Source organism: Mercenaria mercenaria, chromosome 14 (genome assembly GCF_021730395.1).
Source record: "Mercenaria mercenaria strain notata chromosome 14, MADL_Memer_1, whole genome shotgun sequence".
NCBI lineage: Eukaryota > Metazoa > Mollusca > Bivalvia > Venerida > Veneridae > Mercenaria > Mercenaria mercenaria.
The window spans coordinates 30,477,261-30,544,701 of NC_069374.1; the positions used below are offsets into that span (position 1 = coordinate 30,477,261).

The 67,441-nt window shown below is 35.8% G+C and overlaps 1 protein-coding gene and 2 long non-coding RNA genes across 4 annotated transcripts; all 3 read right to left on the reverse strand.

Annotated features, from left to right (window-relative positions):
* Positions 1-1,915: 1,915 nt before the first annotated feature.
* Positions 1,916-6,199, reverse strand: LOC123527153 (uncharacterized). The gene is made up of 3 exons (XR_006681645.2): positions 6,043-6,199; positions 4,641-4,817; positions 1,916-2,119 (listed from the first exon to the last, which is right to left on the reverse strand). It is a non-coding gene; the product is annotated as an uncharacterized LOC123527153 (long non-coding RNA).
* A 4,405-nt stretch (positions 6,200-10,604) lies between these two features.
* LOC123527155 (uncharacterized) lies at positions 10,605-22,565 on the reverse strand. The gene is made up of 3 exons (XR_006681647.2): positions 22,388-22,565; positions 15,615-15,815; positions 10,605-10,821 (listed from the first exon to the last, which is right to left on the reverse strand). It is a non-coding gene; the product is annotated as an uncharacterized LOC123527155 (long non-coding RNA).
* An 8,673-nt stretch (positions 22,566-31,238) lies between these two features.
* Positions 31,239-58,472, reverse strand: LOC123527156 (short-chain dehydrogenase/reductase 3-like). Of its 2 annotated transcripts, none has more exons than XM_045306450.2 (7): positions 58,230-58,472; positions 53,410-53,532; positions 51,270-51,410; positions 49,797-49,926; positions 47,891-47,999; positions 46,560-46,685; positions 31,239-31,310 (listed from the first exon to the last, which is right to left on the reverse strand). In XM_045306450.2, exons 1-7 carry the CDS (start codon positions 58,425-58,427, stop codon positions 31,253-31,255), a joined length of 885 nt encoding a protein of 294 aa, XP_045162385.2. In that variant the 5' UTR covers positions 58,428-58,472; the 3' UTR covers positions 31,239-31,252. The 2 variants fall into 2 exon arrangements, with proteins under 2 accessions (XP_045162385.2, XP_045162384.2); XM_045306449.2 differs by having other exon boundaries at positions 31,239-44,655.
* Positions 58,473-67,441: the final 8,969 nt, after the last annotated feature.

A 67,441-nucleotide genomic window follows, 5' to 3' on the forward strand; every position in this document is an offset into this window, starting at 1 on the left:
GGGCATGCAAGTTTGTGTCTTATGTATCTGAAAATATTTGACTTAGAGTCATGAAACATTAGGGGGTTGTTATATATCATGTGAAGTTGAGCATCTAGTGTTCTGTTTGGGATTTCATTCAGTCAGACTAGAATTATGGTCCTTGACTTAGTGAAAAATACAGATAAAGTGCTTAAAAGTTTGTGTTGCATATACCTTGAAAATAATTCACCTAGATTCATGAAACCATGTAGGAATGTTATCAAGCATGTGAATTCATGCATCTGATTTCATTTTTATTTCCCTATGAAAGACCACAATATGGCCCTTGACTTCGTCAAAAATATGCAAGAAGGGCATGAAAGTTTATGTCCCATGTATTTCCAAATGTACTTGACCTAGAGTCATAACAAATTAAGGGTTGTTATAAAGTAGGTGAAGTTGTGCACCAGGTTTCTCTTTGTGATTCATTTAGGTTTTTGACTTATTGAAATATACAAATAAATTGCTTAAAAGTTTTTTTTTTAAATATTTCACGTAGAGTTGTCATTGAAATTAATGCTTATAAGTTTGTGTTGCATAGAGTCATGACACCATGCACTGTGGTGGAAAGTGGGGTCACGCGTTTAGTTTCTAATGGAGCTATATTATAACTGAAAGTCTGTCTTTATAAAATCTACATCGAGTTTTTGAAACTAGATTATGTTTGGTAAAAAATTAGTGTCAGTAGGTAGAGTTTTAGAAAAGCATTGTTAACACACTAGAGGCTATGAATTATATTAGATCTTAATAGAACCTAGTTAGAATGTTTGACTTGATTAAATTATGATATCATTTGAAACTGAATTATACGGGATTGAAACTGGATCGCAATGTCTTATCATAGGTAAGTGATTGCCATTTTTATATAATTGAAATACTATTGTTCGCCGTGTCAATATTAGCATCGAGGACTTTGTAGATGTGGGTGGAGGGGGTTGTCGATAGCTCCGTAGAAAATCTTAAGTTTTTAATTTCTTTGAATCCATGAAAATGAAATTAAATGTCTACTTCAAAGTATTACATGTATTTTTCTTTGTCCTCCACAAGTAATTTATTATAAGACAGACTCCTAATGACCAAGTTGATTGAAATGTGATACAACATAAACGTTTTTGACAGTCTGCGACCATGTTTTTTTTTGTCCTACGTAGAGTGCGCATGCGCGAAATTTTACTTCCGTTACTTAGGAACGGGGCAAGTGTAAATTCATCTTATAGTATTAATAAATACACTTTCTTCGATCAGCCTAAGTGCAGCCGTCTATTTCAACTACCAATTTGAACGTTAGTGTTTCTATTTTAACATTATATTATGTTGGGTCATTCAAATCACTTTAAAGTATATAATACATGGCTTAGACTTTGATAAAACCTAGGTTTTCAAAATTTCAATATATTCTTTGAACGTTCAGGCAACAAAGAGCTAGGACAGTGTACTCTATTTTGTTTGCTGCACACTTTTAAAAGCAAATGAACTCACTGAAGCAAGTTTTCAAAACGGGAGTTTAGGGAAAATGAAAATTTTAGTGACATCCTCGCATACAGAAAGAAACAATCCTTTGACTGTCGTTACTTTACTTGTTCTTTCATGTAATTGAAAGAGATGCTTACGTGCTAGTTCTTAAGCTTAGAATATGTGAGAGGACCCAAAAGCAGATTTTATGACATCGCTATGTTATTGCTATTGTAAAAATAGAAACTTTGTCAGAGTAAGTAATTAAATCAATGGTTTTCATCTATTAAAGCCTCATACAATGAGATTCATTTTTTCATCTAAGTGTTAAATTTTAGAAAATTAAAACTCCAATAAAATCTGTTAAACCGCTTTTCATTTTTTTTTTCTTTTTCTTAACCATTTGTCACACAAAATCATAAAATAAACAAATTACTCGACGTTTCCCAACGAAAAATAAGGATTTATTTTGACAGATGTCTTATACATACATTACATATAACAAATAGATGTAAAGTAAAAAGCAATTGCAATTAACAGCTGTGAACCGGTCGCAGTTGTTATTTTTGTCCCCGAAGATGTATAAATTAAGTGCGATGGCCAAAATATAATCACGTGATCGCCTTCCACCTCGCTTTGAAATACTCTGAAAAACAAGAAAGAAAAATGACTATCATTGGAATTATAAGATGTGTTATATGAGATAAAAATAATAAACGAGCCTGAGGGAATTGCAAAAATTGTAATTATTATACATGTAAACTATAGGTAAATAAATGAAATATGTGCAGTTTCTAACTCCAAATGCACTGCCATCTCCCCCTACTCCGCAACACACCCACCTAACCCCGTGTCGCCAATGCGCTTACTCGCGTACGCCTCTTGTTTACTGTCTTTCAAATTCAGCGTCGGTTCAATTTTTGTCGATTACTGTAAATGTATTGAATCGCGTATAACTTGTGCGATCGTTTGTTTGTAGGAATCATGTCAACGATTTTGGGATGTATCAGTCGGTATGTCTTTGAATAATTTCTCACAGAATTCATACAAATCTTGAAAGCATCAAGAAAAATAATTGTTTATGCTCAAAATAACTCACAAGTAAAATTATTATTGTCGACAGTGTGTTCCTGTTTATCGCATTTTATGTGATTTTTAAAAATATTGGAAATGTCGTGTTTGTAATAACGAGAAATGACCTTTTAAAACCATTGGATTCATGATTTTTATAATGTTATTGATTTGTGCGCACCGATATGGGTTTTTAAAACATATAGACAACAGAAACGCAATGGCAAATAAAAACTGTACTTAAAGTCATTACATATAAAATCAATACATTTAGTCTTCATGTTATGATTTTTATGCAAGAATAGCTTATTATTTTGTGAATTAACTTTTGCAGAAGTTTAAGGGATATGCTAGTGACCTCGGTCAACAGAAATACCACAGGTTTCTACTTCTTCAGACGTTTATACACAAAAGAAAATGTGCATTATCCCCATAGCAAAACAAATTTACTTCTTAGAGTCCCCAAAAGTCTTTCCTGCGTTGTAACGATATAATAAAGCTATTATTATAGTAGCTTGATATAGGATGCTGTATTTGGCTCGAGTGGATTTTGCTAGATCGGGTCTCACGAGGCGCGCAATCGCCGAGTGTGATCCGTCCTTGCAAAGTCCACAAGAGCCAAATACAAATCCCAGATCGAGCTACTGTTTTAATGACCCTTTTATTATTATACGTCCACTATTTCTTTGTGTTTGTCTAAAGTATGTTAAAACAGATATGAGTGAAGCTTTTTGTGTGCGCTATTTATAGACCTGTGTCAGGTCATGCATTAAAATGAAAGTAGTCCGACAACATACAATTCAAGAGATACAGTACTTGTAAAATACAAGCCGTATTTTTGACAGAGGTTTAAGTAATACTATATAATTAAAAAAGATAATGCAAAGAGAAGGAAAAATAACAGCACCCTTCATAACATACTCATAAATATTGAACAAAGATTAGACATTAGATCTATACGTAAAATTATAAATCATAAAGTTTGATTGGAAAACCTGATGCTGGGTGCTGCTATATATAATTAAGATCGAGACACTTAAATGCTAATTTGATCATTTTAAGCATAATGTTTAAGTTTTTCGGAGTTTGCTCTCGCAAACAGTCCTGACTAAGTAGATATAAAAAAAATATGAAATTCTCAGTTATAACTGGATTATTGCGGGCCTGTGAAGAATTTTTCAGATACATGCATACTGCATGACTTAAGTATGGTGGCTTTTCAAGACAATTCGTTTTCGTTGTGCCACGTTGGCGCTCCCGCGACTTATGTAGCAAATTTTGTTGTGCTGTTATGTAGCGCGCGCTAATCGAGACAACCAAACACTGCATATACTTAATTTTGGGCCTTGGTTTGCTATCAAGAAAGACACAATGAAATGCACTTCATAAACTGCGCGCGCGTCAACAACGTCAAATGAAATGTCCTTAACCAGCACCATACTTTGAAAACTATTTCAAGTCTTAAAGTTAAACTCAGATCCAAGCATGGAACATACCACACATTAGACATAAAAATGCAAAAAGCACTCCCTAATGTTTATAGAGAATTTTGACTTGTCAACACACAGCACACAACCATACAAGTAATTCTTGTCCCTTTCAACCGGTGTCGTTCTGTCGCGTAGGTAAAAACAGGTAGGAATATCATTTGTGTAATTCATTGATCTCTAGTATAATGCCAACTCTCATGATGCTGATACATGTTGTTTTATTTGCAATGAATGTAGAATTCTATTTCTGAAAAAATGGTATTGTGGCTACACTGAGCTTGAATCTGTGTAAAGATCCTTTGGAAACACAGAACGCTGCCAAGCAACATTAAAGCAGAGTCATGAGAAGTAATGAAAGGTGCAACACCTCTCACACCTCTCACGCCTCTCACACCTCCTAGCATCAGCTTACGTGGAACACTATCATAGTAAAACCGAATGTTCTCCATGATCATAAAGGACGAGAAAATATAACAACATTGAGTCCAGGTACTTCACTTTTTGCAGAAATAAATGAGCAAAACTGACACGACTTAGTGGTTAAAAATGACATTGCTGCAAAAAAATGAAATATTCCAAAAAGTAGAAAACCATGTGTTTCCTTACTGATTAAGTGGCATGGTCACTAATATCTTCCCCAAGTTCTACAGCAGGCTTTGATGCCCCAGCGGCGGACAGCGCGTATCCCACAAGCTCTCGGCCACAGGTATCTAAATGCATACTCTTCATACAGAGGTGCTGTATACACACACCTTCTTCTACAAACATAGCTGTAGCAAATACCTAAAAACATAGAAATGTTAGTATAAAATATATACCAAGATTTATTCAGATTTTCAACAACTTTTGACTAGTTTTGTTATAGACATGTCAGAAATAAAAACTGTTGCTTGATCTGTTATTTAACTTGTACCGAATTCGGCTTTTCAACGAATTTCATCTATGCACAAGGATATATTCTAAATTTTAAAAAATGGTCTCTAAAGACACATGCCTTTTTGCACAAATCTGGCAGTAATCAGTTAACATGATATGCTAATAGTTTCAAATATTTTCAGAACTAGAATGCGCTATCCGAATTCTCATTTGCTTTTCGCGTCAGTGAAAAATCGGTTGTGGTCACAATAGCCTAAATAGTTTTCCCTATATATTCTGTATAAAACTGACCTTTTTCAAAGAGCTACCAAACATAGCTAGACCCATTTCAGAGAACAAATCCTTACCTCATTTTAAAGAGTTATGATAAAACTGATATAAAATGAAGAGAAAAGTAGGGGTCATGTATCTTCTAAGAGAGATTTCTCTGGTCACATTTACTTACTATAAACTGACATCAAAATCACACTGCTGTGACCTGGAAGTACTACTCATACTAAAATTGAGCTTGACTTCACCAAATACAACCTGCTCTCCCATTTTTCCTACCAAAATGTCAACAATACATCCACAATGAAATTTAAACAAAAACTAGCCTCAATTTAGACCTCTGTTGCCATGCCAAGTGAAAAATTAGTGTTCAAATACCTGGCAGCCATTACGCGACTAGACCAGATGGCTCCCACACTGGTTCCTTTAGTTTAGTTAGGCCTTGTACATGTATAAACATAAAGTACAAAACATTTTTATCAGTTATTTATCGAATTAAATCTGTGACATAAACCTTGTAGCTATATGTTCAAAATTTCAAAATATATATAAGCCTGGAAAAGACATGAAATAAAAAAAGTTACTGTTTTACATGCAAGATCAAAATGTATTCCAATCGCGAACACCAGATCTGGCATTTTTGTCGTGGCTTCGTCACTCGTGAAAAAAAAATGCTTCTGATGACCACTCAGTGGAAGATTGATCCTCCATAGAAAATTCTGTTCTATTTTAACTTATGCAATTTACTACACGATTTTTTTCCCGCAAAAATGTTAATAGTAACGAAATAAATGCAAAAAAATAAAAATTCAATCCTTCAAAGGTAGCCTATATTCAAACAGTAAATCCTAGATATAATTACCTTCTACATAATACATTTGTAAAGCCATTAGACTGCACAGCATAAGAACGATCACAAGTTTTGAGTTCATCTTTAAAACAGTCTTCCTCCTTTCAGAAAGAACCGACCCGATGGTATAGCTGCCGGTAAAAAGACTGGTCTAATCTTTTAAATAGACTTCTTTTCTCCCATCCATTTTTTTGCTTCACTGCGTTGATTGATCGGCTGCCGCATACGTAAGCAAACTGCCTTTGTTTATACGTTGTTTGTATACAGCTCAGCGGAAATATACGTGCATTAGAAACCCTTAATTGTACTAAAGTGATAAAAACGTCAGTTATGAAACAGGTTATTTCTCTACTAATGTTATTTTTGAACTCAATAAAGGAAATAAAAATTATTAAACGCTTCATCATTTTTGCCGCAAAAAATATTACCTCACAATGATTTCGCGTGATAATTCTTCATTAATACATCATATTTTTATAAAATGACTTCTAAATGTGCTGTCGGGCTTCATCGATTTAAAGATGAAACTTAAACCAGGTTCTACGTCAGTCTGCAGCTAAACTAGGATTATTTGTACCAAGGCGTACACGTTTGAATATGGTACAAGTATTTGTCTCTGAGCAGAGACTAGGAGTATGTAATTTGTTGTATATCTTAACATGGAAACAGAAAATTTATAAAAATACCACACTGAGGCGTCAATTTTTAAAACAAAAAGACAACGGAAGTGGTGTTAGCAAAACAAACGTCAATATTTATCATCTTATATTTTATTGCGTTAGCCTGGCTCCTTTGTTGTATGATGGCTTTATTTGCATTAATTTTGTTATTTATAGTACAGTGTAGTGTTGTTGGCATTGCAGATTTATATCCCGTCAGAATTCTCACTGGCTCGGATGTTATAAATCAGAGCTTAGAGATCTGTTGCATCAAATGAATATAGCTTTGCTTACGGTCAGTCTGTTGGGGCTTTGAATCTGGTTTATAAAATCAAACTCAGTTTCAGAAACCGACTCATTAAACGATGGATGCATTTCATACCAATCCAGCAAGCGAAATTAGAAAAGAAAATAATGTTTCTGATATGAGAGCACTAATTTCACACACTCAGAAAAGAACAGCATTGCAGTACGTCCATTGTTACAGCAATCGATCATAGGTTATCATCGAACCGATCGACACATAACCTACATGTATCAAAAATATTTCGCATGTATTTTGGAATACATAAATTGTTATAATTAAAAGCTAAATCTTAATAATAAACAAAATCTTAGTTAAATATGCAAGCAATTAACAAGGCCTGTCTACATCATGCCTTTCTGTTGCTTTCCCATGCCATACTCTCATCACTGGATAGCATTTAAATGCGCGTTTTATTTCAGCTTGCAATTTCACGTGGCGTTGTTCCATAGGAAGAATAAATGCAAAGCACTCAATATATCTTATTTTACGTAAGTTAACACAGTTTAAATTTGCATATTTTAGACATACATATTTCGTGATCAATCTTTTATTACGTTTTTTTTTTCTTTTTTTTTTTTTTTGATAAACTATGTTGCATTATTTGAATTTTCTCATAATTAACACTCTCTAAATGTTACAAAACAATCATTAGATGAATCAATCATCTGTTATTACACAAGAAGCTTAGAAGTTTAGAATTTAGGGCAAATAAACAAATATGGTATAACGTAGCAAGAATAACAGGAAAATATTGACCAAAGTGTGACTTTGGCTAATTAACAGAAAAAGGCATATAAACAATAATTAAATGAACATAAATGAAATATGTATAGGTAATATGCCTACTATATTTGTGTAGCAATACATATTTGAGCCGCACAATGAGAAAACCAACATAGTGGCTTTGCGACCAGTATGGATCCAGACCAGTCTGTGCATCCGCGCAGTCTGTTCAGGATCCATGCTGTTCGCTAACGGTTTCCCTAATTACAATAGGCTTTGAAAGCGAACAGCATGGATCCTGACCAGACTGCGCGGATGCGCAGGCTGGTCTGGATCCATGCTGGTCGCAAAGCCACTATGTTGGTTTTCTCATGGCGCGGCTCATTTACGGAATGATTACAATACAAATGAAACAGACATTTACCGAAACAGTTTTCATAATTTGACAAAGAGACATTTAAATAAGTCAGTATTTCTCGCATTTTATAACTCTTTTAGGTGTGTGAAAATATTCAAAATACTTTTCTCGTGGGAAAGGTATAACAATATTTATTACATACTCGTTTCTATTCCCCGTTAGGTTATACTGGTACCGGAAACGTCAATATTTTTCCATACACTGACGCCTGAATTTCCTATCGGGTGCGTGACGTAATTCATTGTGTGTTGTTGCACTAATTTTTTTATTTAGTTCGGTATTGTCAATCGTATTCAGGCTTTTGAACATATTTATGATATTTACATAATATTTATACGTGTAGATGCGTATGTAATAAAAAGGTTATTATCTTTGCATCGGGAAATATGCACTCGTTCTTCGGCGCAATATTTCCGCTGAAGAACTCGTGCATATTTCCCGATGCAAAGCTAATAACCTATAAGTATATAACTTTACTTTTTTTATGTTTGTTAACACACCAAGGACTCCTGGCATACTCTAGGTGTTACATTGTTGGATAGAGATTGCAAGAGATCGGAGATGCACATTTTGTCTTCTCAACCGTTTAAATACTGGATGTTTTGGTAACTTTTCCCACGGTATTCATTAGACTCTCTCAGTTTTGGTTCGTCACGATCAAGGTCAGATGTATGATTGTAGTAGTGTTCATTTTTCTTCCATGATTCCTATTGCTGTAATATAGGCAAGTTATGTAAGATGTCTAAAGATTCATCTACTTATAATGTGACCTTGTGGGGCCTAGCTGTTGTATAACACGAATCTATATTTGGCCTGTTTGATTGATCTCCTGAATAAATGTCCTGTGGCTTGCGTAATTTCGAGAAATATGAGTATAAAGAATAAGACAAATTGAAACGAAATACCCTCTGTAAATATAAATATCGAGATTGTATAATAAATTATTCTTTAAGCTTATTACAAACTGTATATTATAAAATTTTAGGTTACTATAGTGTGAACTGCCAGTCCTTCGTTCAGAACTTAACGTGCAAGTTTCAAATGTCTGCTTATCCGTGAATTTGACTGTTTGTGCAGACCCATACGAGTTTAACCCTTTGCCCGCTAAATTTCTATAATGAACAGGTCCATCATTCAATTTGCGCAATACCATTTATTATTTGAAGGGGTGTTCACTGGAAATATACTGACTGCAGACCATGATCAGACCATGATGTGCAGGCACTCGTCGCAAAGGCAGAATAACTTGCGCCAGCGGGCTAAAGTTCATTGAAAGCTGTATAACGCTATCTGGAAGATCTTTTGCAGGCACAGAACGCAGGAAAGTTAGCTGCTAGTACAATCGGTTTACACTGTATATGCGATGTAAGGGAAAGTACAATACCCTTCGGAGTCCTAGCACCGGCTTAAGTGGAACTATTCTATAAAAGCTCCGTTACTACAAAGGACTATGTATAGTAGCACCACGGAGTCCAGCTTAAATCGCCAACAGCGGGAATAGTCGTCCCATTTTAATTCGTAACAGATGGAAGCTTTGTCTTCTGCTGACGAAAAGGGCATCGTAAATGTATTTTAGACCATTATTGTTTGAAAATTAGGCCAAGGTTTAAGTTGTCATTTACGTCCTTTGCTTTTCACATGCTTTGGACATTTAAAATGGTTACTAACTGTACATTGAACCATAGACGCATGTTTTGGAACGACGAAAAATGGGAACAGGAGAAGTGATTCTTAGATTGTAGCATAAATTATTAAATAAATTCACCGCGCCGATAGCTTATTGGTATAGCGTATGCTTGGTATGCTAGATATTGTGGGTTCGATTCCAGGTCATGTCATACCATAGACGTGAAAAATTGTATATGTAGCTCCCTTGCTTGGTATTCAGCATGAAAGGGAAACTGGTTTCTTTTCTCTCATTGGTTTCTTTTCTCTCATAGATTCCATCACGAATGAGGTGTCGAGAGTTATAAATGTAAGTTTACAACATGTTCCACAATGGACCAAAACTAAATTTGTATAATCTACAAAATTACAGCATCCGTCTTGAATTCGCATTGGCTTTTTTCTTTTTTCGCGTACAGTGTACACGTCCCGCACACTACTAGTAATGCACACTTTATACAATATACTATATCCTGATATTTCTAGGCTTTCCATGGAAAAAAGTGAAAACGTGTCGCTAACAGTTATTAACAGAACACGTCAACGTGTATTTGTTCGCGTACATGTGCGCGTATTATTATAAATTTAAATAAGCGTGCGTGTGTCTACAGTTCGGAGCACTTGCAGACGTGCACGTTCATAAAATGTATACGCTGCCGCTCAAAATTGTAGCGGGAAATTCTTTTACATCATTACAAGGGATTCAGTTCATGTAAGGATACACGCGTTGGAAACTAAACTTCTTTATTATGTAGATTTCCTTTTAAACATCAAATTATTAAACATCAATTTTAGCAACAGATCTGTTTTTCTTTAAAATCTTTATTAAGAGATTTTTACATTTTCAATAAATAATGAATGGACAATTTTGAACACAAAGCTAACAACAACAAATAGTGCACTCAAATGACAAATTACAGCATAAAAAGACAAACGTGTTACAACATAGCAAGTAGCATTACGCAGAGAAAATAGTTCTTGCGGAACAATTGACCAACCACCAGTTCTCGTCATGTGACCTGAAATAAAAAAAAATCTACATAAACGGATATGCCAAAAGTGTTAATTGGGATAAAAGTCCCGTTTATGAGTACTTCACATCTGGCACGCCAAAGAACGAATCGGAGCGTCTTCTGTACCTTTCACTAGCTTCAGACTAAAACTACTAACAAACTTCTGCAGATATCGCCCATATCGGTTGCCGGTGCACATCGGTACCCGCTATTAATAAGCTTACACATGCTTGCTTACCGCGTGATTTTTTAAACTGTTTCAGGTTTTGTTTATTAAATGACATAACTACCCATTCACGTGATCTTCTCATATTTTGTATCAAAATTTTGAGTTTTTAAAGTGCCGTTACGGTGATGACGTACGTTTATCATTACCACGTCAAAACCTGAATACCATGCTGAAGAACGACGGTTTAGGAGAAATTATTTCTGTTTGAAAGTTGCAGGCAAAAGCACTCTTAGATATACATCTTTTGTTAAGGAATTTAGAGTTTGAATATGATCTTTTTGTCTTACGCCGAAAAAAAATGTAAGTAAATTGCGAAATAATACGGACAAAACTGTCAATCAAGTCTATTCAGACACTTAGACCACACCTGTCTTTGTCCAACAATTTGCCTTGCGGCGGCTTTGTTTGATGTAACGATTGACAACATGTGTATTGAACTGTCTTTTCAACGTATACATTGCACTCTACATCCCTTGTTTGTAATAATTCTGTCTTAAGTGTCATTAATTAAGGCGATCAACTGATGTATAGTTATATACATGTGTCCCCTGATATACAGTTTACATGAAAGTTGTGTTAAAATGTGTAATCATGACCGATGTGTCGCCCGTGTTCGAGTAACCTAGTACTCAACTTGTGATATCGATGTCCGTGAACTGAAGACTTTCTTTCGTATTCATTATAAAATCTTTTTATACCAGGTACATTAACATAAAGGCAAAAAGTGTGGATCAGGTAATATGTAAAAAATAATGGGATTTTTGTGTAGTAATTTGGACAATGACATGTTTGTTATAGAAGTCCCGAGCTTCTTTTGTCTGTCTGTTAATAAAATGTGGAGGTCAATGCCCATCTTTATATACCAAAATACGTACAAAATTATGTTTAAAAACTTGTTTAGTATAAAACTAAACATGGTAATTCATCCCTGATCGGCGATAAAGGATAAAACTAAACACGGTAATTCTTTCTCAGTCATTAACTTGGTAGCCGGGGAACAGTGCTGCGTAATGCCTGTCCAACTTTGTCTATTGATTACCCAATAAGCAATCAGTATTCCAGTACAATCTAGATTATTTTACTTATAAGTTGCGTAAAAAATGGGACATTTCTCACGTATGATTTGAATTCGTAATTTCTAAAGAACCTTTCGCATTTATTGATTTTATTCAATTTTATCATTCATATTGACTTTATTTACCCCTATTTCTACCAAAAAAAAACAACATTTGTATATTCTATTTACTTCATTAAACAGACTTTGCTGTGTTACCCCCATATTTCAGTTGATTGGTACTTTGCTTCTTCATGTAGTCTAGCAAACATGTTACCACTTTTTTTATGGACAAAATAGGGTCAGAAATACAGTCGGTCACATCACATAAGTTTTAGACCCAATAACTTTCTCCGTCTCCAGTTATATAAAACTTGAAAAAAAAAAATCAACAAGTTGGTTTATGTACAATCGACATATAAAAATGTCAAAAATTTATTTTAACATTCTGGTGGTGTTTTTTTTTTTTCGATACACTATGAGCAGAAAATTTAATATGGAATATTAAAGTCGTGGTGAAAGTTGGAGACACACTATAAGTGAAAATATGCCCGAGTAAAAGACTGGTTTTCAAATACTTCAAAACGCATCATTGTAAGGCATAAACATTATGGGGCTGTAGGTCTATAGTATTCAAACTGATATTCTTTAACGCAGGCATAGGAACAACGTCTGGCAAAAAACGTCTACATGTAGTTTTAGAGTGAAACAGTAATTGGAAGGAAAAACATGTTTTTATTTAAAAAAAATGGATGATAACTGTAGATTTTATTTTCATCGTTTATTTTTGTTTGATGAAAGATGTTTCGACAAATTAATCGTGGTTGGTTAGGTGACCCCTGCCATGTGTATTCGTTCTCTGCAACTGCCCCACTGAATTTTCAACATGCCCACTCTTTAATGTTTAACTCTTACCCTGCTAAATTTCTATAATGAACTTGTCCACCTTTCAATTTGGACAGCACCACTAACTGTTAAAAGGGGAGCTTACCAAAAAGGTACTGACTGAATGGTGAACAATGCAGATCTTGATCAGACTGCACGGACGTGCAGGTTGATCATGATCTACACTGGTCGCAAAGGCAGAATCAATCGTGTCCAGCATAATAAGGGTTAATACATTTCGTAGCAATATTGTTAGTTTCTAATATCAATTTATTATCAGATTTGGGTGAAATAAATGAGCCGCGCCATGAGAAAACCAACATAATGGGTTTGCGACCAGCATGGATCCAGACCAGCCTGCGCATCCGCGCAGTCTGGTCAGGATCCATGCTGTTCGCTATTAGTTTCTCCAATTCCATTAGGCTTTGAAAGCGAACAGCATGGATCCTGGCCAGACTGCGCGGATGCGCAGGCTGGTCTGGATCCATGCTGGTCGCACACCCACTATGTTGGTTTTCTCATGGCACGGCTCAAATGAATAACGTCTCAGATATTCAACACCTTTTTATCTAAGATTTGATGTAACTTTCATAAACAACGAATGAAATAAGTAGGTTCACGATATCTAAATGTAGCAAACAAACGAAAAGACGTTTATAGTACTCAAAACACCTGTATGTTTATTTTCTTACATCAGTTAATCAGAATTTTTTGTTCATTTGTTATACATGTAAAATATCAAAGATTTTTTGCCGATTAAACCCTGCTGTACGTCATTAATAACATAAATAACACGTTTTGGTAATTAAGGCACGTGTTTAATCAAATTTTATTAATCCATTAAACACGCATTTGGGCTGTTTCCTAATTACTATGAAATTAACGAATGGTGTCACATGATGTAACTTCTTGTTTTTCATATATACCTGCCCAATTTTCGACACGGAAACATTCTGTAACATATCCGGTATCTAATTAAATATATAAGTTTATTGTTGTTGTTATTGTTTTGCTTTTGTTTTATTATTATACATTAATTTTATAGTAAAGGTTTGCGTTATCATATTTAACAAGACATTGCCATTGACATCGAAACTTTTTCAAAGTTGGTCGTGTATATAGTAGTGGATTGGGCCGGGGAAGGAGTTTAGGGAGAAAGGTCAACCGCTAAACCTGACATGCAGGGCCTCCGAGGCCTGGTGGTTAGGACGCTGATTTTGAATCACTTCCTCTTTACTGATATGGGTTCAAAGTCTCGCTAGAGATGTAGAATGCGTCATGTCTTCCTAGTTAGAAACATACTATTTGTCTCAAACATGCCTGTCAATAAAACTTGAAACATAACTTTGTAATGATCATGTAATTTTGTTTGCCCGTTGTGACAATACCCTTGGTTAGACCAACACTGTCAGATTTAAACTCTTTTCGGAGAATTGTCTTACATAAGAGAATTTAATACCGACCCTTGTATCTAAGCCATTTATTCATTTTTTTTCCTCAAAAAAAAGTGTTTGATGCCGACCCCAAATGCGTCTGTTACCGACGCCTGTACATAAGCCACCCACCCCATTCCGAAGGACTTTGATACTGACCTCTGCACACACAACATTTCACCCGAATGAGTTTGATACAGACGCCTGTATATGAGCCATTTTTCCCAAGAACGAGTCTATATATTAGCCAGTTTCCCTTCGGAACGAGTTTGATACAGACCCTGATCTTGAATACGCAGCTTAACCTTTACCCTGCTAAATTTCTATAATGGGCTTGTCGTTTGGACAATATCATTAAGGAGATGTCACGGCTGAGATAGTTTAGCATTATTACAATACACAGTCGGTATTGGAATTGTGTTTCCAATACATGTGCTCATTAGATAAATCCTCAATATCTATGTGAAAATAAGGGATGTGTTTTGTATGATTGCCACACTGTGAGTTGCTCTAATTACTGACAAATGACTGAAACAATAGGAATTCGTACGAGAGATGGATAGACAAAACGACAGTGAGGTAACAATATATTCTTTTATTGTTTTAATGTACGAGTTGTAAGCTACAATAAAGAATACCCATTTTATGAAAATCAAACTGGAAGTTAGAAATAACAGAAAAAAAATAATTAGGTCATGAGTCATCATATACCTGTCAAAATTTGTCATTAGTTTTCACGAGCTGTCAAAATTACTTTTATCTCTCTATTCCTCAAATGCATGGTTTTTGAAAGTATCTTGGATGGATATTGTAGTGTGTAACTTACTTTACATTCCACATTAATATTTGTGCTTGAAATTGCTTTGTTGAGGTAACCGACGTCACATATGAATGTCTATTGTTTTAGTTTACTGTCTGTTATAAAGGTATCAAATCTCAATATTAAGATATAAGAATTGTTCCTTTCTGGTAGACAATTGAAACTATTTGGTTGAATCATTATAACAGTTTTTGGAAAGAACTGAATATTCTTTGTTTTTTTGTTATTCATCCGAAATTCAAAAAGTGACATCACCTTAACTGTTTAAACGACAGACAACTTTAAGGAGAGCTAAAAGTGATCCTTTTAGCAATTGTGTCGCTGTTCAGAGGTTTTCTTTAGCACATGTTTAACAAAATCTTTATATGTACAACTTACCAGAAACATAAATCTCTGACCACATGGTCGATGTGATTTCAGTCTAGTATCGCCCGTAGGTTACGCAACATGCCTTTATTCCGTATCTTTGTACAGCGACACGACCACATGCTCTTGGCCACAAGTAGCGGAAGGCGTATTCCTCATACCGAGGGGGCGTGTATACACATCGTCTTCGGCAAACATAGGTGTAGCAAATACCTGTAAATAATCGATTGCACCTGTGAAATGTGGGGTCTTGGCATAGGTACTCGTAAACGATCTTTGACACATCGTCTACGGTAAACATAGGTGTAGTATACACTTGTAAATAATCAATAGCACCTGTGAAATGTGGGGTATCGCGTAGTACCGGTTCATCTTTCAATTTGGACAGTACCATTAACTGTTAAAAGGGATGCTTACCAAAATAATACTGACTGAATAGCGAACAGTGCAGATCATGATCAGACTGCACATATGTGCAGGTTGATCATGATCTACACTTGTCGCAAAGGCCGAATCAGTCGTGTCAAGCATGACAAGGGATAACAATAAGCCTCTGCTAAAGTTGTCCTAAAATCGAATCTCTCGCTACAGATAAATCTGTTAGGGTGGATGCATAAACACATATTTATTAGTATTCTTGCATTTTTGCATTTCTTAAAAACTCGTTTTTGTTATCTTATTTATTTTATATCAAAAATTCAAATCAATATGAAGCGGACATACAACATACTCGAAACAAACTGCCCCTGTGATGCTGTGTCATTGTATTTCATTAATAAATGTACAAAATGGCGTCGTTCTGAAATTTATGTCAAATTCGAGAACAAAATTTCAAATGAAAGACACTGTCTTAAAGAATAGTTGTAGCGAAAGCTCATAACTGACGGTGAAAATAAAAAAAATGAATCGACATATCTATGTGTTTTTAATACCTTTAGTGTACTTAAGATTAAAATCAGGAACTGTTTTTTAAGGCACAGTTATTATGTCATCAGTTTTTCGTCATGTTTTGTAAATTAGAATCCACTAAGATGATCAAATGTTATGCTGCAAATAACTTAAGCGGTTATTTAAATGACAAATCCTGTAATAAAAAAAATCTTAAGTTTACTTGCGAAAAAACAACAACAACAACAACACAATTTGCCACAAACAGCATATTTTGTTTCGACTATAGAAGAAATTGCGGATTATACCACAGCGACAGAAATGGCAACCATTTAAGGGTTATTTTCACAAAGCTCTTTCTCAGTATAATGGTGGTTTAAATATTTGTATTCCCTTTTTATCATATTAGTATAAAAAGTTATAAAGTGATCATTTAGAATAATCTCAATCGATTCGAACACCGAAACAGAAAGAGCGTTTTCGGATTTCGTCAGTTTTGGAAAATATTTCATAACTTTTATTTATATATTGTAAACGTGACATTTTTCTTACTGGTTTAACCTTACAAATTGTCTTCTAAGGTGCATCCTAAAAACGTGCTTATGTGTCAGTGGCCACCTGTTATGAACACGAAGTTTTCCTTCATATCTAATTTGTCATTACATTAAATATAAATGTCTTACATTGTTCTTCTACATGCTCGATTAGGTTGTTTTTTTTTAATAATCTGCATATATCGTTATAAAATAATAATTTATTTCATGTTCACCGTGACTTTACAAATGTGATACATCATTTTGACAATTTCTACGGAATCGAGTTAGGGCCATATGTACAAATCGCGCTTAATCAAATGTTGGCGCCAATAGAGGTATTTGGTTTGCAGAGGAAAGAGTTTACAGAAATATGAAAAGGAAATTAACTTGGATTAAATCGGGAATATGCTGAATTCGATGTTAAACACAATGTCGAAATAAAACCCTATAACTTCAACTTTAACCGTCACGCCGGTTGTAATGACACGGACGCTAAGACGTGAAAGTTTAATGCTTGTATACTGGTCGGTTTCAGGTGATTTCTGTCTAAACAAATACCCTCTTGTAGGATATTCCCATCTACAGCAACAACTAATGAATTTTTACAAGAATCTACGACAACACTGTTGCATTTTACTGTCGTGTCGTAAAAAAAATGTACTTTGATACGAGGTCTCGTGCCGTACCGTTATATCGAACTGTTATGGTGCTAAGTTGGGCCATCATTACCACGTATCTCAATCTGACTAAAGTACTTGATCTTCTAAACGAAGATCTGAGAACGACGCATTCACATTCGTCTTCTGTATATTTTGGATTTCCAATATTGCTATTTTTATTTTCGCAAATCTATTTTTATTTGAACCAATCAGACAACTTGTTCGAATGTCAAAGAGTAAGAAACATTTGCAGCCAACTCAGGGCTCGAAACCGGGACCTCTCGCTTACAAAGCAAGTGCCCTACCGACTGAGTTAACCGGTTATCTTTATGACATAAAAATTGTAGATATCCAAAACGAAGGTTTTTTAAAGCTTGCAGAATGTTGTAAGTTAGCTTTTGATTGGCTAGCGGAAGGGTCGTCAGAACGAGGCTATCAATAGCTCGTTTTCAGATCCTAAGCGTAGCGTAATAGGAATTGTACTTTAGTCAGATTGCACGTTTCTTATAGTCACAACTACTTAAATTTAGAAATGGAAAACAAGAGAAAAATATTTATGGCCCCAACAGTATTCCGTTCACATATCAATCTTGTTAATGGATTGTTATGGCAAGTTTCTTAGGCTCGTGTTGCATGTTGTTTGTACCTGTCTTAAAACATGCTGTTTGTTTTATAAATCACGTTACATAAACCAACAAAAAAGACATATTGTCTGGTTTTGCGTGCACAAAAATAGACACACTTGACAAAAAAAAAATCCGACTGAGAGCAGATCAGTCTGTATCATTCTGACATTGTTAACCTCAAACGTACCGTATAAACCCTAAATAAGTTGAAGGCTATTTGAATTTTTTTTTCAGATTTTTTTCCTTATGATTTGAAAGTGATTTCAAATATCTGTTTAGAAAGCCAGTTTATGTCTGTCTGAATTCGTCAACAACTTCTGTCATTTATTTCGCAAAAACTGTGAAAAAAAATCATTTCTTATATTCACATTACATTTCCTTTCCATTTGTAAACAAGGTTATATTTAACAAATAATCAAGGCCTTCTAGTGGTTTATCGTCGAGTTTACCACGGTTCAGAGTTCAGATGCGTAGGAACTGAACCACGAGGGCGTTAGTTGTTTAACTTGAAATCAAATCGAGTCAAGTTAGAATATAAATTGCACTCATTTTGTTACATTTAACATTAAAATCAGATTGACTGCAACGTCACCTAAGGGACGTTCTCCCTGACCAGACGCGAACGTAGTCAAAACAGCGACCCGTTATAACTAAGTAGCGCTGTCGTAACTTTGGCGCCTTCCCTTTTGCAGTTCATATAAAATGAATGTCATAATTTTCAATGGAAAAAAATAGGACGAAAGTAAATATTTTTAATCAAATAAATTAATTTTAACATTACCGAACCAGAGCTTTGAAGTGTTGTAGTATATCGTGTATGGCTTTTGGCATGACACGTTGTAGCAAATCGTTAATTTTGAAAGTACTGAATCTCAAAATTAATGAACTTATCATGAAACCCGTTAGAAACAGATCGGGACATCGATCAACTCAAAAACCTTTTTCAATGACATTATTTTTTTTTCTCAAATGAAACAACTATCAAAGCAGAGGAGACTGGATTTAAACGAATATGAATTAATGCTGGTGGCACTTATCAGGTGAAAAAGAATGTTTCATTTGTTGTTGTTGTTGCCTTTTTTTTCCCCAGCTCGACTTTGATTCCTGAGTGGTATTGGGTGGGGGGGGGGGGGGGGGGGGGAGGAATATCTGCTATAAACAGTGTCACTGATAGGGTTAAACGGCGACTGTGATACCTTGATGGCACTTACACCGAATGTCTTCTTTATCACAAACTTGTTCAGTTTTTGCTCCACATAAATGCGTTTTCTTCAATATGCTTTACCTAAATTCCTTACTTGAAATATATGAACCTCGAGGGTGTAACTTTTCGGGGATCATTACTTCGACTTGGTGTACTTTCTGAAAGACGTCGTAGTGTTGTCATATTGATAACATGCATATGACCGGACGTTGCTTGCGAAATGCGTGCATTATCGCGTGACGTTGGAACGTTTTAACTTTCCTAAAGTCATCGCTAAAATGATCTGGTCGATTCGAGATATTAGAGTTCAAAACTGGATCAATAAAAGCAATGTGAACAAGAGATACAACTAACAAAATACTAATTACGATCGCTTATAATTAGGCTTTCGTTTGGTCATAAATATATGGTAGACTAGATCTAGTGTTTTAAGACAACTCTGAGGCCATATGCCAATGTATTTCATACTAAACTGAAATATACGAAAACGTGATTTATTCTAAAGTTATGATATCAGTTCAGTCAGCTAACTATGATATCATAGAAGTTTCCGTTTACAGGAGTTACCAGAACCAGAAATGTGACATATTCGTTTTTGCGGTTTTTGCTTTAATTGGCGTACAGATGCGAAACGTAGATTTATAAATGTGGGACATTTTCGTACGATTTTTGTGAAATATTCGAATGAATTCATCACACAAGTGCGAATAATTCGGTTCTGTGAAATTTACCGTTCAACATAACCCCGCATATGATAGATTAATTGCTTGTGTATATAAAGTAGGAAATTACAAAAAAAAAAAAAAAAAAAAAAAAAAGCAGAAAATGACGTGTTACTATCGTGGCAATGTATGTCACATTTTATTTGCATGTTGATCGTAAATCTATAATTATCTTTCTAGTCAGTGTGCATCATAGGGTGACCGTTAGTCACCTTTTATGTGCAATTACTTTTAACCCTTACCCTGCTAAATTTCTATAATGAACTAATACATCTTCCACTTTGGACAGTGCCATTAACTGTTAAAAGGGGTGTTTACCAAAAAGATACTGACTGAATGGCGAACAGTGCAGATCATGATCAGACTGCACGGATGTGCAGGCTGATCATGATCTACACTGGTCGCAAAGGCAGAATCAGTCTCGTCCAGCCTGGTAAGGGTTAAGCAAAAGTATACCGCGGTACACATCAACGATTGCTGAAAAAATACGATTACTCATTTACCTAGTACGTGATACTATATCATAAAACTTTTGACAGTCGATACACTTTTGAGAGTAGTATTAAAATACCATATAAAACACGCACGTATATCATACGTTGTGACGGTTCTATCACAATCGAGCATAAACTAAACGCAGTAATACGCAATGTAAAACAAGAAAAATTAAGCTCGTTCTTCTGTCACACTCATACTGCCATACTACCTGACGTATTCCTCCACCAACAAAGGCTGGGAAGTTGCAATCTAAATGGTGTCGGCGTGACTATTAACTCAACAAAATAAGTAAAATAAATCGTATTGAGTTGCCTTCTTCAATGTGTATGTAACGCACACAAACAAATCGTGAAATATATAAATTACTCATATCACAAAATAATGAATTTGTTTGTGTTGGGTATATTGCCGTTTTTCAGCAGTATTTCAGTTATGTAAGGGCGGACAGTTAACATAATCACTGTTCCTGGATTCTGTACCAGTACAAACCTGTTCTCCGCAAGTTACTGCCAACTTCCCCACATGAATCAGAGGTGGAGGACATATGATTTCAGACAGAGTGTTTTATTAAATCGTCACTGAAAGCAAACGCCCCACCCGGTGATCTACAACAGGGTTCAAATTTAGACAAGCATACAAGCTAAATGCTAGTGGAATTTGAAAATAGCTGGTGGGCTCGGAATGTACTTGCTCATTTCAGATAGTCAATAATATACCAAGCAAATGTCTTCAAAAGTTTAATAAAGTTCGTTCTGCAGGTATACATTTTTTTCTGCATGAAAGGAATGTTATCATTTATGTTTATAAATGATGTTTCATTGTTTAACAAAACTCTGATATAAATGCATGAGTGCAGCTTATATCAAGTTAACATGAAAGGCTTTGACTTTAGCTTGTAAGTGGATAAAAACTAGCTATTTTATTTTAAGCTAATAGATTTTTTTGTGACTGGCTACTTACAGAGATTATCAGTAGGTTTTGGCCAGTAAAATATTGATAAAGTAATTAAATATTATTGTTTAACATTAGCCGGTATCTTTTCATTTTGGCTAGTGAACAAAAAGAGCACTACCTACTTTTAGCTAGTAGAAAATATTGCTAAATTTGACCCCTGTACAATATAATAAAATGTAGATATTTATTTTACACTCAGCTGTGCATGAAACGTTTTAAGGTAGAACTTTTCTGTTTCAATAACGAGAATCCTGTTTTATTCTTACGTTGCAGTTCTACTGTTTGTACTTTCAGTGAACTCATTTCGAGAATAAAATTGAGGTTGTCACAATCTTTCATGTCAGAAAAAGTAAACATTGAAAATAATTTAGATTAAATTTTTACGAGTCCTCATTCCACATAGCATTTTGTACCTCAAAAACATTTTTTTTCGACGCCATTGAGCCAAAAATAAATAACAAGTGCATGTCCTTAAACTAAATAGAAACAAAATAAATGCTACTGATATTCTGTCAAAATTTTTATACGTTTTTTTTTCTTACGTGATTTCTTTAAAACATCTTAATTATTTGTAAGATTAACAGAAAGAAAAATGTTATAATATTGTTATCAATGTAATGTAGAATACACTCTTAAATATGCAATCGGTGAAAATGCAACAGATTAAATATTTTCATCTTAAAAAGAAAATAGTTCACCTTCAACTTGTGTCATCTGTAGTGCCATAAGGCCACATAGTACCAGGATTATCATAGACTTGGTGTTCATCTTTTAAGACGATTGTATAATCCTCAGGTTAGCACTTTGATCCTGCCGCTTATCTAGTTAACTGGACCTCTGTCTTATGAAACCTCTATTCTTATGTGGACAATTCGTATAGGCTGACGACAAACTGACGTAAATAGATTTACCCATACAATATCTATGTTTCTTTTTTGCGCCGAGACTAAAATCTGTCAAGTCAGTTTACAGCTGAACGGAGCTGTCAATCAAGGTAAATTGCGGCGATGTACCGCAGACAAGAACATAGGACGCAACGCCAGAGATCATAAATAAAATATGACATGCTGGTCAGGACGTGCATACCTAACGTACATGTCAATACAACGTTACAGCTGGTTGAGGGTTGGTCATTACATTGTGCATACGTATTTATTCCGATTCAGGCGCTAGCGTTATATCATTGGGCATTGTACTGACAAACGTCACAGCCAGTCCAGCGATTACCTCTAGGAAACTGACATCACAGTTTGACTGATAGTTTCAAAACTCGCACGTGTACGGGTACATGTAGGACTTCATTCTTTACTTTCGTGACGGCCTGGGCTGTCAAAACTCGAAACATCGTAATTTCCCCAAAATTCTGCTGTACACATTTAGAAACTATTTGTTACATGTTGTACTCCTAAATCTGAAATTTTAATATAATATATTACTTGTAGCGAGACTCGATTTTTCCGGACCTCAGCTCACGCTTATTGATACAATATGACAATCGCCGTCAGTTGTGCATTTTTCGCAGGTATTTCTTTCATTGATACAAGTTAGCGTTTTGTTACAGCAGGTAGCGGTCCGTTTATTATGCTGCTATTTTGAATGATCTGCGACAATGGCCTAATTTTGAACAGTCTCAAAGACATGCTCTCTGGTAACTTGTTTTTGAACAATTATTATTCTGCAGATGCTAATCAAGACAATTCTGTTCAATTTTTGTGGGCAGCGAAGCGTGACGACAGATTTACCATACCATAAATTTACGGTCAAAGCGCTTATCCGAAACCGAAGAACAAGTAGTTCCATGTCCTCCATAAATTTTACGTAATTCAAGGCTTTTTGACTTTCAGAAAGCTTCTTAGATTCAACTTTATCAAAAAATGTATTTCTTAAGTACATATTTGTCGTAATGCATACTTTATAACAAAAACAACGCGTATGAAAATGAGCATGCTTGCTTTGATCACATGACCAAAACAATTCTTCATCACGTGACCAAAATAAACTATAAATACCTATAATCGGTATTAAGACCAAGTTGCGTCTGTTGTAAACGTTTTAAATTAAAACTCAGTTCCTGCTAAAAAAGTTAATCGAATTTTTATCATTTTAACAACACCAAAGAGCTTGTTTTGGTCACATGATCAGTGCACCCGCGCGTGTATCTGTCGAACTTTGTAGCATAGAAATGGGTTTATGGAAAGATATATTGCATGAAATCAACAGAAGAGGCGTTATCTTATTTATTTTTCATAGAGAAAGATACGATCCTTTCATAATATTTCTTTAAGTAAATTTTATTTGCACGTCTCAGGAACGGAGGGGGCGAAAAAATCGTACCTATTTCCCGAAAATACGAACCAATGCACTTCAATTTGGTTTAATATAAAATTCCGGCTGGTGTTTGTGATTGACTTAAATGGTATAACTAATTCGATAGAAACATTATTTTTAACAAGTTCGCCTTTTAATCGCCGGTAGATTCGCGGTGTTTTCGTCCCCAAATATTCACGTACCGGCGTACGATTTCTTCTGGGATAATTATACAATAGCGGGATTCGGAAGACGGCAACGAAAAAATTTGAGACAATTCAAACTAAGTTAGAAAAATGTCAATTTTTTAATGTTTGCATTTTTAACAATAAAATTCGTAAAAAGATCCTTTGGAAGCATAGAATGCAACCAAGAAGAATAATAGCAGAATCGGTTTGATTGAGTCTGTTCACGAGAGGTAATGAAATGTGCAACACCTCTAACGCCCATAGCATCGGCTTAAGCGAAACTCTACATATGTTGAATGGACTCCATGATCCCAAAGGACCAGAAAATATAACAACCCTAAAACATGCATGTTGTCATGATTATGAGGCATGCTATATTAATCTACAGCTGAAAAATGACTGAATGCAACCCGAAAATCATGATGTATGCTGATATTAAAGACAGTAGTAGTTGTTTTGGTTGTTTAAAATTGAATGAAACATTTAATTTCATTGTAAATATTCTTTTGTAGTTGCTTTTAGTTTAAGAACTATTCCGAAGTGTCTTTTATCTATGTAATTTATGTATAATATATTCATAGCCTGCTTTTACCAAGATGAGATCTCATTTGAAAAAAAAAGTCACGTGTCAAAGTCACAGGGGCCTGAACATGTAAACCCGTTTCTGATCAATAACTTGAGAATCACTTGACCCAGAATGTTGAAACTTCATAGAATGATTGGACATGTAGAGTAGATGACCCCTGTTGATTTTGGGCTCACTTGATCAAAGATCAAGGTCACAGGGGTCTGAACATGAAATGTGCAACACCTCTTACGCCCCTAGCACCGGCTTAGCGAAACTCTACATAATTATGTTGAATGGACTCCATGATCCCAAAGGACCAGAAAATATAACTACTTGAGAACCACTTGACCCAGAATTTTGTAACTTCCTAGGGCGATTGGACATGCCAAGAAGATGATCTCTGTTGCAGCCAACCATTAGTGTATCTTTGTCTTTCGCTCCTATCCTCTACTGACCTCTTGCCTATTACGACTACTCATTGGGGGACTAGGGAGACATGGGCATCTTCTAATTTGAAAATTAACTGCCCTCCTTCGAAGGAAGAGGGTTATATTGTAAATATTAGCGTTTGATGACGGATGTTGGTCGGTCTGTAGACAAATCAGTTTCCGGATGATAACTGGAGAACACTTGGGCCTAGGATCATGAGATCGGGAGATTTGTCATGACCAGCAAATGACCCCTATTGATTTTGAGTTCAGTAGGTCAAAGGTCAATATCACATTGACAATGGAACTTTTTTGCCAGAAAACTAGGTTATGCTTTGGTCTAAGATAACATTTGATACGGAGGTCATTTAAGACTGGTGAATGATCCACAATTATTGATTTAAGGTCAATAGCTAAATATCCAGTGGGCAGTGACCAAATAATGTCTGTTCCTTGTCAGTTACTTCATGCAAGTGCTCTACAAGCTTTTGTTATAACTAGAATCTCCAAACATCACATAATTATCAATTAGTCCACGACCTTTGCTCACATTTACTGTTATTGCCATTGTTCCAGTAAAAGCAGGATGTTTTCCATTGATTTGTTAAAAAATGGTTATAATTCAAAAAAGATTTCGAACAAAATTAACCAAACATCACAAAATTTTCAATAAGCACATGAGCTTTGCTCATATATTATCTTATCCCCTTTGACAGAGTAAAAGCAGAGTTTTACCTCTTGATTTGGTAACAGAAAGGTTGAAAATGCTTATGAATCAAAAGTAGTTTAACTAGAATCACCAAATTTAAGCTAACTGTTCTTGCCCATTACCTGAAGCTGTCAACCGCTGCCCACAACAGTCCTCTCAGTGCTTTGATTAACATAAGCAAAGATTCAGTCAGCCAAAAATAGCGCTGAAATTATTGCCGCTCGTTCAATATATAAGCGTTGTATGGAAGAGCATAAGTGACAGGTGCGTTTTATTTATTAAATCGAAATTTCGAGATACTAACTCGAAATTTCGAGATGCTTAAATCAAATTTTCGGGTTACTAGCTCGAAATTTCGACTTACTAACTCGAAATTTCGGGTTACTTACTATAACTCGTACAATGGCCTTTCGGATTAAGATGGTTCTTCTGTCAGTTAGTTGAGATTTCTCGGACTTGCAGAAGTGAAACTGTAAATAAAATCCTTAGAGGCTTCAGTGGCTGACTGGTTCAGGTTGCTGGCTTCAAATCACATACACCTCAATGCTGTGGACTTGAAATGTCATTTTGGGTGTAGAATTCTTTCATGTGAGGAAGCATCCTGTTGGCTTGCACGAAGGTGCACCTCAACCATGAAAAACTGGAAAGTCACCAATGACCTATAAATGTGTGGATGTGATGTTCAGCTCAACCCTCCCCCCACCAAAAAAAGCAAGAAAAAAAAAAGCACAAAACCTACTGAATAACTGGGGTATCTCAGTTAGGCTAGATCGTACTGTGGAATTATTATACCCCCACAAACGAAATTTGGCGGGGGATATATAGGAGTGATCTTGTCGGTCGGTCTGTGGGTCGGTCCCTTCTAACCCGTTACGTAAGTCGAAACTTTGAGTTAAGTAAGTCGAAGTTTCGAGTTAAATATCTCGAAATTTCGAGTTAATAAATAAAACGCACGTGGCACTAATGCTCTTCGGTAGTGTCAGGGTTGGGGGACAGGGTTATGTTTTTTTAGTTTGTCTTGTCACTGCAAATATAAACGATAACGTAAAGACCTTTTTGGATAATCTTACACTGCTGGTAAACAAGTAAATAAGAATGATAAAGAAAAATGCTACATACAAACAGTTAATGTTTTATAAGCAGGCGCAAAATGTTCTAAATCGCTTTACGCGGAAGGTTAATGACATATTTTCACGATTATTACATCCGCTACGCGTGCAGCATCTTTTTGTTTCGGCCGTTTGATGTTTCCTAGGATCAGTAGTCAGCACAATAAAAGTGAAATGAAGTAGAATGTTCATTTTTTTATAGCAATAAAAAGTTTTTTAAACACATTGCTTCGCACGGTAAAGATAGTTTCTTTATGGCGCAGGTGGTAAGTCAATGTCATCTGATGTCAAATTAACAATTACAGAATACATTCAAGGGCACGACGTTTGAAAACAGTACTGCTTCACGAACCGCTGACAATGTGTCGCTAATGTTCATGTTGCAAACAAAACAGCCGAGTCTGCGTTCTAACGTCTCATACTTGGTACAAATATAATAATGAGCCGCGCCATAAGAAAACCAACATAGTGCATTTGCGACCAGCATGGATCCAGACCAGCCTGCGCATCCGCGCAGGTTGGCCAGGATCCATACTGTTCGCTAACGGTTTCTCTAATTGCAATAGGGTCTGGACTATGTTGGTTTGCTCATGGTGCGGCTCATATATGAAACAAGTGACTCCCGAGTGGGTCACTTTCGACCTCATGGTAATACTTGTCGAAAAGATGATGCTATATACCAAACATCTAATCTCCAGCTAGTTTTTATTCGCAGGAGAATATTTTGTTTTCTTGCAACACAAGAGGTTACTGTTGACACCTGTGTTAAGATCTGTATGTCAGATACAGGTCGCCCGCCCGCTTAGCTAAATAGAGAGAGCGCAGATCTACGGATCTCAGGGTCGCGAGTTTGAACCCCGGGCGGGGAGTATGTTCTCCGTGACGATTTGATAAAATACATCGTGTCTGGCATCATTCGTTGCGGAGAACAGGTTTGTACTGAACACCGGTTAGGTTAACTGCCCGCCGTTACATAACTGAAATACTATTGAAAAACGGCGTTAAACCCACAACAAACGAACTGATACAGGTCAATGAAATGTTGCTACATACAAAATATCTAAGCTGCATCTAGTCTGGTCTCAGAAAAGAAAATATGCAGCAATTTGTGCTGCTTTACCTTTCTTCTTGTGAAAGCAAACAGAAATCTGAATATACTGACGCCACTTGTATAAACTTTAAATCAGGGACACCCAAGTAATAATCTGGTAAAGATTTAATACAGATGATAAAGGAAAATGTGTTTCTGTAAAATTTACGGTCGCATTGCACCTACTGGGTCTGTAGTAAACTGTCCGAATTAAACGTTGATTTTTAAAATTATCTAAAAATACTGTCAATTCGGCAAGATATATCGGGACATATCACGAATTTACTCATCATGCTAAATATAGTAAATCAATGTAATTTGACGTAAAACGAAGAGACTGATGAATAAACAAAACCATCCCAGACAGATGAGCGTGTAAACCAAATACATCTTCCTTTTAGCTACACTAGGCGTAATACTAGAAAACGTGACGCATTACACTACTTTAAAGACACTACTTTTGACAGCGACAAGAGTCCTCTTCTGGATGGGGAAGTTGTCATATTATGTGCAATAGGAACCACACGTTTTATATTAAACCCCAACTGAAGGGCATGCATGTTCTCTACATAAACCACTACCACCTACAAGCCAGGATTCATAAACAAATTTGTTGTACTTTCAATATAACATATTAGCTATCTTTTATGACTGACGGATGGACAAACAGACGGACGAACGGACAGATAAAGGGACAAATGCTACAAATTGCCTTCTATCTTTGTTCCAGGTTTCATAAACAAATCTATTACTTTTAGTGTTCTAGCAGAACCCGCCATTGACTGGCGTAAGGGAAGGTAGGTGGATGAAACAAACGGAGGAAATAAAATAGCACGTCATCTTCCATCTATACACCATTTTAAATTATATATCACAAGCTGTAGCAGGATCCGTTTTTGTCACATTTTGGACTACAGTGTACTTTTTGCCATAGCAACCGCAATTATTTCGAAGCAACAAAACAAAGGACGAGTATATTTTTCATATTGCTATCAATGTACTGCAGTATATATATATATACACACCAACTTTCATAAACAAGAGCTGTCACAGGAGACAGAGCGCTCGACTATTTCGATGCTGGATAGTAAAACTGGGCACATCTGAGGAAACTAGAGCTGTCACTGGAGTGTTTAATGACTTCAATTGTGGATGTAGATATTGCCCAATAGCCTGAGTCTATGTCAAAAATATCAACTTAAAGTAATAAGAGAGGTAAAGATAAAATGTATCAAAACACTATATACGTATATCCTAAGCAAAAAGGGGCATAATTCATTAAATATTGGTGCCAGAGTTATGCACCTTGTGTCATATGGTGTGGGTGATGATGTTGAACAACAACTTTAAGTTTGAATCAAATCCATTCAGTAATAACAGAGACAGAGTGAAAGTGCATCAAAACTTTAACCTAAAATTCTAAGTAAAAAGAAGAATAATTAATGAAAAATCGGTGCCAGAGTTATGCACCTTGTGTCATATGGTGTGGGTGATGATGTTGAACAACTATTTTAAGTTTGAATCAAATCCATTCAGTAATTACAGAGACAGAGTGAAAGTGCATCAAAACTTTAACCTAAAATTCTAAGTAAAAAGGAGAAATAATTCATGAAAAATTGGTCCCAGAGTTATGCACCTTGTTTCATATGATAAGGGTACTGATGTTGAACAATTGTTTAAGTTTGAATCAGATCCATTCAGTAATAACAGACATAGAGTGAAAGTGCATAAAACTTTAACCTGAAATTCTAAGTAAAAAGGGGATTAATTCATGAAAAATTGCGCCAGAGTTATGCATCTTGTGTCATATGATGTGGGTGAAGACGCTGAACAACTTTTTTAAGTTTGAATCAAATCCATTCAGTAATAACAGGGGTAGAGTGAAAGTGCACCAAAACTTTAACCTAAATTCTAAGTAAAAAGGGGGAATAATTCATGAAAAAATGGTGCCAGAATTATGCACCTTATGTCATATGATGTGGGTGGTGATGCTGAACAACTATTTTAAGTTTGAATCAAATCCATTCAGTAATAACAGAGACAGAGTGAAAGTGCATCAAAACTTTAACCTGAAAATCTAAGTGAAAAGGGGGGATAATTCATGAAATATTGGTGCCAGAGTTATGACCCTTGTGTCAGATGATGTGGATGATGATGAGGAATAAGTATTTCAAGTTTGAAGCAAATCCATAAAGTAATTACAGAGATAAGTTGAAAAAAGAGGAAGTGTAAAAAAACTTTAACCAAGGTGGGGACGCGGAAAGACGCCGACGCCGACGCCGGGGCGAGTAGGATAGCTCTCCTTATACTTCGTATAGTCGAGCTAAAAACTATTGTACTCTTTTAATTTAGCGAATAATCAACTTTTTGTCATATATTTGGCTTTTTGTCGTCATAATTTTATCGATTACAGGCACAAATAGGATGTAATCATGATTACTTTATATCTAATTTCACATCAATTTTTTACTGTACTCACCTAAAGTACTATCTAAATTTTTGGAAACGCAATTTTAGTTACAACAATCAATGCAATGAAATCGTCCGTTACATGTAGAATATTTTTATGCTAGCGTATGCTGAACATAATAGGTCTGGGCTACAATCAATTCTACTCAATTGTTTTAGCTCGACTGTGGTGAAAGCTAGAAGTTTTTTGGAATCACAATTTAGTCATTTGTCATAAGAGAAGGTACTGTCGTTACTCCAACTGGGCTCGAATAAACAACCTCTTTGTTCGGCGTCTGACAACAGCTAGCACTGCTGAAACAACACCCAACACGTTCCGTATATCATACACGCAATCTATAGCCCCGAAATCAAAGGTTTCGCAAGGATCGAAAAAAACTGAGTATATACTCAGTTCCAAAAGAAAGTGTGCACTTTTTAAGTTTAAATATTTCAAAAAATTCCCCGACGTTTTTGTTTCATTTTTTCATACACTAACTCTCAGGTATAACTCAAAATCTAAAATGCACACCAATTTGTTTACGAACTGATTTAAATTTTGGTACCAAACATTATGTTTTCATGAAAATAACCGAGAAAAAATAACAGAAAACTAAGTGCACACTTTCTTTTGGAACTGAGTGTATAATCTAACTGAAAAACAATTCGTCAAACTTGGCATACCAAAACAAAAAGACAAAACGCTTTTGATGCATTTATTTCAGAATTACCTCTCTGCATTCAATAATATCTACCAGCGCTATGCGATACCATCTGGAATATATAACAATTTCTCAATACTAGTATATTAAAATAAGTGTGAGACAAGGACATCTGATCCAAGTAATATTTCCCCATATACAAAAATAAATATCTATAAATGATTGCAAAGAAAAACAATAATCATAACAAAATACCAAATCTGTTCTATTTACTAAACCACTGACTTAGAATTATACATGTGTGTGATTAAAGGGATGTTCGACATTAAATTTGTACTGTATTCTACATTGTAGCACGACAATATCGCCAGTTTGTGCTCCTCCTCCTGGCAAAAAAGTTCCCTTAACCACTTGGTCAATGTGATGCTTACCTAAGCAACAAATAAATGCAACAAATCCGAGCGACGTCTCAAATGTTTGAAAAGTAACTGAAAACAAAAGCAGATATGCACTCTGCGTTATTGCCAAAAACTATCGGAACTTTTCAGTGGAAACAACACTCTATTCTGAAGCATGAAATATTTCTGGCAGACTGACACCTATAGCGAACGATCAATAAAAATATTTAAAAAGGACAAGTAATTGTTCAAGATTTTTGCAAATTATAACCGAAGGCTGATAACAATAAAACATAAAAAATAACGTTTGGAAGCATAGAACGCCACCATGCAAAGTTATAGCAGTCTAGGTTTCACCGAGTCTTATCATGAGAGGTAATGAAATGTGCATCAAGAAACTAGTAATGGAACATTGTAACACACTGAATGGCCTCCGAGATCTCGGAGGACCAAAAAATTTAAAAACACTAAAAACAAGTACGAAGAAACCTTTCATGGTCGCAATAAAAGTATAACTTGGAATAAGTTCGGGCAATTTCTAACACTACTGTTAAACAAGAGTGCCAGACTGTCACAAAATACGCCCGTCTAAATATTCAGTTACGTAAATTCAAGGGCAATAATCCAAGAGTGCATGGGGCGATTTGGGTGGTTATCGAACTTGGCCGAGATATTATGCTCACACAAACATTGTCCGCAAGTTTGGTGAAGATCGGCTAAAAAACTGTTCGACTTAGAGAGCGAACAAGGCTAAATTCGCAGTTCTTCGAGTAATTCAAGGGCCATAATCCAAGAGTGCATGGGGCGATTTGGGTGGTTAGTATGCCCACAAACATTGTCAGCAAGTTTGGTGAAGATCGGATGAAAACTGTTCCACTTAGCGGACATGCTTTTCGGACATGCTTTTGGTCATCGATCGCCCGCCGCCTGCCCGCCACGGGTGTTCACATAATACACCCCACTCTTTCAGAGACGGGCATATAAAAAGGCAGCCTTTATTGCTATAGAAGTATTCGTCTTACCGTATAGCCATACAAGAGAGTACTAGAGGACACTTGTGTAACAGGTCCTTATTAAGATAATACTGTAATTGATTTACTCGTAAATTGTTATCAAAAATAATATCGAGTGACAGGATTCCAGCTTTTTTGTCCATTGTAGGAAAATGCACAAGCGCAGGTAAATTATACGTCTGCCATTGTTAGAAATTTTTAAGCCAGTGGATTACTCAAATACTTCTTAAATAAAAAATACAATGTGAAAGAAAGAACAAATGAAAGAACATAGTAAAGCACTCTTTGATGAACATTCTGAGTAAAGCAATTTTGTCTAAATCGATACATTTCGATTAACAGATTATTTAAATGACAAACTTCTAATGGCGGGAAACTCTGTGAAAGGACATTAACAATTTCACACCAACTCCTGTCATTCACAATTATACATATTTCATGTCGAGCAGCCCTTGAATTTTTCAATCGGATATACGCCTCCGAATGTACAACATTTACCTTATAGTTTATAAAAATAGAAAACAAAACTCTGTTAATATGCACCTTAAACTGCAATACTAGTTATTATTTTATCTTTTAGGTCATAATACTGAAACATTCTTAAATATTAAATTACTTTTCTATGAAGTATACCGTTTCATTTAAACGACTCATTAAAATGACCTTTCTCATTCATAGTCCCTACTTTCTACGAAAGAACTATGCTATAGCTCTCGTATGTAAGAATGATGTAAAGAAACCGATTTGTAATATTATGACTATTTTGTTATTATATATATATGTCCAATATAACTTTAAGAAAATAAAACAACGTGTATCTATTGAAAAAACTAGAACTGTCACAGGAGTGACATACCCCCACCATACGGTTGTCAAAGAAGAATGGCAACATTAAGAAATTTTGAAAATACTTAGAATAATACAAAACGTAAAAAAAACCTATTACTTAAAGAAAAATTTTACTCGTTTTTGGAGTATTTCATCTTGGGCTTCCACGGCACATATAAGTAAAACTAGTACATGCGCCCAGGATGCGGGATAAGGTAAATATAAAAATCTCTCATATTAGGGATACACTAAAAATGAATACAAAAATGTCTTACTGACACAATGTCATGTTACCGCAGAAAAATGTCTTTATTTTTTACCTTGGTCTAATAATAAAAAAGTTAGGAAAATACCTAAAATATTGAAAATCTAAAAATAGAATTTCTAAAAATAGACTTATTCTTGGAATTTAAGGGGAAGTAACTCAGTACAAAAGTTAAAAAAGGTTACTTCCCTTTGGCTCTAAGCCAATCAGAATGATATATAGTGAAAATGCATCAAAATTAACCTTAAATTCTAAGTAAAAGGGGCATAATTCATGAAAAATTGCTGTCAGAGTTATGCACCTTGTGTCACATGATGTGGGTGATGGGATGGAACATCTATTTTAAGTTTGAATCAATCCCATTTAGTAATAACTGAGATATAGTGAAAATGCAACAAAATTAACCTTAAATTCTAATTTAAAGCGGGCATAATTCATGAAAAATTGGTGTCAGAGTTATGTAACTTGTGTCAAATGATGCGGGTGATAAGGTGGAACAACTACTTTAAGTCTGAATCAGATCCATTTAGTAATAACGGAGATATAGTGAAAATGCTTCAAAATTAACCTTAAATTCTAAGTAAAAGGGGGCATAATTAATGAAAATATGGTGTCAGAGTTATGCATCTTGTCACATGATGTGCGTGATAAGGTGGAACATTTTAAGTTTGAATCAAATCCATTTAGTAATAACTGAGATAACAGGTTTCGCGACGGGACAAAACTGCCTCCTATATACCCCTCCCTCCCCGCCAAACATGTTTGGTGGGTGTATAAAAATATATATAATAAAATGAAACACTGACTGACAATGTTTTATTCTTGTACTTTGAAAACTGGCCAGTAGATTTAGGGGATTTTTTTCTGTAGAGCCATACAGTAGATTACATCTGCGGCGAAGAATGGTTAACATATACTTTAATTTGAGTTTGGGTTTACGGCGCACCAACACAGTATTGGTTATATGGCGCCAAACAGGACTGAAAATTTTGGTTTCACATCTCATTTACATCGAAACAAAAACATGGGGCATGCTATCAAAACTTTTATACCTGCAGAAATCACAGAGGCACAGCAAAACCACAATTATTAAGTGTTCAGTACCTACTAGTCGTCTCTTATGATCATGCATGGATAAGCCAGTGGTTCCAGTTCGTTTCACATACTGACCGTCCTAAAACCACATGGTGATATACTAGTAAAAGACGATCCAAAACACGCTCCAAGAACGAAGCACCTTAAATTGAAGCCATGCAGCAGTGTATGATTAATATGTACACAAAGACAAAATAACAAAATATTAAATAAGATAGGAACAATGACAATGCATTTTTTCTATATATATGCTAAACGGTTGCAATGGGCGTTTTCTTCTTGAAACAAGAAAACAATGATGTCCCAACATCGCTAACCAATGTTTCACAACTCCAACATTTGACAGTTAGGTAACATTGGTATAGTCATCAAAGAAGTATTCTGTTAAATTATTTTGAAAACTAGCCAGATTTTAGAAGTTTTCCACAAAGCCATACAGTGGAAACTAGCCCCTTCCCAAAAAGTGATTGACGTTTACACGATCTGGTTAAACACGAGCCAAAATAAGGAAACACATATGTCTTACAGGACAAACTACACTCCAAGAATGCAGCCCCTCAAAAAGAACTCGATCCTTCAGCATAAATGTGTACATGATTGATGTACACAAAGTAAAATATAACAACAACGACAAACAATCATGCAAATGAAGGAACACTGTAGGATACCATTTTGAAGCTGTCAGTGACAAAGACATAAAGGTGTTTAAACCATTTAATTACCCTTAATCCTAACAATATTCTAGTTACAAAACAGTGTAAATACAATTTATTTCCTGCTAAGTGACTTCCTTACATTCATGATAACAACAAGTCACGATATCAAACCACAAAAATATTCATGCAAATATAAAAGGTTACATAGCGAACCAAATACGCACGTAATCAATGACTTTGGTGAACACAAGTACCACATTTTAAAAAGAAACCATTTGTCAGCGGGTCTCCAAAGACTACGACATGAACATTTATTTTCTGTTTAGCCACTTCTATAAAGCACTCCAACGCATGGTGTTTATGTACATGTAAAAATTTAAAAACCTCTTTGACAACATTTACATTATAAAATTTAGCAAATATTGAAAACACTGAAAAAATTAAGTCTCGTTTACAGTCACGCAGTCTGATTTCTAACTAAATATCAGCTAATTTTGAATCAAAGCAACGTTCTTTATGTACATTGTGGCTCAACACAGACAGTAGTACTTGCCTTAAGTACAAACAATGTAAAAAACATATGTTATAAATGTGACCGCCCGAGGGTAGGTAAAATTTAATTGATTAACGTAATGACAGAATCTGTACAACATGTTATGTTAAAACATCAATAATAATTAATCAACGGGGTTTTTATCCATTTAGATAGCGTAACATTTATTTTGACATCTAAAACTTTTGACTAGAGTTTGCTATTTTGAAATCCTACATAAATACAATTTGATTACACTAATGGGTACATGATATCTAAAGGTATACGTCAATAACCCTTTGACACATCTAAATAAAAATTAATTACTGCAGCAGATAGATGCTTGACTATTTAGATGCCTGATACTGTAATGTGGCATATCAGAGGAAATTAGAGCTATCATTGGGGTTATAAATACTCCCGATGTGGCTGACGATGATTCGGGACAAGTTTAAATTTGAGTTATAACAGAGATAAAGTGAAGCTATATCAAAACACCAACCAGACTTTCTAAGCATAAAATTAAAATATTTCTGCCAGATTAACGAAAATTGTGTCATATGATAAGGGTGATGATGTGACACAACCATTTTAGCCTTTAAGTTAATAAAATCCATTTAGACTAAGTAATTATCAAAATAGAGTAAAGGTGCTTAAACCTTTTCACCTAAAATTTAAAGCTAACAAGAGCTGTCTCCGTAGGATGACACATGCCCCCGATGGCACTTTGAATGAATAGTTATGGCCGATGTTAGAGTTTAGGACCTTTGACCTACGGAGCTGGGTCTTGCGTGCGACACATCGTCATACTGTGTCACACATTCATGCATAGTTATTTTAAAATCCATGCATGAATGACAAAGATATGGTCCGGACATGCCCATCAATGCACTATCATGAAAAATGATCTTTAACGTCTAAGTGTGACCTTGACCTTTGAGCTACGGACCTGGGTCTTGCGTGTGACACGTCGTCTTATTGTGGTACACATTCATGCCAAGTTATTTGAAAATCCATCCATCGATGACAAAGATATGGACCGGACACGCCCATCAATGCACTATCCTTTAACGTCTAAGTGTGACCTTGACCTTTGAGCTACGGACCTGGGTCTTGCGCACTGCACGTCGTCTTACTGTGGTACACATTCATGCCAAGTTATTTGAAAATCCATCCATCGATGACAAAGATATGGACCGGACACGCCCATCAATGCACTATCCTTTAACGTCTAAGTGTGACCTTGACCTTTGAGCTACGAACCTGGGTCTTGCGCACTGCACGTCGTCTTACTGTAGTACACATTCATGCATAGTTATTTGAAAATCCATCCATCGATGACAAAGATATGGACCGGACACGCCCATCAATGCACTATCCTTTAACGTCCAAGTGTGACCTTGACCTTTGAGCTACGGACCTGGGTCTTGCGCACTGCACATCGTCTTACTGTGGTACACATTCATGCCAAGTTATTTGAAAATCCATCCATCGATGACAAAGATATGGACCGGACACGAAAATTGAGGACAGACCGACAGACCGACAGACGGTTCAAAAACTATATGCCTCCCTTAGGGGGCATAAAAATGGGGCATAATTCATGAATATTTGTGTTGGAGTTACAGACTTTTTGTCATTGATGTCGGTGATGATATATGGCATTTATTTCAAATTCAAAACAAATCCATTACGTAATATTAAAGACCGAGTGAACGAGCATTAAAACTTGTGCATGAAATTCTAAGGAAACATGGGCATAATTCATGAAATAATGGTGCGATGCATGGACGTTCTGTCTTCCTGTGGTTTATCATCTGATCTACCATGTTTCTTCGTTCAGATACTTGGATATTCAACCCTTAGCCTGCTAAATTCCTAAATCGACTGGTCCATCATTCAGTTTGGGCAATACCATTTATTATTCAAAGGGGATGTTCAATGAAATATACTGATTGAAAAGCGAACACTGCAAACCACGGACGTGCACGCTAATCTTGGTCTGCACTGGTCGCAAAAGCAGAATCACTTGCCGGCAGCAGGATGAATAAGGGTTATGGCCCTTATAATTCCGTTCTTGCTTTGCTGAACTTCTAACTGTGGTAAATATATCGCTGAACATTACAAAAGCCTTGATTGTTTGAAAAACAAATACCAACCTCGTATCTGACTAAATCATACATAATTTTTCGTGCATTTGAAAATGTTGTAAAATCTGGCTGATATAGTAACTTTTAAGTAAAAATAAAAATACAAATTAAACATGAATAAAATCAAAGCATTAAAATGCAAAAAGAAAATAAACAAAAAAGTTTAGAGACTGAAAACAATGTTCACAACCGGTTACGACTCCCTGAACTTAGCTCTCTGTTTGGATTTCTATAATATACATGACATTGTAAATTCCTTTATACAACATTGAGACAAAACTAAAATACCAAAACAAAATACATTTGTTTTTTATCATTCACACACAAGAAATCCATTCAACTGGAAAAATTGTCAAATTTAAAAAGGTGCTTTAAAAAACTGACACTCAACGAAGCTTATCGTATCAGGGGCAAGTTAAATGGATTCGTTTAACTAATTCTGTGTTTACAGTTCAAATTAAAAGTTAGCAAAATACGTTTTAAAACGGCGTGCTAAAAAGATAAAACGTGTAAACCAATTGGTTGCCCTCGTGTCTCAGATTGATTTGATCTGACCTGGGTTTTAAGGCACATCAACACAGTATAGGTTATATGGCGCCAGAAAGGACTACAAATTTTGGTTTCACATCTCATTTACATCGAAAAAAAAAGCATGAGGTATGGAAGTGTCTCAGATTGAGCAGAACTCAACATTTACACATTAAAGGTACAAACATACAATTTACAGACATCCGCAGATGTGTTTATATGATGGAAGTCTTGAACCAAGCAAACTAATTAATACTTAAAACAGCAGCTAAAATTTTAAAAGGTCTGATACCAGGATATATTTGGAAGACGCAATATAAAAGCACTAAATGTGTTTTGGTAATGTTCTTACCAGCAAAAGTTTAACAATTAATAAAATATACCTCTAGGTTAACATCTAATTAACCCAAAAAGGCAAACCCCTTAACTAATTACCTACACAAAAGCAGCAAATTCGTGTAGACTAAAAATTTATATAACAAATGCAAACTAAACTGTGCACATAAAATATGAAAGCATATAACAAAATAACAAAACAAAAAAACATAAAAATATTTTCTAATGTAATAAAAATATTAATCTAATAGTTGTTTCAATCTTTCAGCGTGCAAACTAAATTTTATAAACAAGGACTGTGTTTAAGAAACACATACACCAACGAAATATCACATCCCACATATAGAAATATTTACAACTGGGCTGTAATTTCAAACTTAAGGTTCGGTAAAGAAGTATAAAATACGTTATTTATACAGCTCTTTGGATTTGTTTTAAGTAAGTGGCCTCTATAGTCTTTATTTTGCATTTTGACTATTAACCATGACAGTATGTCCCATATATGAAAAGGTGAATGCAATACAGAGGCCCCTACTAAACTACTTCTCCGGGAACTACAGCATAACAAGTATTTTATTTACTTGGGTCAATATATGACATATGTTTTGAATGTTTATGCCAAGTTACTTGAATATCCATATATGCATGAAAATTACGAACTGACATATAAAATGACATAAAATCTTTGACTTCTAAACCTTGTAACCTTGACCTGAAAGCTATGGGTCTGGGTCTTGCAGAGGACAAATCGGCTCATTATGGAGAGCATTTGTGCCAAGTAATACTAAAATCTTTTGATGGATGGAAATTAAAGTTATTGTGTGGACATAAAACAGACTTTGTTCACCTTGGACCTCGAAGTGTAACCTAGGCTTTTAAATTAGAGGCCTAGGTGGATTGCATGGCATACCATCTCATTACTGGGATTATTTGTACAATCTTAATAATAAAATCCTTTGATGAATGGCAGCTACTGAGTGGACAAGAAACATACCCTGTTAACCATCGACTGTAGCCTTGACCTTTCTGCTAGGTGTCTACGAGATGTGCATGACACATCTTCTCACAACTGGGAGCATCTGTGTCAATATATATTTATATATTATGACCTTGATATTTGATCTAGGGGTCAGAATGTTGCACATGTATGACTGGAAAGTTTTTGAAGACTTATATCAATATAATTGGTACCAAGTGATTATAACACATTACAATGCGACCCAATTTGTTTTCCTATTACACAAAGAAGGCTGTGCCTTCGTGATATAATTCCTTCGCATCTAAATTCCAAACAATGATTTTATTGAATGACAAATCACTCTCTGGGATATATTATTTTTTAAACAATGATAGGTGTCAAGAAATACACTAAAGCAGGACATAACAGCAGTAGTTCGCACCGAACACATTTAGAATTTTATCACAATGTAATTTCTAGAACACATTATCAGTGAAATCTGCCTTCTGTAGAAGCTAAAACATACAGAAATCTCCGAAATTGGTGCATGATTACAACGCACCATGACCAATCAGTTGACAAAACAATATATACTATAATTAACACTAAAATCTTAGTCAAATCAGGTAGGGCAGCCTAGTTCCTCTGTGTGACACTGACTCATTACTAAAGACATGGGACCAGTATGACCTTGACCTAGGAATAACAGACATGTGGCCTGAATGTAACACGTGAAAATGACATGGTCTTTCCAGAGGTGGTTGTCATAGAGATTGCTTTTTATGTCATTTGAGTTAAATGGCATTCAAATGATAAGCATCTGAATCCCCTTTTTGTGACACTGAACTTGTAGCTGGGACTCTGTAGGCCTATACTGCTTGTATTGTAAATATCTAACCAAATTCTTTAAAAATCACTTGTTGAATGAAAGTGTTTTAACTGTATGAACAAAATATTTATTCCAGTGTGATCTTGGAACTGTAGCTTACAACCTTGTTCTTGAGCATAACATGGTCATGTTAAGAGAAATATTTTTTCTTACACCTATTTGTCCCAGAAGAAAGGGCAACTACTCCATAAGATTGGAACTCTAGTTTCTGAACGGACACTGATTTTTGCAATTTTGACTAATTCATGGATACTTACTCTGGACCTGACTTAAGAGTTTACTGGTTAACTGATTTAAGTTTATTTCATGGTTAACCAAAATAGTAGTACAGGTTACATGGTGCTACACATGACTAAGCCTTTTGATCAACATTTTATAGCTAAAAGTAATATTTTAAAAGTCTGAACACATTCTATAAAAGTATGGTTGAGATCAAAAGAAGCAAATTCTCAATATATTCAGCAGATACTGTCAACTTTTGCAATTCTGACTAAATGAAGCGCCATAGCTCCAAAGAATCAGGAATGACCTATTAAGACGGTCATTTAACAAGAGCTGTCCGTAGGACAGACAAGCTCGACTATTTGAAATATTGTCCTAGAAGCAGGAAAATATTACCCAAAATGTTAAATATCAAGAGTTTTAAGTTCAAAAGGGGACATAATTTGACCAAAATGCATATCAGAGTTATGGGATTTGCTGCTATCAACTAGTTTTATAACCCCGAAGACACATGTGAAGTTTCAATTCAATATCTACATTAGTTTCGGAGATAGTAACTTGCATGTAAAACCTTAACCAGAATTTTCTAAGTCAAAGGGGGAGCATAATTTTCCCAAAATACATGTCAGAGTTATGGGACTTGACCCAGTGAGGTTGGGTATTGTCCTAGAAAAAGAAAAAATAAGTTTAAAATCTATATGCCTTTTAGTAATAGCTGTATGTACTTGCAAGCTGAACTTTAACCAGAATTTTCTAAGTCCAAAAGGGGGCATAATTTGGCCAAAATGAAGGTCAGAGTTATGGGACTTGCTGCTATTAACTAGTTTTATAACCCCAAAGACACATGTGAAGTTTAAATTCAAAATCTGCATTAGTTTTGGAGATAGTAACTTGCATGTAAAACCTTAACCAGAATTTTCTAAGTCCAAAAGGGGGCATAATTTACCCAAAATACATGTCAGAGTTATGGGACTTGACCCAGTGAGGTTGGTTATTGACCTAGAAAAAGAAAAAATAAGTTTCAAATCTATATGCCTTTTAGTAATAGCTGTATGTACTTGCATGCAAAACTTTAACCACAATTTTCTAAGTCCAAAAGGGGGCATAATTTGACCAAAATGAAGGTCAGAGTTATGGGACTTGCTGCTATCAACTAGTTTTATAACCCCGAAGACACATGTGAAGTTTCAATTCAATATCTGCATTAGTTTTGGAGATAGTAACTTGCATGTAAAACTTTAACCAGAATTTTCTAAGTCCAAAAGGGGGCATAATTTGCTCAAAATACATGTCAGAGTTATGGGACTTGACCCAGTGAGGTTGGTAATTGACTTAGAAAAAGAATAAATAAGTTTCAAAGCTATATGCCTTTAAATGATAGCTGTATGTACTTGCATGCAAAAACTTAACCAAGGTGTGACGCCAACGCCGACGCCGACGCCAGGGTGAGTAGAATAGCTAGACTATTCTTCGAATAGTCGAGCTAAAAATGAATTAGACTCAGACATTATATCTTAAACAAGAGGGCCATGATGACCCTATATCGCTCACCTGAGTACCATTGCTTTAACCAAAAACAAAAAGAAAAAATTCTTACAAGGTACAGATATGTCAAAATACACCTTAAAATTGGAGGTACCATCCATGTTGTACCAAAGAAAAGTGGTCGCGGTTTTTCCCTATGGCCAATAATAAAAAAAGTTACTAAATAAGCTATTTATAGTAATATAAAAGGGAAGTAATCAAAAAAAATTATTGTAAGCGAACAAAAGAAGGATCTGCCAAATAAAAACAAGAGCACTGCAGTGCAACTCAAATGCAGAGCAATATTCACACAAAACAAAGTCATATGACATTTGACCCCTAAGTGTGACCTTGACATTGAAGTAAGCCCTCCGAAACATGTGCTCTGCACGTCGTTTCAATGAGGTGAACATTTGTGCCAGGTTTCTCTGAAATCCATCAAGGGGTTCAAGAGTAACAGAGTTACACAGTTACAGCACACAGACAGACAGACGGACACCGAGGCTATAACATAATACATCCCTTCGGTCGTATAAAAAGGAATCAAGATCTTACGGTGATACAAGTTGTGTGCAAGTTTGGTTAAAATCAAATCATAAATGAAGCTGCTATTGTCCAGACAACGTCAAAACAGCCAATTTTGGCCCTTTCAGGGGCCATAACTCTGGAACCCATTATGGGATCTGGCCGGATCAAGAAAGGAACCAAGATCTTATGGTGACACAAGTTTTGTGCAAGTTTAATCAAATTCAAATCATAATGCAGCTGCTATTGTGCAGACAAGGTCAAAATAGCTAATTCCGGACCTATCAGGGGCCATAACTATGGAAACCATTATGTGATCTAGCCGGTTCAAGAAAGAACCAAGATTTATGGTGACTCAAGTTTTGTGCAAGTTCGGTTAAAATCAAATCATAAATGAAGCTGCTATTGTCCAAACACGGTCAAAATAGCTGATTTTGGGCCTTTCAGGGGCCATAACTATGGAACCCATAAAGGGATCTGGCCTGTTCAAGAAAAGGAACCGACATCTTATGGTGATACAAGTTGTGTGCAAGTTTGGTAAAAATTAAATCATGAATGAAGCTGCTATTGTGCAGACAGAGTCACAACAGCTAATTTTGAACACTTCAGGGGCCATAACTCTGGAACCCATAAAGGGATCTGGCCAGTTCAAAAAAGGAACCGAGATCTTATGGTGATACAAGTTGTGTGCAAGTTTGGTTAAAAAAAAATCATAAATAAAGCTGCTATTGTGCAGACAAGGTCAAAATAGCTAATTTTGACCACTTCAGAGGCCATAACTCTGGAACCAATAAAGGGATCTGGCCAGGTCAAGAAAGGAACCGAGATCTTATGGCGATACAAGTTGTGTGCAAGTTTGGTTAAAATAAAATCTTAAATGAAACCACTATCGTGCAGACAAGAAATTGTTGACGGACGGACGGCCACACGCACGGACTGACGACAGACGATGGACGAAGGGTGATCACAAAAGCTCACCTTGTCACTATGTGACAAGTGAGCTAAAAACACATGAGATGCTACATATGAGACAATCACTTCAGAATCATAAAATACTGCAAAAAAGAAAATACTGTACATTCCAACAAACTCTGAAAATTTTATCAAAAACCTCTCAAAGGATGTAAATCAAATAAAAGCATTTGAGCCGCACCATGAGAAAACCAACATAGTGCATTTTGTGACCAGCATGGATCCAGACCAGTCTGCTCATCTGCACAGTCTGGTCAGGATCCATGCTGTTCGCTTTCAAAGCCTATTGCAATTAGAGAAACTGTTAGCGAATAGCATGGATCCTGACCAGACTGCATGGATGTGCATGCTGGTCTGGATCCATGCTGTCCGCAAATGCACTATGTTGGTTTTCTCATGTGCGGCTCATTTAATTAGTAATCTTTCTTTAAGTTTTTAAACTTCGACCACATGTATCTGCTGAAGTCATTTCATCCGGCCCTCTTTTCTGCCAGTCAAACCTGTCCATGACTTTGTCAAGTCCCATAAAATGCTGGACAGGTATCATACAGGACACTGGTAAAATACTGAAAGGCAATAGTAATTTGTGTTCTGATCTATTTATACATCTGTATTAATCATGCCTACTTGATGTCATATATAGCTGATACTGTGAAATAATTTATATTCATGGGGGACTAATTTTCATGGATTTCACGGTTGAGTCAATCCACAAAATTTAATCTCAACCAACAAGTGAAATTCCCATTCATTCTATGTTCAAAAGTTAAAATCCATGAATTCACATCCCCACGAAATTGCCATTTTGACCAAAACCACGAAATTCCATGCCCAGGAAAATTAAATGATTTTACAGTAATAGAAGTAACGGCGATGATGGGTGGTCATAAGTACCCTGTGATGTATACACAAGTACAACATTAATTTTACAGTTTCTTTCTCATTATAGAAGTTGCTACTTCAAATGTGTGTACTTGCAATGTTATACTTCAATAAGCATCAGTCTGCTATCATGTCAATATTAATATTATGCATATCGGACAATTTAGCTCTTCACATTCAAACAGTTTTTTGTGTGAAGGTTTTGATTACATTATCAGACAAATTTTTGCAAATATTTGAGCCGTGCCATGAGAAAATCAACATAGTGGCTTTGCGACCAGCATGGATCCAGACCAGCCTGCGCATCCGCGCAGTCTGGTCAGGCTCCATGAGGTTCGCTTTTAAAGCCTATTGGAATTGGAGAAACTGTTAGCGAACAGCATGGAGCCTGACCAGACTGCGCGGATGCGCAGGCTGGTCTGGATCCATGCTGGTCGCACACCCACTATGTTGGTTTTCTCATGGCATGGCTCATTTACTTGCTGTACAAGGATATACTACATGTATACCCATTAACATGTTTGTTCCTTTTGGTTAGCACTAATATAGGTTATATGGTGTCTTTCCAGCTTTTCACAGTGGAGGAAAACCCCAGGTGTCCCTCCAAGCAATATTTCAAACATATGTGAGCACCTAAGTAAAACCACAAACCTTCAACTGTAACACAATTAGATGGAAGGCTTCCTCATATTAAAGAAATCAAAGCTAAAGGCCACTGTGCAGCCCTGATACACATGAGTTTTCAATCGCAACCTAAGTGTCCACATATATTAACCAACCCAGTTAGTTGACAGTAGGTAAAGCAAAAGATTATGAACTGCGAAGGACATGAGTTCAATACCCAAGAAAGGTTTTGTTCTTCTGGACAGTTTAATTGAAGACTATGTGTTTAAGACGTTCACCTATCATCTCTGATTAATGCTAGGAAGCTGTCGGCTACTTGTGGAGTACAATTGGTACTAATGAAGAATCTAGGAAATTCAATGCTAGTTAGGTTAACTGCATATAACTGAGATATTATAAAAGACTACAATAGATTAAGATCAAACAAACAAATGTATACACATTTTCCAGGAAAGATATGACACAAAGACCTAGTTGTGTACTCTGAAACTGTACATTAACTGTTTTTCATTAGGACAACTCTTTCCTTGTAAGTACTGCAAAAGCACACATTTTTGCATATTCAAAATTTTGAGTGTGTTCGCGAGGTTTAATATTCGCAGAACTTTTAAAATGGTATCCTACTTTAATTTGATTTTTACCAATGGTAAATATTTACGTGAGGATTAATTTTCATGAGATCTGGGGCCTTGCAAATATAGCAAAAATTAAACCCTTGCGAAAATTTCTGCATTTACATTACAGTGCAACCTCTGTAGAGCAACACCCTTTGGGAGATACAAAAATTGACTACTATGTAAAGGTTGTTGTTCTGGAGAAGTAAATTTGATAGTATATTTTAGCTAAGGGAAATTTGATGATGTTGTTATAGAGAGGTTTTTGCTGAAGAGAGGGCCGCTCTGGAGAGGTTGTACTGTAATTGTTTTTACTTAGGACAACTCTTTCCTTGTAAGTATCTGCTTACCTTCTGAAGAACAGGATCAAATAAAAATATACAGGTAATGTAATTTGTTTTCTGTTGTTAAGGACAGCCTGGACTGTGGCTTCTGTTACATATTCTTCCTTAAGTGGTGGAAACAAACTTGGAAATCTGCAAAGATAAATGAAAATAATAAAACAGTCTCACATAATTATACTTTTCTTTATACATGTATCGTGATGGATTCACCTGCATTTTTTCTTTGTCAACATTTCAAAAGTTTTATTTTCAAACAGTGACAAAATGCACACACTGGAAGTAAGAATTAAAGAGCACCTCTTTTATCTTATCCGAAGAAGTTTTGTCTGTTTTGTGTTTCAGCGCCGTTTTTTTAACAGTACTTTGTGTACTAATTTATTTTAGGTTCATTCTTCATTTTTAAGTCTCAGTCTCTACAACTTTGAACTTTGACCTTCTGATTCCCAAAACAAAAGTAGTCCTCTCTAAAATACAGGTAATTTTCCAATGACAATAGAGCATAGCAGGTCTAAGCATTCTCCATTTATTCCTGGAAACCACTTTCAGTCCCAAAGGTCATTATAAGTGACTGACATTTGAGTTATAAATTGACCCCCAAAATAATAGAAACTATATACGTACCACAGGTTATAATAAGTTTTGAAACTATAGGCCAAAAAGACCTGTAGTTATTGTTTGGAAACCAAATTGTCTACAAACTGACTGAATGACTGACAATACAATACATCCTTTCTTCTTTTAGGCGGAGTGAGAAGTAGAGGTAGAGGATCGAAATGGTTGGGGAAGGGCATTATAGATTAATACAGTCGACATCGTACTTGCGACCACCTCTACTAAGCGATTTTTGTATTAAACGGCCAGTCAAAATCCCTCCCGAACGTTTTCAGTATATAAATTCATTCCATTAAACGACTTTTTTATTAAACGACTAGCGACCACATTAATCTGGTCCCGACAGGTAAAATATTCGACAAAAGTATCTATTAAGCGGCCGGGTACCAAAATTCTACCGGGCATTTCTTCATCTGTGTAATTAGCGAGTACGTTTTGCACGTGACTGAATGCAATTAACCTTTGTATCAGTCAAACTGAAAAACGATATTGCCATAATTTTCACGGTTTGTGGACTTGGAAAAGTGTTCAGGATGTTAAAACATATTTTGAAACCATACATGTATATTCATAATAAATACAGTTACATTTAACTTTTCTTTTCATCTGACTGAAATTCATTAAGAGACCATTCCATTAAGAGACCACTTCTTAGCAGTCCCTTGGGTGGTCTCTTAATACAATGTCGACTGTAATAAGGTTATATTCATATCAGTATCACTTACCTTACTTGCATACCAGCAAACATATTATTGTCTATCTGATATGGATGTATTATTGTAGTATGTATATTAGGATAATCTTCTAACTCTTGCATTAAACATTCCATTAATCCTAAAATACAAACATGTTTGTATGTTAGCAAAGTCTGACAAATAAAGTTTGACCAATCTTCAGCAAGTTAACAGTGACAAAATGAAAATGAAAAAAAAAGGAAAAAATGTATAAAGAATTACATGTTAAAAAGTACAGAAAAAAAGACTAGTTGAATATTGGATTTAGTCATCAAACAGACCTTCCAGATCCGTATGTTATCAGGGTCATATGTACCACAGTTACCTGGGAGAAGTTTGATGCTAATAGTGCTTTAGTGCTTTTCATTTCATATGTTAAAGAACTAATCAATAATTAATCCCCTCCAATAAAAAATTCATATATACATCTGGTGTGCCGGTGGTCTAGTGGTAACACGCTTCACTGTCAATCCAGAAGTCTGCGGTTCGAATCCAAGTCCTGGCACTGGAAGTTTCTGAGATACGCTTGAGTGTCTCCCACCTAACCAAGAGGCCTGTACTGGTTCTTCCCAGGAAAGACAGTTTCGCGTGTATCAGAGCTATACACCGGGCACGTTAAAGAACCAGACCGCCTGTTCGCAAAGAGCTAGGCTAAGTTAGCTGGACAGGCCTGTATCTAAAAGGATTTCTCTCTATCTGTTCTGGGGACTCTATCACACTCTGTCCCTCTGGTCAGATCGCTCTGTGTCTGTACTAGGAGAGGATGAATTTCCCACCCTGTGTGGCTGTGTTTGCTATATGTAAAGCGCCTTTATACGTGTTTATCATGAAAATGGCGCTATATAAATCTGGTATAATAATAATAATCTGTAGGTACAAAATTATATGTCACATACTTGCTATTATCCATTTTGTTTAGATTATTAGATTTGTATGGAGAAATATGCACTTGTTTTCAAGCAGAAATATTACATGAATGAACAAGTGCAAGTCTAGTAATCTTTTTTTATAACAAATCTAGTGACACTTAGCCTTATGCTATAGATTTGTTTGACCAGAGTAAAAATAAAAATATCCCCAGAAATGGCGACATACATTAAAATGATGTCACACACCTAATATGAAATTTGCATAATTAAAGGAAATTAATATACCATTTATCATGAGTGCTACCTAAAAATGTTTCATTTAGATACAAGCAATAGAAAAACTAGCCTTAATACTTCAGTATTACCTTTCTCTTTAATTCTACTAAATGAAATTTTGATTTTTACATTATCAATTAACAATGAATTTTCTGTAGCACTTGATTTATCTCTTGAACTCTTACTTTAGCCCTTACCCTGCTAAATTTCTATAATGAACTTGTCCATCTTTCAATTTCGACAGTACCATTAACTGTTAAAAGGGATGCTTTCCAAAATGATACTGACTGAATGGCGAACAGTGCAGATCATGATCAGACTGCACGGATGTGCAGGCTGATCTTGGTCTGCACTGGTCGCAAAGGCAGAATCACTTGCCACCAGCAGGCTAAGGGTTAAAGTGCCTCCATAGCAAAGTGGTTAAGGTCACTGACATCAAATCACTTGCCCCTCATCCATGTAGGTTTGAACCTCAATTGTAGCCTACAATTCTTTATGTGAGAAAGCCATCCAACTGGCTTACAGAAGGTCGGTGAAATAATGCCCTGAAGGGCACCTGGGGTCTTTCTCTACCATGAAAATCAGGAAAGTTGCCCTATATGACCTATAGCTGTGTCAGTGTGACATCAACTCCCCCCACCCCACCCACCAAAAAAAACAAAAATACTCCTTGCTTTGAAACTGATAAGGGTATGAACTCATGTACTATTGAACTTCAGGGGAAATAATAATGTAGCAAGGATTACACATACCTGTAGTTGCAAACTTGGAAGTGGCATAATCACATACTCCTTTCAATCCCAGAAGGCCTAGCAGAGAACTCATACATACAATGTGACCTTTACCTTTCTCTAGCATAGCAGGTAAAAATGCTTTTATAGTCTGTAACAGAATTTTAAATACTGTGAAATCATTGATATTCGTGGGGGACTAATTTTTGTGGATTTCGTGGTTGAGTTAATCTACGAAATTTAATCCCAATGAACAAGAAAAACTCCCATTCATTTTATGTTCAAAAGTTGAAATCCACGAATTCATATCCCCACAAAAGTGCCATTTTGACCAAAAACAAGAAATTTCATGCCCACAAAATTAAAAGATTTTACAGTATCACATTTCAAATTTTGATTATATCATTTACAAATTTCAAGGGAGTCTTATCGTTACTTTCTAACCTACCAACAGGAATGAGCCAAGTGGCTGACATTAGGAAAATTTACCATTTAAAGCAAGAACAATTTATTAAATCTATTAGTTTTTTCAGAAACGCATGGGATTCTTTTAGCAAAACGAGTAAATAAAACATATGTGTGTATGTGTTCGGGTTTAACATCTTTCTCAACAATTTTTCAGTCATATGAACGACGGAAATAAAACATATGGAATATTCCCAACCTCTATCACTGCATGAATACTGCCTGCAATTGACAGTGATAACAGATACTGAGAATGTCAATCAAGGCAATAGCCAAACAATATCCACAATCATTCTGAACAGCAAGTGGTACTTATTTTATTATAATAGTGAAAAATATAGACATAATTTGAAATAAATATCTACTTAATCTGGAAAATAGCAAAACCTTATACCCATTTTAGAGCCGACAAGAAGAGTGCCATGGAGATGTTGCATGGACCATTCTTTGTAGAACCTTAAGTTCTTTAGACTGATACTCTCAGATCATTTTTATGGATGTGTCAACATGATGTCACATGTATGACATTTAATCATTTTTTGAAAAACTCATCTATTTTTAGACGGATGGTCTATTTCAAGGGGTGTGCCAAAATGATGGCACATATATGAAAATAACTTCTTCAAAATTGTATGAGTGGGGCTGTGTAGGTATGAAAGTAAATAACTACTTACACTACACTAGATCAATATAATACTAAATTTGTATAGTCATCCTTTTCAAGTAAAACACATTCAGAAATGTTTAACAAACAAAGGCGACCACACAGTGTGCCAGATTCATCCTCTACAGTTACAGGTCTTACAAGAGCTATCTAACTATATGAACAGAGCAAGAGAAAGCCCCCAACAACCGAGAGAGAGAGAGAGAGAGAGAGAGAGATCTGGTATTAAGATATTTTAAGCTTAGTAACTGCAAAAATTAAAATGAGTAAAATTTTCATTGATAAACCATAGATTTACAACACAATGTTGAGAATTACTGCTTTTACTTAATACATGTATGTATAATTAATGGAATAATACAAACCCATATTTGAGCAAGTGTGTTGACTTTTAATGTTTCTTTCATGTCCTCTGGTTGAAGGAACTCTATTGGCTTTCCACTCAATATACCTGCATTGTTCACAAGTAGAGTTACATCTCCAACCATTTCCTGGACTTCCTGTGCCTGTATTTCAAAATAGAAGATATCTAAATCTTTGCTTAATGGAAGAGGTTAGGAGGGGTGTGTACGTTTTTTTATATAAATTGAATACCGGTATAGGTTTGACTGATATATCGTATCAGAGGTTGTCGTATCAGTCAAAAAATTGAATAATAAAACTTTACTGGTTGGGAACCATTTTCCGGACAGGACTAATTTTCAGACACATGTAATATCCGCTTAATTTCGTTGTTATTCATGTAATTGTTTCACCTAGATCATTAAGATGTTTGTTCTTCATGTCTACAACAAACCACTATATTATAAGGCTGTATAATGTTTGGGTTTTGATGATAACTCACCTGCATTTACAAAACAACTTTCTGTCGTAACGGGGCATGAAAATAGCATTGCGCATGCGCAGTAGTTCACACTAGCCGAGGTATCAAGTGGGGAAGAAATAATTAAACTACATAATGATTGTCTGCTGATAACATGTTCTACTTTAAATTTCACGGTAAAAGTTACATAAGATGCAGGGCTATCGTTTTTTGCACTAATTTTATTCTATATTTATTGGAATTATCAAGAATTCGTGTTAGACGAAATTCGAGTTTTTCATAGTCAACCTCGGTTTGCTTTCGTAGCTGCTATTGAAAGTCGGGATATGTTTCAAGTGCAATTTTGAAGAGATGAATGATAAAGAAATGTGTAGAAATAGTTTAATTACTTATTTTGATATCAAATTGACTGCAAAACACCGTCAAAATATTTGTCCGGAAACTGGTTTACCTGACGGGGAAAATAACTTCTTTAAGTGACTGCATTTGAGGACCCATGGAACCCATATTTTTCGCCACAACGCGATGCTGATTACAACATTGGATGCGGCAGGAGCTGAAGTTTGTGCAGTGTGGGCTTCATTTATGTCAAATAATTTTTTTAGTGAATAATGGAACCGAAATATCAAAATGTGTCCGGAAAATGGTTCCCAACCAGTACATTTTAAACATTACTTGATTTCATAGAAAAAAAATCTAACATTTTTTTATGAAGATCAAAATTAATGGAAAATGTGTCTTCTAGTGTTAAAAATGTTTTTTCTATGACATGACCTGCCAGTATTTACCTAGGTTTTGACCTCAGGAAACCCGATTTTAAACTTGACCTATATTCTACCGAGACAAATTGACAAAGAGTTAATTATGATAATCAAGCAGAAAATGTGACCTCGAGAGTGTTAACCAAGTTTTCCTATGATCTGACCTTATAACTAAGTTAATGATCTCTGGTAACCCAGTTCCAAACCTGACCTAGATTTTATAAAGACAACATTCTGACAAAGTTTTATGAAGATGAGGTAAAAAAAATGTGGCCTCTAGAATGTCAACAATGTTTCCCTATTAAATTACTTAGTGATCTAGTTTTTGACTGCAGAATACCTGACCAAGCTTCATTAAGATTGGGGCAAAAGTGTAACCTCTAGATTATCAGCAGTCAAATTGTTGATAATAGACAACAGACACAAGCTGATCACAACAGCTCACCTTGAGCACTTTGTGCTCAGGAGATAAACAACATCATGGCAACTTCCAAGCTTAAATGGTGATAGAAGACCCAAGGTGCACCTTTAGACTATTTTAGGTAAGGTTCTGCACCTTGACAGAACCATGAAGTAAATCAAGCTCGAGTATCCATAGCTTTCTTACAATATACTGTACCATTCTACATCCCCAAATAAAGGTTTCAACCTTGCATCACTTTGAAGTAAATGTAGCACACATAATTATGAGCCGCACCATGAGAAAATCAACATAGTGCATTTGCGACCAGCAACCACGCAGTCTTGTCAGGATCCATGCTGTTCTCAAATGGTTTCTCTAATTGCAATAATTACTAAGGCTTTGAAAGCAAACAGCATGGATCCTGACCAGACTGCACGGATGGTCTAGATCCATGATGGTCGCAAATTTTATGCACTATGTTGGTTTTCTCATTGTGCGGCTCAAAATATCATTCTTACCTTTTCATATATAAGCTCCCTTTTACTAACATCACAGACAAAGTATACAGATTTTACACCTAAACTTTGAATGTCATGAACAGTTCTTTTCAACCAGTCTTTCTTTCTACCCCAGATAATAATCTGTAAATCAGAAAAACCATAATATGATATCAATATTATACAGTCTTCACCAAAAACCAGAATATAAGTATTAAGTGTTTGTTCCTTCAACTCTACTGTAGTTCTTGTAGATACATGTACTAGTAAAAACCCATATTATATAACAAGTTTCGTTTTTGGCTAGTATTTCAGTTTCTGCATGATGCATTCATGTGACTGTGTGTTAAAACCCCAGATGAACACATTCACATACTGAATGACAATCCTGTGAAAATTAATGACTCTGGGTCAAACACAAATATGTGCAACACAAATTCAGATAGACGAAAAAGGGCAACTCTAAGAGTCTCCCATAAAATTTTGTAAGTTAATGGTTCCACAACAGCTAACTTACAAAGATTTTGGAAGTCTTTATCAGCTAATTAACACATTATTCTCCTAAACTAAAACAGTAGTCTGTTATCTCTACCCAGAAGGTGAGTTTAACAGTCATCATTCACAAAGAAAGATAGATGGAAGTGTCTAGCTGTCTTGAGAATAGATTCTAGCCCGCACTGTAGCCGTGCGGTAAGCGAACAAAGAGCCTGTCCTCTAGGGTTTTCTAGGCATCTGGTATGAATAATGTATTTTTAATGGAAGTTTTGTGTTGTACTTTACATATATATAATAAGTCGCTAATTCAGTATTTATGTTAGAAAGATTACTACTTGACGTGTTATATATACATTGTATACCAATTAAGGTGATAAACATCTTATTGCCGTGAATGCCCTGTTTTGACACTTACCATGAAGAACGTTCCACACATTTCTCTCTCATTATCTAGAAAAACAGTACTTTATCTAATTGGAGTGCCGTTCTTTACATTTTACCCTCATCCCAAAAAATCAAAGAATTTAGTTTAACTGCTACAATGAAGTCAAACCTGTAGGTTAAAATTTGCAATTTTTCTCTGCAAATTTTCAATTAATTAGTTGCTTATTTCTGCCATGTCCAAGTAAAAGTTTCATATCTAATTAGACCAAATGTGAATAGATTGAAATGCTTTCATGGTCTGAGATCAATTAAAGAACTGCTTTAGATTGCAAATTGAAATTCACGATAATACTATTATATGCCAGAAAATGCTAAAATTCTCCAACCCCATTTTTTGAGTAAGAAAGTGGAACTTTGCCTGGAATTTTGCAGAATTATTCGCCAAAAGTCTAAAGCAAAAATATTAATAAATGAAACAGATTGAAATTTATCCTGTTCACATAATGATTTAGTAGAGCCAGCTGAACACATCCAGGACTCACTGCAATTAGTATACCCAGGACATAAAGCTACTGTCACTGTTTTAAAATGCATTCTATTAAATGTGGTTTTGTGCAGCAGTTGTGATGTGACAAATACTGACATACAAAATAAGTTTCAAAGATGACGGCAAATATGAAATTTTGCATTTAAAAGGCACAGGAATCTATTATGAGAAATGTTTAGAAATTACTCTTTTTAAAATTTCATTAATTCAATGCAAATTTATATTCATAAACGAAGTAATTCATAATCATCTTCAGTTGTCACCTCACTCAAGATTTTGAAGGATATACTCGTGATTTGTGAACTCTTGATAAACAGGCACCTAGTAAAAGACCTAGAGGGCCAAAGATTGAACTCAACTTAAACTTCAACTGTCTACTGCCGAACAACTGTCTGACAATTATGACTGGCAGGCGCTGTCAGGAAACAGTGTTTTATTCCAAAATGTTATGTGCCAAGTTAAAAAGATAAAAGACTCAAAGTTTAAAGTTAAAAACAGTAGATTTTATAGTACATGTATTAGGGAGAGTGCGAGTCCAGCCCACTGACTAATGTCTGCAAACTGGGGTTTGACTGGATATGTGTTGGTAAACTGTTTCATAGCCTGATATTCATGGGGAAAAAGGAATTTGCATGATACAATATTTTGGACTGGGGAATTAAGTAGTTCAAGTTTGTGTGTGTGTGAGATAATATTATGATGGTCCAGAGCCACTAATTCATTTCTTATCTAATAACAGAACATAACCGGTGAGGAATGATTTCTTCTTCGTTCTAGGACCTTCCAATTTAGTTCTTTAAACATATCTGAGATGCTACTGTGCGTACTGGTATACTGGTATCATTAAAGATATAGAGGGCTGCAGATCTTTATACCCTTTCTACTTTGGAAGTCTCTAGGGGTACGGATCCGTACCTCTAGAATCTGATTCTAGTGTTACGGATCCATACCTCTGGACAAGCCTGTTAGGAGTTTTCTAGGGGTACGGACCTCCGTTTTGCCAGAGATTAATTAAGGGTTACTTACATTTCAAATTTTGTTGAAAAAAACAACAAATAAGACTTAATCAGTTTTCACCATAATGGTTTACAAATACCAGCGTTCACCCAATTGGTTACATTTTCTCTTGAAACGTTAATAACCGAGGAACACGAAATAAATCATGAGAATTCAAACTGGCAGAAAAAAATTAAAGATTAAACAAAATAATGTTAAATTATGTTGTGAAAAAACTTTTTTTTAAATAATAATTAGGGTATTTATGTTTTCCACACATTTGGTAACCGTTACGAGATATAAGAGACAATTCAACAAACAATTTCTTTTACTTATGTCGGTTAATTGATTATAAAACGGTTAATTAATTATAAAACAATCAGTTCCATACCGATTATTATTATATCTTGTTAAATAATACAAGAAATAAGACCCGTGCCAATTATTATTATATCTTGTTAAATAATACAAGGAATAAGTTAGTGCATATCATTATGCCTAATTTATTTTTTCTGCAAATTTAAAATATAATTCATTTATGGGTTTGATACACTCGTTAATCTGTTATCAACAGTATATTTTACAATAAATTAATCGGCATGAACAGTGTATTCATTTGGAGTTCCTCGGTTTTTTAGGTTTTGAAAGAAAAGGTAAACAATCGGGTGAATGCTGGTATCTGTAAACCATTTAGATCCAAGTTTAGGATGAATACTGATTAAGTCTTATTAATGTTATTTCATTTTCAACAAAATTTATGATGTAAATAACCGGGGACCCTAAATCTCTAGAAAAAGGAGGTCCGTACCCCTAGAAAAGACCCAACAGGCTTGTCTTGAGGTACGAATCCGTACCTCTAGACTCAAATTCTACAGGTAACAAATCCGTACCCCTGGACACTTCCTTTTATAAGTGAGAAATTTTTGCCAGGGGTGCCAGACTTAGGAACAGTACTCGACCTGGGGGCAGACATAGGTTTTATAGGCCACTTAAGAGTAAGGACCTTAGTAAGGTGTTTCATGAACATCATTTTAAGTAAATTCATTTTAACTATTTGGCTATGTTGTGATAGTAGGTTTATCGGCCACTAAATAGAATTCTAATAGTCAGTCTTGGTGTTAAAACTGGGTTAACCCTTTAGCAACGTGGTTAGAGTGTCCACCTATGGATCACGAGGTCTGGGGTTCGAGCCCCAGAAGGGTCCTTGGTATTTTCTTCCCCAGTGTTTACTTTAAATGTGTCAGAAGTGTTTGACGCACTCATGCAGTGAGCATGGAGTGTCATTCTGGAGAGCTAAGTTATAGCTCTGAAAATTGTAGTGGTTGTAGGAATATAAGGCCACTTCCAACAGCCTTGCTGTTGGGTTAACCCTTTAGCGACATGGTTAGAGTGTCCGTCTTCAAATCGCGAAGCCCGGGGTTCGATCCTCGGTAGAGTCTGTTGTATTTTACTACAATGGCGACGAGGATGTTTGATGGATTCATGCATTTGGATGAGGCTAAAATTGATAGGAGGTTCAGTTGATGCCGCGGGCTAGAAACTGATAGGATCCTCAGGTTCACTTGATGCCACGGGCTAGAAACTAATAGGCGGTTCAGTTGATGCCTGGTCCTTCAATGTTAGAGAGGAGAGGAGTGTAGTCGTTGTAGGAATACAAGGCCACTTCCAACAGCCTTGCTGTTGGGTTAACCCTTTAGCGACGTGGTTAGAGTGTCCGCCTTCAGATCATAAGGTCCGGGGCATGATCCAGGGTAGAGTCTGTGGTATTTTACTACAATGGCGACGAGGATGTTTGACGGATTCATGCATTTGGATGAGGCTAAAATTGATAGGAGGTTCAGTTGATGCCTCAGGCTAGAAACTGATAGGAGGTTCAGTTGATGCCGCAGGCTAGAAACTGATAGGATCCTCAGGTTCAGTTGATGCCACGGGCTAGAAACTCATAGGCGGTTCAGTTGATGCCTGGTCCTTCAATGTTAGAGAGGAGAGGAGTGTAGTGGTTTTAGGAATACAAGGCCACTTTCAACAGCCTTGCTGTTGGGTTTACCCTTTAGCGACGTGGTTAGAGTGTCCGCCTTCAGATCATGAGGTCTGGGGTTTGATCCTCAATATAGTCTGTGGTATTTTACTACAAAAGTAAAGGGGACGATGTGTAGTGATAGCAGGTTTACAGGCCACTTCCAACAGTCTTGCTGTTGGGTTAACCACGTGATCAGAGTGTCAACCTATGGATCACGAGGTCCAAGTTGGAACCCCAGAAGGGTCCTTGCACAGTGTTGCAGGTATTTTCTTTCCCAGGGTTTACTTTAGCTATTCTTAGAATGAGCCAAACAAGAATCAATAGACTTCGGCTAAAATTGATCTATCAACATATAATTTCTTGACGGCAAGACACCTCCTAGTTAAATAATAAACGCACACATTTTGGACGAAATTTTGCAAATTCGAGAGCAATTTGTCTACCAATTCCTCGGCCCCCTCCTGTTATGAGGATGATTTCATCAGATATGTCTTTTGTTTTCGTTACAGCTATACTTGATATTGCACGAACACTTTCTGTGATGACGATTCCTATTAGTTTTAATACTGTCACTGAGGCGTAAAAGATATTTCTCATATTTGGTGTTTTGGAGTCTGAACTGTGTTTACATTTACATCTCTATTCTGCGGCCCTGTGGCTGAATTTGCGGTGCGACTTAATACAGTAAAGTAATGATGCAAAATGTGGGGTAATGAGACGTAATGCGAAATGAGAGTAATGTATGTCTTGGGGGTGATCGATTGGGTTTTACGGCGAATCAACACAAAATGGCCATATATCGCCGAGTATGTATATCTTGGTCATCATCATCATCATCATCATTATTATTATTATTATTGTTTTTATTATAATGGGAGGATAACGATTTTATACTAAGCACTTAACTATACATATATAACCTAAAATCAGGCATAGGTATATTCAAAACTATTTCATAGCAGCAAAACATTTACAGTCTATAAATAATTGGAAAATTTATATATGATAAATGATTATGATTCTTAAAGATATCCACAATGTGACAACCAAACAAGCAAAAACAGACAAGGATATATCAGTGCTGCAAAAAGCAATTAATTAACTCATTATGAAATGGATGGTGCCTACATAATAGAACAGAAAAAGTGGAAACTTCACAAATCGTTCAACACGACAAAAACGAAAATGTTGCAGGCTCGGTTTGATTAAGCCTGTTCATGGACGGTAGTGAAAATGCATGCTACCGTCCACGCCCTCTAGCCCCGGGTTGAGCAGAACTCAACATTTACACATGCTAAAAGTACAAAAGCAATTCAGAGACATCTGCAGAGCGAAATAGTGAGCATGTGGCTGGTCGCTGATGAAACAGAGGCAATGATTACTGACCTAGTCTCATTTTCAAAGATCAAAATCCTAAATGGGTAAATATCAAAACTGTTACGTTAGACAAAGACTTTGTAGAGCGGGGTGTATTCAAAAGGCTATTCCCAGACGCAAGGTTGAAAATATGTCTGTTCCATGTCCTTCACACATTTCGTAGAGCGATATCGGCAGAAAAAAAACTCACTTCGCGCGTCTTAGAAGCACGTCATGTGAAACAGCCATTTCATATTATGAACAATCATGGCATCCAGTCAGAGACGAATGGGTAGTCGGTCTTTCACTGTCATACTCGTTAGGAAAAGAACCAACAACCATCTGGAGTTTATAAACTAGAAGCTGAAGCATGTCATTTCACTGCATTCAAAATTGAACAATTCACCACGGACTCTGTCGCCTTCTTAGGCACACACAGGACTGAGATATATGGGAAAATGTCCAAGACTGCATCAAAAGTTCCAGTCAGTTTAACTGAAGATGGCGACCGAACAAAGTACAGAAAGGTTTTGACACAATACACATTTGGACTAGTAGAGAAACAGATTTCTCAGTCTGCGGAAGAAGATGTTGATACGTACACTGGTGATGATTTCCGTCACACTGTCACAACAGATACATGTACCTGTGATTTTCAACTACAGTTCCTACTCCCATGAAGACATTTATTCGCACTACGTAGGCAAAAAGGTGACTCATTGTTTGAACAATCTCTGATACTCGACAGGTGGACAAGATTGTACTATTTGGATGGCACTGTTGATGACAATCAAGAACTCGAGGTGACAACCAATATAAATCAAACCCAGTCACGAGCAAAACTGAAATCCCAACAGAAGAAGTTCAGAGATGCTTCGTTTATTTGTCAGAAAATAGCATCATGTGTGTCTGAATACACCGGTCAAGATTACAACACAAAAATCAATCAACTGCAAGCACTGCTGACTGCATTTGAACGTGGTCAGGACGTTATATTTGACTTTACGGCATACACTGAGAGCGATGATCGCGTGCCGGATATCGCACATGAACCAAATAACGAGATGCAAGACGAAACCCCAACAGGAACAGAAACTGTAGGTGGCAATGTCCAACTGCAAACAGATAGTCAGGAGATACAGAACGAAAACCCAACAGGAACAGAAAACGTTATATTATTATTATTATACCAGATTTATATAGCTCCCTTTTCATGATCAATTTCACGTTCAAAGGCGCTTTACATAGTTCAGATGCAGCCACACAGGGCTACTAGTACAGATACAGAGCGATCTGACCAGAGGGACAGAGTGAGACAAAGCCCCCATGACAGAGAGATCAGAGAGATCAGAAATCACATACAGGCTTGTCCGGCTAACTTAGCTTAGCTCGTTGCGAATAGACTTTAACGTGCCCAGTGTATAGCACTGATACACGCAAGGATTGCCTGGGTTCCTGACCAGTACACCTCTAGTTGTGTGGGAAACACTGAAAAGCGTTTCTGAAAATTCCCGAGTAGCTGCCGGGGATCGAACCCCCGACCTCAGGATTGGAAGGCCAGTGTGCAAACCACTGAGCTATCCGTCCACCTGAGCTATCCGTCCAAAATGTTGATGACAATGTCACACTACCAACAGATATTATGAAAAACAAAACGAAAAATCCAACAGGAACAGAAAATGTTGACGACAATGACACATTACAAACAGATAGTCAACTTCCTGAACTTATCGCCACGGAAATTGCACCAGATGAAGATACGATAAATGAACGATTAAACAGTGAACAAACAGACAAAACTGTTGATGTCGCCGACGACCAACTAACAGAAAATAATCATGAGCAGAATGATAATAGGAACAATGTGGTACAAAACGATAACGAAACAGAACAAACCGTTGATGTCGACGACCACCAACAATTCAGTCCACTTCCTGAATACAACGATCAACAAACAGAAACTCTTGAACAGGATGACAATATTATCAATGTTCGACAGCACGAAAACCAAACAGAACAAACTGTTGATATAACGACAGAAACTGCTCCACAACAAAACATGCAACGTGATGTAGAGAATGTGACGTCTAGTTCTGCTGTTTCAGAAATATCACTGCCAGCCAACGTTAGAAAACGTGGTCGGCCGAAAGGTTCGGAGACAACGGTAATAGGATTACCAAAGAAGGGACTGAAGCTGTAAAAACTCAAAGTTAACACCATTTGAATTGTTGGATGAAGAACAAAAGGCGCTTACGGCATGGAAGTGGTTCGTTTATGAAAGCCATGTCAATAAATACTTACACGAAAGGCGAAAAAATTCAAAAGCAGTATATTATATATGATCCGGAGAAAAATTTAATGTCGGCTACGGTAACTAATACAGACATTTTGAATGAGTACTTAGAAGATGACGCGTGGGTATTACTAAATGAAACAATGGAAGACTTAAAATGGTCAAACAGAGACTGGCTATGCAAAGTATGCAAGCATGTTCTAGAAACCCGTTGTATAGGATGTGACAGCTGCTTGTGCTGGCTACATTACCATTGTGCCAACATAAAAGACAAACCAAAGCCAAGAATTGGTTTTGTCAGGAATGCTTGTCTGGGAAGATAAACTTTGAGTAGATACTCTGTTGCGCTATGAATAGCGCATAGGCGACTGTAGTCGGTAAGGGGGGATTCAAACCTCGCCGTGTGCACGGCACGCCGACTACATGTCAAGCCTTTCCGAAAATGTAGTAGTTCTACCAGAATGTACATATGTCAGTAAGACTTGTTTTACATTTATGCATATGCCTTATACACATAAGATTAAGATTAGTAGTATCTAAAATTGTATGAACGTTTTTGTTGATTTAAAAGGACTTAACTCCATATCCTTCCTGTTTGGTCTATTTATATTTTCTCGTGTCTTAGTAGGCATACGATCAGGTGTTCAGCTCCTTTAAAGAACATGTATTTAATATATTTCTGTAATTTAATTTTGTATCATCTACTTATCTAGTGCTTATATCAAGAGAAAAACAGGCACATCACTTTTTATCATTGAACCTAGCCCCATGAAGCCTTTTTGAAGTCGTGTGAAAAGGCTTTTGAACAAGGCGCCTTTTAAACAAACACAATTATGAATAAGTGTTAATCACTATGATACTAAAGTTGTACTCGGTAACTAAATGATACAATATATGCATTAAATGATAAAAAATGAGTCCTGCTCTGCGAAAACCAACATAATGGCATTTACACATGAATCAGTTTGGTGTTATCACTATAGAAATAAATACAACATAGAAATAGTCTATGGCTGTTTTACGCAGGCCAACTTTCATCATTTACAGCTTTATTTATCTTTTTTAAGTGTTGGTTTTCCTGCAGCGGAGCTCAATTTCCATGACAAAGTATGAAAAATAAGAAAAAAAAACAAGAAAAGAAAAGAAAAAGAGATAAAAAAGGGCCATGGTAAAGAACGCCTCCTCTGGGTGTAGCCTGGATATGACAGGATGAATCTTAAATAAAAAAAAAATTGTACAAAATTTCAAAGTTATGACAGTAAGGTATTTGATCAAAGCTTTTAAATTTGTTTTATAACGCATGCATCAATTTTATTAAGAGAAAGGTAGAAACGATGAGTCGGAAATTCATCCCGTCATAACTGAACGCTCTTCGTTACTTACTGCACAAAGGTACTTCCAAGGAACGGTACCAAACGGTACACAAACAATAATAATAGGCCAATCTGTTCGCTGTAAATTTTTACATTAAACATGTTAACAAAATAATTATTCCATTTCTCACTTTTACCATTCAAACACGCCGATGACGATAAAGACACTCTGGTCATTTATTGATAGCATAACAAAATGTCTAGCCACATGAAAGTTGTAAAAGTTATTAAGTATATATTTAAATATTACAATGTATTATATTACAATTAGGAAATTTGTGAAATATCTATCTATAAAGGAGTGTCAAACTGTAAAAAAATGAAAAAGGACTGTTTATTTTCACAAGGGGGATTTCATCCACCTTGATAATTTTACAGGGGGGATTCTGTCCGGCTCGATAATTTCACAGGGGGGATTTTGTCCGTCTCGATAATTTCACAGGGGGGATTTTGTCCGGGTAGATCAGAAATAGCAGGTGGGGGGCGGGGGTAGATTTTTTTCCAACACTCGTCACACACACACCCTGGCCTGTAGACAAATCCATACAGATTTCTTTTCTTCCAAGTACCCTGGTCTTATGGAACAACCTCCCATCTGAATTGTTCTCCTGCCTACGCTTGAAACTTTCAAGCAGGCAGGATGCCAACATACATGCAATTACTTGTTGCAAAGTGTATTTTAACCTGATTTTACTACTCTTGTCCATGTATCTAACACTTTTAACTGTTTTCATTCTCACTCTCTCACTTTGACATCTCACTGTCAATACTTTTGTAAAAATCTTTCTCTTGCACTGACTGCGCATCTGTTAACAATACCCGGAAGGGGAGTAAATCAGTATCGGCAGATAGATAGATAAACCATATTCATTTATTATGATCCGGTTCATTTGTGTTAACCTATTTATTCCGGGTATGACTGAATAGCGAAATCTAGTAGATTTCGCGAAATCTAATCAAATTAGCGAAATCTAGACATAAAATGTAAACTAATGAATATTTTTAAAAATCCTTTTTAGCTTTTGTTAAAAGTGTAAATCTACGTTTGCATGCCAATTTTCAAGAAAAAATATTTATATTTAGGGTGGTTTTGAAGCGAAAAACGTATACGGGTCTAGATTTCGCCCGATTCTACATGCGCGGAAATCTCAAGCGTCAGACAAAATCAAGATGAATTTTCTTTCTAAATCTTTTTAGGTTTTTATTAAGAATATATTTATAAGTTTGCATGTCAATTTTCAAGAAAAAAATATTTATATTTAAGGTGGTTTTGAAACGAAAAACGTATACGGGTGATGATTTCGCCAGAGTTTATATGGACAGAAATTTCAAGTGGCAGGCAAAATCTAGACATAAAATTTAAACTAATGAATATTTTAAAAATCATTTTAAGCTTTTATTAAAAATATAAATTTACGTGTGCATGTCAATTTTCAAGAAAAAATATTTATATTTAGCGTTTTTTGAAGCGAAAACGTATACTGGTCTAGATTTCGCCCGATTCTACATGTGCGGAAATCTCAAGTGTCGGGCAAAATCAAGATATAAAATCTAAAGTGATGAATTTTCTTTCTAAATCTTTTTAGGTTTTATTAAGAATATATTTATAAGTTTGCATGTCAATTTTCAAGAAAAATATTTATATATAAGGCGGTTTTGAAACGAAAAACGTATACGGGTGATGATTTCGCCAGAGTTTATATGCGCAGAAATTTCCAGTGGCAGGCAAAATCAAGACATAAAATTGAAAGTGATGGATATTTTTTGAAAATCATTTAAAGGTTTTATTCAGAATAAATTTCTACGTGTGCATGTCTATTTTCAGGAAAAAATATTTATATTTAGTATGATTAATAAACGAAAAACTTATACGGATGTTGATTTCGCCAGAATTTATATGCGTTAAAATCTCAACTGAGAGGCAAAGTCAACTCTTTCAAGTTTTAAGGAATGAAATTTCAGTCGTGTAATTTAAATATTATTAAAAATATCGCAGTTATAGTCGTGACCGATTTTAAAAGTCTATGAGTGTATAATCAGTACACTAATATTTAAATATCACTTGGATTTGAAATTAAGATTTCAACATGACGAAAATAATCCCAGATGTATCTAAATAATGCGATTGTGTTTTACGCTCGTTCCAACAATTTTCACGGAACTGCAATCCGTTGATATACAGAGACTATAATTTTCTACAAAAATTTGATTTCTGTAAGTTAAATATTTCTAATCTTACCTCACAGAAGATACAACGGTCGTCACACTGGTCGGCACATACAGTTGATTAGTTAATCAAATTAAATTTAATCCAATTAGTTAAGCGGGGGAAAACGATAATTTAATTAAAGGTGGTTTTCTCACACGTTTAAAGAGGTGCGAAATGCAGCAGGTAATCATTCGGTCAAAATTGTGCCGATTTATATCATCCGACAATTATTAGTTTATTATGTGACAAACAGTAATTATTTAGATTTGCAATTTATTTTTCATTAACACATTTTCCATATGAAAACGTCTTTCTAAGAATTAAATTGAAGTTAAATGTTTAGGATATGGCCCATTTTCTTAATGTCATTCATATATGCATTCTTTCTCCAATCATTGTTGAATACAATCTCTTTCAGGTATTAAAAAATTTAGATGATGATTGATAAATATGACACGTGCAAACATAATTATATTCTCAATAACGGCTCAACACGATTTTAATAAATAATACAAACTTTTAATTTTTCGAGTTGATTTTTTTTGACAGAATAAAATTTTCGAATATATTAAAGACATTCAAGATCAATTAAAAAATTAATATCAATTGATTGCGTCAAATCCCATTTACTACCTTTATATTTTCAAAGGATACCGCGGTTCAATTTGTTATCAACAAAATAATTATAACATTTGAGTAAATCAAAATTATTTCGCACAATGGATGATTGTTTATTAATCAAGAGAGGGTACAAAAACGTGCTACTACCGCATCTGTAAGATTTTTGTTTCATCTGCGAACATACGAATTGTACTTGTACATAACGCCATCTTTTATATCCGCCTCGGTAGCCTAGTGGTAAAGCGTCCGCTTCGAGTGCGGGAGGTCGTGGGTTCGATACCCGGCCGCGTCATACCAAAGACGTGAAAAATGGTACTCGTAGCTTTCTCGATTGGCGCTCAGCATAAAGAGGGTAGTGCTAGGACTGGTCAGCCCGGTGTCAGTATAATGTGACTGGGTGGGGTATCATGTCACGTGTGCATTGTGCTCACTGCTACAAGTAGACACCGTCGTTTAAATGACTGAAAAATTGTTGAAAAAGACGTTAAACCCAAACACACACACCACCATCTTTTATATCGTTTGTGAAAATCGAAAACAGAATTGGCCCTAAAACAGTCCCCTGTTGAATACCACTGGTAACGCTATCCCTATTTTGAAGTGCTATATTGTTAACTACCACTCTTTGTTGACGACTTTGCTAAGTAAACGGAAATGACCTACAGTGTCAATATACCTAGGCTGGCATGCAGTTTATATCAAGCATGTACCTTTTGATGCTATTATGAGGTTATTTAACATTACTGAATGCTATTGGACGAGTACATAGCAGTAATAATTTGGACTAGGCGGATGCCAAGTCTAAAATGAATCATTACAACTGTGTATGAGTCCAACCGAATTCAGTAATGTGTACTCAGCTCTGTTTTTTTCATACCATAATAAAAAAATGAAATGACGGAAAAGTTACACGCACGCCCAGATCTTTACAAAGAGCTATAAAATAATTTATATTTGTATTTATAGCGAGCTTCGGGCCTGCTCGAGAATCGAGCTTTACGGTAACGCAAGTATACTTTCACACTTGGTGATGGATTTGAAAAGTTTCGTCGGAAGTTTTAAAAAAGCGCACCCTAGCGGACTGGTGCTCACAGGAAGTACTTCTTTCCGGAGTGAATACAGAACTTCATTCAATTGCTAAAAATTATTCATCACTCAACAATAATGAAAGAATGATTTCCAGTTGTTTGAAAAAAAAATTATTTGCATTTAAAAGATCAAGCATCGGCCAGAAAATGGAAAAAATGTCATTAATAAGCAGAAAGAAACGGGAACGCGGTAATGTCGTCACCGTGACACCGGCTTCCCATAAATTTTGCAACGTATGATATTCACTGTTATAGGCATGGTGTCACTAAATGTAGACTTTTTCAAGTGAATAGGTTCTCCTGAATATCTTGTGACTAGTGAATAGTTTCTTTGTGACAAATAAATGATGCATAATATTTTTAGATAAATCCGATTTCTTTGAGCTCGCTTTGAGGCTTTGCCTTAGTTCATATTACTTCTCTGATCTGTATTTATACTTGCAGTCAAGAAAACGAAGACAACTTATCATCCAATTTTGAACCGAAACCATGATAATCGGATATGAAAAGTTCTATCTAAATATTTGAGTGCTCACACTCATATGTTACGTCAAATAATAAGAAAGTCATCGCAGTTTTTTCCCCGACATTTACAGCTCCCAGCAGACGAAAATGCTATGTACAAGGGAATAATATAAGGGAAGTAATTCCAAATGACTCTTTTGATGAAT

What these genes read in the sequence shown, in the direction of transcription:
- LOC123527156 (XM_045306449.2), bottom strand. Translation starts at nt 58,427, where the DNA reads ATGAGAAATATCTTTTACGCCTCAGTGACAGTATTAAAACTAATAGGA. An exon ending in ACACACTTGCTCAAATATGG is followed by an intron (nt 49,927 to 51,269) that starts GTTTGTATTATT and finishes ATTCTGTTACAG; the next exon opens with ACTATAAAAGCATTTTTACC. An exon ending in TTTGCTGGTATGCAAGTAAG is followed by an intron (nt 46,686 to 47,890) that starts GTAAGTGATACT and finishes TTATCTTTGCAG; the next exon opens with ATTTCCAAGTTTGTTTCCAC.